General features: G+C 41.4%; 1 protein-coding gene across 3 annotated transcripts; it reads left to right on the forward strand.

Moving 5' to 3' along the window:
- The first annotated feature begins 21,750 nt into the window (after positions 1 to 21,750).
- On the forward strand, positions 21,751 to 57,225 carry LOC139378485 (sodium-coupled neutral amino acid transporter 4-like). 3 transcript variants are annotated; one of them, XM_071120688.1, is made up of 16 exons: positions 21,751 to 21,882; positions 37,029 to 37,253; positions 37,668 to 37,764; positions 38,052 to 38,167; positions 39,519 to 39,592; positions 39,725 to 39,817; positions 39,899 to 39,980; positions 40,156 to 40,238; positions 40,386 to 40,444; positions 42,702 to 42,950; positions 43,216 to 43,295; positions 43,406 to 43,506; positions 46,135 to 46,259; positions 52,881 to 53,025; positions 53,287 to 53,384; positions 53,747 to 57,225. In XM_071120688.1, the coding sequence occupies exons 2-16, from the start codon at positions 37,141 to 37,143 to the stop codon at positions 53,849 to 53,851; spliced, it is 1,620 nt and encodes a 539-aa protein (XP_070976789.1). In that variant the 5' UTR covers positions 21,751 to 21,882; positions 37,029 to 37,140; the 3' UTR covers positions 53,852 to 57,225. The 3 variants fall into 3 exon arrangements, with proteins under 3 accessions (XP_070976789.1, XP_070976790.1, XP_070976788.1); XM_071120689.1 differs by having other exon boundaries at positions 21,860 to 21,878; XM_071120687.1 differs by lacking the exon at positions 21,751 to 21,882 and adding an exon at positions 32,955 to 33,459.
- Positions 57,226 to 70,681: the final 13,456 nt, after the last annotated feature.

A 70,681-nucleotide genomic window follows, 5' to 3' on the forward strand; every position in this document is an offset into this window, starting at 1 on the left:
AGAATTACAAGTGATGTCATTTCCATTTGCAGAAACTGAAAATAACTTGAGTGCTGTTTCTGCATAAAGCTTAGGTGGATCTGGAGCCCAAACGCATCTGGAGCCCAAATGCATATAACAGAGAAGGTAGTTATTCCAGAATACCTACATTTCATTTCAAGGCATTTTAAAATGTTTTATCATTCAAAATATCCAGGGGTGCAACTTTCACTGGGGACGGGAGGGTTATGGGGTACATGTTTCCCCCACACTCTGAAATTGCATTTTTGTCCGTCCCCCCCGCCCCCCAGGTTTGTCATTGGAATGCGATACAAAACGAGGCAACGGTGTGCTTTAGGACCATGTGGACACCTGCGAGCGGTCGGTTAGGCTGTTTGGAGAGTGTGTCTGACTGGATAAAAAAATGTGTCCCCCCCACTTCTAAAACCAAAGTTGCGCCCATGAAAATAACCACCACTGAATTTCCATTCTATTAAAGCACTACAAAGAGTGAATTGACAACACTTCCGAATATCCAGTACATTCCATTTCATAGAACACTCCCTCTTTCTCTATTTTCAGCTAATGCATGTCTGTGGTGTGACCTACCTGAGCTCCTCTTAACAGAACTGGGTTTCTTGATGTCTACTACATGAAAGTTTGCCCTTTACAATGCCCACTGGGCACAGACATCAATTCATCGTCTATTCCACGTTGGTTCAACCTAATTTAATTTAAATTACGTGGAAACAACATTGATTCAACCAATGTATGCCCTGTGGGTGGTTTGCTCTCTCCCTCTGTTTTGTTCAATCTGGGAAGGTTTTACACTCCTGTGTAACTCTGTCATGTCACACTGTTTAGTGTCCTATTCAATCCCAATTTGAGATATGCAAATCTGAAATGACACATTTCCTGTTGATATCAATGAATTATTAGCACTTGAGTAATGAGTGCATCATATCTAAATTATTCTACCTTCTGTATGTGTACAGTAGGCATATTTTCTCTGTAGCACAAAAAATGAACAGTACTGTTTTGCAGTTGTGTAAAGTTCTACTTTAGTAGTTTTTGAGGGTATCTGTATTTTACTATTTATATTTTTGACTACTTCCCCTTTTACTCCATATATTTTCCCTGAAACCCAAAAGTACTTGTTACATTTTGAATGTTTAGCAGAACAGGAAAATGGTCAAATTCACTCACTTATCAAGAGAACATCCCTGGTTATCCTTCTGCCTCTGGCGGACTCACTAAACACACATGCTTTGTTTGTAAATTATGTCTGAGTGTTGGAGTGTGCCCCTGGCTCTCTGTAAGTACATTTAAAAAAACACAAGGTACAGTCTGGTTTGCATAATATAAGGAATGTTACATTATTTATACTTTTACTTTTGATACTTAAGTATATTTAAAACCAAATACTTTTACTCAAGTGACTTTCCCTTTTTCTTGAGTCATTTTCTGTTAAGCTATATCGAATCAAAGTTTATTTGTCACGTGCGCTGAATACAACCGGTGTAGACCTTACAGTGAAATGCTTACTTACAGGCTCTAGCCAATAGTGCAAAAAAGGTATTAGGTGAACAATAGGTAGGTAAAGAAATAAAACAACAGTAAAAAGACAGGCTATATACAGTAGCGAGGCTGTAAAAGTTGCAAGGCTACATACAGACACCGGTCATACAGACATCAGTCAGGCTGATTGAGGTAGTATGTACATGTAGATATGGTTAAAGTGACTATGTATATATGATGAACAGAGAGTAGCAGTAGCGTAAAAGAGTGGGTGGTGGGTGGGACACAATGCAGATAGCCCGGTTAGCCAATGTGCGGGAGCACTGGTTGGTTGGGCCAATTGAGGTAGTATGGACATGAATGTATAGTTATAGTGACTGTGCATATATGATAAACAGAGAGGAGCAGCAGTGTAAAAAGAGGGGTTGGGGGGGCCATTTGATTACCTGTTCAGGAGTCTTATGGCTTGGGGGTAGAAACTGTTGAGAAGCCTTTTTATCCTAGACTTGGCACTCCGGTACCGCTTGCCATGCAGTAGTAGAGAGAGCAGTCTATGACTGGGGTGGCTGGGGTCTTTTACAATTTTTACACCACCTGGTGTAGAGGTCCTGGATGGCAGGCGGCTTAGCTTGACATTTATTCAAGTATGACATTTGAGTACTTTATCCACCACTGCTGTTTTGACTGGTATTTACCTGGTATTTGATAGGAAATAATGTGGTAACATTGGGTATTTTCTGGTACTTTACACCTCTGGTGGCATGCGTTTTGTTCATAGCCTAGTACAGTAGAGAAATGGTGCCCTCGTGCTTTAACTGAGGGTGCCACACGTTCTGACTGAGAGATGTACTGTTAGGCTTATTCCTTACAACATATAAATGCAACAAGCACACTAAATAGTAGGCTACACACCACAACAACATTAGGGTTTGAGTTACAGCTATTATTGGGTAATAATGAATAGCAATTGGGTAATGGCAATACAATTCCATATGTACTGTAAATATATTTCGATTCAGTCCAGGCCAGAAGGTAACATCAAATACATTTCAATTCCTAACTTAAATGGATGTGATGGTAATGGTTTGTCATCCTACCACCTTTCTTCAGGACCAGGGTGAAAGCCCTGTTGGATCCCAATTGGTATTTTGAAGTTTACTGTGTGCACTTAAACCACATTCTGTGCAGAAAGATAATGTGTTTAATAAAACATCAGTTTTATTTCAACATCAAACAACATCAAACCACTGTTTTATTGATTTGATTCTAAATGACCATTATCATAACACAAGATAGGCAGCGCAGCAGCTTCATTGGAATAGGGCCCTCTGTGTAACGGTTGTGAGTAGCCACTGGATGGAGCTAGTAAACTTCATAGACCTACTATCACACTCTGCACATTGTAGAAATCAGGGATTTGCTACAGTAGATGTCAGTGTTTTTATGTGCAGTTCTCCCCTCTACCCTGGTAGTACATTAGAACACACTTGTAACAGTCACATGATTGTGTCAATAGCATTTCTGTGAGACACTCGCGTGCCAGTAAGTTGTGTGAAGCCAGTAGGCCTACACATTAATCTCATTTTGGGGATTGTCACCTTCACACTTGTTTTAGTAGTGGTTTGTCACATTTTGAATAGTGACAATTTGTTAGACCATCAATCAAACTCATGTCATGAAGTGCTTAACAACATGACGGTGACAATGAAAAATGAACACCAGAGGGGAAGTTCATCCTCTCCTGTCTGGCCAGATAGAAGTTTAAAGTATACAGTGTGGCAAAAAAGTATTTAGTCAGCCACCAATTGTGCAAGTTCTCCGACTTAAAAAGATGAGAGAGGCCTGTAATTATCATCATAGGTACACTTCAACTATGACAGACAAAATGAGAAAAAAACATTTTTAATTAATTTATTGGCAAATTATGGTGGAAAATAAGTATTTGGTCAATAACAAAAGTTAATCTCAATACTTTGTTATATACCCTTTGTTGGCAATGACAGAGGTCAAACGTTTTCTGTAAGTCTTCACAAGGTTTTCACATACTGTTGCTGTTTGCCCATTCACCCTTTTGAATGGCGGACACAATCCAGGTCTCAATTGCCACAAGGCTTAAAAATCCTTCTTTAACCTGTCTCCTCCCCTTCATCTACATTGCTTTGAAGTGGATTTAACAAGTGACATCAATAAGGGATCTTAGCCTGCACCTGGATTCACCTGGTCAGTCTATGTCATGGAAAGAGCAGGTGTTCTTAATGTTTTCTGTACTCGCTGTATGACCATGTGGGAAGGCCAATCGGTTGTCCTCAGATCCCAGCACGTGCTAATAGTTTTGTCCATCATGTTCTAGTCCATGAGGTGTGTATTGACTGTGATCCAGCGGTGTAGTGAACTTCACCTCTGAGTGGTGATAATGTAGCATTCATAAAGCCTTTATGAGCATGACATAGAGGATCATAATGCTCTACATAACATTACTCTTTATTATACATTTATAAAGCCTCAAAACAAATGTAGCCTTTTATGGTATGATGAGACACCTGTTATGTCCTTCATAACAACAAATAAATAGTAAGAAAGTGAGCCGGGTCTGGTTTCAGCAGACACATCTACAGTTTCATGCGTCGTTTGGTTGCACTGTGGATCGGCATGTTACTGGCGTTCATGATGTGGAAAGTGGACTGGCACGTGTTGCTGCATGTTGTGGACAGTTCTGTTGGGCACGTGTATTTTTGCAGTTCTCCTCCAATCTGACCTGACCATTCGTTTGGGTGCCTTGTGAGTGAAGCCCAACAGCAGGAGATTAGCTGGGCTCTTATCATGGCTATGTGAATGTCAACAGAGGGATGCGACCCCCTAACCCATTCCATATTAAAGAACAGGGACCGTCTGAAAAATAGATTACATCATGGGTTTTACATAACGACCTCAACAATTAAAGCGAGGGTAGAGGAGCGGAAGAATTTGGAAATGATGCAGTTAACCTTGGCATTGAGCGCACAGACGGGTCATTGAGGCACAGCAGAGGTCTCCGAAGGGTTAGTCTCTAATGAGGCTGGTACAGTGTGCCTACATGCAGTCATAACAACAGCTATATATGCCTTATCTAATTGGATAATAGGGATTATGATTTTCACTCTCAACATAACTCTGTATTGACAGTTAGGCCTATTCCACCTGAACTGCCATTTTGTACCTAAAGGTACAAAGTGTTGTGAATAGTGACATGGTGAAAAGTAGTCCAAGGGGCATTTGACAAACAACTATGTTTATACGTTTCTATGGTGCCCTTATGTTGTGACAAGATTTGCCACTTCTGCAAAACAGTAAACACAAACCTTTGGTATTTTCAGAGTACATGACCCCCAATTAGTCATGACCTTCAGAGTATTGACACTTACTGTTGCCCCTCCCCACATCATGGTCATGGTTAGACCGTAAACATAAAAAATATACAGTGGCTTGCGAAAGTATTCACCCCCTTTGGCATTTTTCCTATTTTGTTGCCTTTCAACCTGGAATTAAAATTGATTTTTTTGGGGGGGGGGTTGTATCATTTGATTTACACAACATGCCTACCACTTTGAAGATGCAAAATATTTTTTATTGTGAAAAAAACAAGAAATAAGACAAAAAAAAACTGAACTTGAGCGAGCGTAACTATTCCCCCCCTCCCCAAAGTAAATACTTTGTAGAGCCACCTTTTGCAGCAATTACAGCTGCAAGTCTCTTGGGGTATGTCTCTATAAGCTTGGCACATCTAGCCACAGGGATTTTTACCCATTCTTCAAGGCAAAACTGCTGCTCCAGCTCCTTCAAGTTGGATGGGTGTCCCACAATATTTAAGTCATACCACAGATTCTAAATTGGATTGATGTCTGCGCTTTGACTAGGACATTCCAAGACATTTAAAAGTTTAAACCACTCGAGTATTGCTTTAGCAGTATGCTTAGGGTCATTGTCCTGCTGGAAGGAGAACCGTCCCAGTCTCAAATCTCTGGAAGATGGTTTCTCTCATACGGTTTCCCTCGAATTTCCCTGTATTTAGTGCCATCCAGCATTCCTTCAATTCTGACCAGTTTCCCAGTCCCTGCTGATGGAAAAGCATCCCCACAGCATGATTCTGCCACCACCATGGGGTGGGGATGGTGTTCTCAGGGTGGTGAGAGGTGTTGGGTTTGCGCCAGACATGGTGTTTTCCTTGATGGCCAAAAAGCTCAATTTTAGTCTCATCTGACCAGGGTTCCTTCTTCCATATGTTTGGGGAGTCTCCCACATGCCTATTGGCAAACACCAAACATGTTTGCTTATTTTTTTCTGGCCACTCTTCTGTAAAGCCCAGCTCTGTGGAGTGTAAGTCTTAAAATGGTCCTATGGACAGATACTCTAATCTCCACTGTGGAGATTTGCAGCTCCTTTAGGGTTATCTTTGGTCTCTTGTTTGCCTCTCTGATTAATGCCCTCCTTGCCTGGTCTGTGAATTTTGGTGGGTGGCCCTCTCTTGGCAGGTTTGTTGTGGTGCCATATTTTTTTTTAATGGTGCTCCGTGGAATGTTCAAGGTGTCGGATAGTTCTTTATAACCAACCCTGATCTGCACTTCTCCACAACTTTGTCCCTGACCTGTTTGGAGAGCCCCTTGGTCTTCATAGTGCCGCTTGCTTAGTGGTGCCCCTTGCTTAGTGGTGTTGGGGCATTCCCGAACGTATATGTGTATGTATATATATATATATATATATATATATATATATATATATATATATATATATATATATAATATATATATATATATATATAACATATATATATAAGCGAGATGCTGAGATCATGTGACACTTAGATTGCACACAGGTGGACTTTATTTAACTAATTATGTAACTTCTGAAGGTAATTGGTTGTGCCAGATCTTATTTAGGGGCTTCATAGCAAAGGGGGTGAATACATATGCACGCACCACTTTTCCAATTTTTTTTTTTTGAAACAAGTAATTTTTTTTTCACTTCACCAATTTGGACTCTTTTGTGTATGTCCATTACATGTAATCAATTTAAATTACAGGTTGTAATGCAACAATATAGGAAAAACGCCATGGGGGTGAATACTTTTGCAAGGTGCTGTATCCTCAATGGACCTAGAAACAGCTAGAGGAGGACAGACGTATGTGACCTAATTCTGACCCAGAGCCCACTAGCTGTTGAATTTAATATTCTATATACCACAGTACAGACTTGTGATGTTTTAAAGTGTCATCATGGCTCAATGTACGTAGAACAGATAGCATTTTCCCTCCATGAAAGATAATTATTACCCAGAAATAGAGAAGAGGGAGGATATTGTTGGGGTTCCCTTCATCCGATCTCACGTTAGTGCAACATATTCTGCCGATTGTCTACCGTCCAAGATGAATTAGCTGAGGACGACTATTGGAGAAATATCCCACCCAGCACATACTCTTAGCCCATCGTTTTGATGAGAAAAGAAATGTACAAATACTGACCTGTAGCCTAACAGCTGAACTTATAGGGTTAGCTGAAGAGACTATTTGTTTTCTTTTGTCCAGATGCTGACCTAAACTACAACCTGCTCTAACCCTAGAGGGCATATCAACATACAACATGCATTTATTCAATCCCCTACCTCTGGTAGGTTTTGTTTTGCTTGATTTTAGAAATTAACAAGTTTCGGAACTTCCGGAACCATTAACATTTTAATGATTAGGGTTCAAAAACAATGGCTGTGATGCATACATACTTTTTATGACAACAACCAATCACATGAGGCAACCCAGTTCAAGATGTCAGAGGTCATTCTAGGGTCAGATGATGTACACAACAACAGCATGTACACCAGTATAAGCAAAAAGTAATCTGTTAGTCAGTCACAGCTGTGTTGATGACAGATGTGAGGCACACAACTTGGAAGGATAAAACACAAAACTTCAGACTGAGAGGACATGGCTAAATGGTAACCCTAATGGTGGCTAAATGGTAACCCTAATGGTGGCTAAATGGTAACCCTAATGGTGGCTAAATTGTAACCCAAATGCTGGTTAAATTGTAACCCAAATGCTGGCTAAATGGTAACCCAAATGGTGGCTAAGTGCCCTAATGGTGGCTAAATGGTAACTAAAATTTGGTGGCTAAATGGTAACTCAATTTTGGTGGCTAAATGATAACCCAATGGTGGCTAAATGGTAGCCCTAATGGTGGCTAAATGGTAACCCTAATGGTGGCTAAATGCCATAATGGTGGCTAAATGGTAACCATAAAATTGGAACTTCCAGAACCATTAATATTTTAATGACTAGGGTACAAAACCAATGGGCTGTGATGCATACTTTTTATGACAACAACCAATCACATGAGGCAACCCAGTTCAAGAAGTCAGAGGTCATTCTAGGGTCAGATGATGTACACCAGAATAAGCAGAAAGTCATCTGTTAGTCAGTCACCACTGTGTTGATGACAGATGTGACACATAAAACTTGGAAGGATAATACACAACACTTCAAAGACTGAGGACATGACTAAATGGTAACCCTAATGGTGGCTAAATGGTAACCCAAATGGGGCCTAAATGCTAACCCTAATGATGGCTAAATGCCCTAATGGTGTCAATTTCCTCCATGCTGGATACAATGCGGTATGAATCAAACACACTTCTGAACGAGTAATGCAGAAACCCATTAGGCAACTTTTGAATTCCAGTCAGAGCAACCAACTGTGCAATTAGAGATGGATTGAGTAGATGTCATAAGACTGACAGGAATCATAGTGCAGTGTGTTATTCTTTGTTTCTTTTACTTATTTGAACTAATTTGTCTTACCGTTAATCATTTTCTGATGGAAATTGACAGTTCTATAATTATTCAGATAAAATGTAGAAATAAATCCAACGTCCTATGGTTTATGGAGTAGCTCTTTTAGTAGTTTTTGTGGTTAACAATTAGTAAATTCATTCCCCTTTTTAACAGGAGACTGGAATTTGATAATTGGTCTGAAGTCAAGCCAGAGTCCGAAAAATAAAATTATGGCCATGAAGAGGGACAGAACTGAGGCACCTATTACTGTATAATTACATTTATGACCAAGACTGTGGAGCTATTACTATACCATTGATCAAAACCTGATGTGCATGAATGAGCTTGCATGCATGGATGAAGAATACAAATATTACCCAAGCGTAATGACAAGAAGTACACCCAAATCTGAGTTGATCAATGTTCTGATCAACAGTCTAATAATTTAGGCAAGTACTTTGCAAAAGACGTTTGCTGAAGTGCAACATGATGTAATGGAAATGATACCTCTCAGATGTGTCGATGTCTGTGTTATTTGAGATCTTCTAACCATTCATAACGATGGCTTGTTTGCCAGTGCCCCTGTTATGCATGTTTGGATCTAAAGTGGCAATGCCTGTGAACAAATTGCTCTGCTGAGCCCTGTCTTAAACACTGATCCCAGAGCTGCGACTGAGTGGCCCCTATCCACCTGAGTAAACAGCTAGGAACAGGGGGCCTTCTGTTTTTCAGTTGGTTGGGGAACTTCCTCTGTGTCTGTCTGTAAGATGAACTGAGTACACAGATGTTCTCTCATGCAAAAATAGACACCTTTTCACATTCACTCTTGTGTGCTGTTTGTCCCTCGAATAATTAAAGTCCAGGTCATGTTGAGAGCCAATAAAATACAGTTGTTTGTTATTCTACATGAACAGCTGGTGTCTGTTGTTTGACAAAAAGATGAAAACGCTTGGTCTTCCTATATTTGACTCAACACATCCGTCTGAAGCCTGACGTTACATAATGTATAATTTTTCATCCTGATTATTGACCATATTGAATAGAGCCCAATGTATTGTACACATCAGAGTTGTAGTCTTGACTCAAAGTTTTAAAAAATATGACATGACACTCCACCCAATTACAGCAAACCTTACACTAAGACCGAAAGGGTCTTGAGTAAGACTAAAACTGATGGCTGAACAGATGACAGCTATGCCATTTCAACACTTTTTTTACACAAATACCCCTCCCACTTTCACTATGTTCACAGGATGACTTCTTGAGACTTGACCCTCTTAACTTGGAACCTTCTTGAGACCTGACGGTCAAGACGAACTGCTCAACTACACCAGAGGTATTGGGTTAGCATGCAGTGAGTATTCTATAAAGTTTAGTTTTACACAAACTTCTACAACCTCAGGCAATCTCAGAGAGAGAACTTGTCTGAGCCTGAAGTGTAAGACACTGTGTATTTATGCTCCATAGAAAATAGACTTGATACGGAGGAATACAACAGGGATGCAAGTCTGCTTGCATGTGTTGCTGCTGCATCGTGTCTAAGAACAGCCCTTAGCCGTGGTATATTGGCCATATACCACACCCCCTCGTACCTTATTGCTTAATTTTATTCTACTGTATTTAGTCAATGCCACTCCGACATTGCTCGTCCTAATATTATTATATTTCTTAATTCAATTATTCCCGCTTTTAGATTTGTGTATTGTTGTGAATTGTTAGATACTAGTGCACTGTTGGAGCTAGGAACACAAGCATTTTGCTACACCTGCAATAACATCTGCTAAATATGTGTATGTGACCAATCAAATGTTATTTGATTTTTTTTAAAGACAGATGGGCACAGTCATGGCTAAAAAATAACATCAGAACTTGTATAAACATTTAACCTGTTTCAGTGGAGTGACTCCCATTTGGCTAACAGATCACAACATGCAGTATTTGTTGCAAAAAACTCTCTTGGTATTTATAGATCAATACCTCCAAGCTACAGACGCACCCATATCTGAACAATAATGCTATGTTGAAAACCATTCACCTTTCACAGAGAAAGATCAGGATAAGCTTTTATTTTATTTTACTATTAATTGGTTGCTTGATCCCCAAGAGCAAATTAGGGATTTGTGGGTATAAAAGGGTGATATAATCTTTCCATAATACAGATGATTTACTATTCTTTATCTGGCAAAATGTCTGGCTATAAGTAGATTAACCAATGTAGCAACTAAATGGCATTCTCCAAAAATGCTAGCCAGGAGATTTTGTACATTGCTAAATAACCAGCTAACAAATGTAAAAACGGGTTGGAGGAAATGATAACGTCCCAGGGAAGGCAAAAAGAAGCTAAAATGTAAAAAGAGAGAACTATTACTTTAAGACATTATTAGAACTCACTAAATCAGATATCTTCTAATGGTCCAAATTACGATTCTACTTTTACAGGTTGCACTAATTCTGGGCTGGGTGGTAGCCTAGCGGTTAAGAGGTTGGGCCAGTAGAACATCTGCTAAATGACTAAAATGTTTAAAAAATGGTCACATTTCACAGATCATTGTACCTTTTTTATAGACCACACCATTTTTTCCCCCCAAGTCTTTACTAAGTCCCCCTCCCCCTCTAAAGTTGTTTGAACATCTGCTAAAATAGTATTTAAATCCAATTCACCGATACATCATGAGAAACAATTATTGAGAGGTTTTTAGGGGGTGGCATAGGTAGTGGGGAGGGTCTCGTTTTGAGTAGGAGAATTGAGTTTGGGAAGGTGTCGTGAGCATTACCATACAATGCCATGTATGAGGTCACTCTGGAGACTGTGACCCCAGTCACGCCTGTCACTCCTGGCTGTACCTCCGCACCCACCGAAACCCCTATCTGTGCCCCCTCCCCAAAGCTGAAATAGACTGGCTTCAGATAACTGGGTCAGCCACCTCTGCAAGCCGAGTTTCCCACCTCTGTGAAATACCCAACGCCTCAGCCACTCTGACACAAGAACTTGAGAAGTGTGTGCACAATGATTTGCCCGTGATTTTACCATCAGGTATATCTACTCAATCTCACATAGAAGTCATCATTCTGCTATATCATCCTCCCCTTTTAAACTGGCTGCTTCTTCTTGTTATATCATAAGGGAGAATAAAGTAGACGGCACAGGTCAAAATTTTGATTTATGACCCTGTGTCCAGATGACGTGTACAAATATGGGCCTCCGGCCAGGACATCCTGTTCCTGTGGTCAGGTTTTAGAGGGTGTGTTATTTTATATCTATATTGCATCCTTTGAAGTTGTCATGCTGATTGATGTCTAGGGACCTGGTTGAACTGAGGGGTTCTATGTTTGAACTTTTGAAAGAGTATGGCCCCAAACTCCCAGTTTTATTGTCCTTATGGTTGCTATCTATGAAGCAGGTGTGTGTGTCTGTGTGTGTCTGTGTGTGTGTGTTAGAAACAGGGTCCCTTGGCAACAACAATTAAACAGCCATCTAAGTATTGTTTCTCAGCCTAACACACTGTTGAGTTCCCTATTTAGTTCTCTTTATATGTACATGCACAGAGCTTCCAGATGGCTCCAGCCTATGGATGTTCGGTGCATGTACACCGGGGAGATTAGAACCCCCAAAGAAAAGATCCTTAAGGTAATTTCAGATTCCGGTTTAGGGTGTAATAACTTTAGGGAAACCACATTTCACAATATGTACAGACATAGGAGAGCCTTAGGTAACAAGCAATATGTGTTAAATATGTGTCACAGTCAATCAAGACAGCCTCTTTATGAAAGGCCTTTACTTATGGCTAAACAGTTTCTACCAAGCTTATTAATTAATGCTGTGGGATAAATCAGGTGTTTCTAGGTGGGCTTAAATAAATCTACAGTGAAACAAACGTGCACACTTTACATACATGTTTATTGACTTTTAAAAAGACCACAGTAACATGACAGATTTTGTGCAAATGCGACGAAATCTGCTAGGGGATATTCAATGTATAGACATAGAGAGCCTTAGGTAACAAGCAATACGTGTTAAATATGTGTCACAGTCATTCACGACAGCCTCTTTATGAAAGGCCTTTACTTATGGCTAAACAGTTTCTACACATCTTATTAATTAATGCTGTGGGCATACCCAGGATTTACATGCCGGACGGATGATCTACACATGGAGGGAAAACTTACGGAGTTTTGATGGAGCGGGCATGCGTCTTTGCGATGGTGAATTGGAAACGGATAATGGCCAGGGCTAACCGGCCCCTTTATCTGTAAGAAATAGTTTTTTTTTAAATAATACAAAAAAAAAAAAATTGAATTATAACGGGTGTTAAAATGTATGTACTAAATATTTTGGAATTAAATCAATGGTTTTAAAAATGTATCTCACCCTTTAACGATAGGGGAAGCTGTCTTTTCTCTCACGCCATGGTATGTCGCAGAGAAATGTAATGTCTGAAAAAAACATGTATTATTTTATAGTCTTTCCTACAATGGTATGTTATAAACATTACGGGTTATTAAAGTTTGTAATAATGTACAACTGCAGGCCTCCAAGGTTTTTGCATAAAACATTCGTGATGGATGTTAAAATATTAGTACAATTTGGTAATTCATTCTAACATGTCTTTAAAAAGTTTGTACTAAATATTTTGGAATTAAATCAATGGTTTTAAAACAGTATCTCACCCTTTAACGATAGGAAAATGTCATTTACATCACCCCGGTGTGTCGCGAACAAAAAAAAAGACACGGAAAATCAGGGTGCGTGCGTGAGTGTGCGTTTCAAAAACAAAGGGTGTGTTCAACAGGGCCCAATCATGTAGCCCCATTCTATCTGGAGGGGGATCGTTTGAAACCAAGGTGTGCACTATCATGCATACGGCATGTCCAGATATCTGCTGATCCCCGGGGTTAAACATTGATATCTCTAATCAGCGCCCGGTGCCCCCCACCCCGGTTGTAGACAAAATGTCTCGACATCCCCTCCTGTTGTTTGAATTCACTGCCTTTGTTCTCTAAACCAAATATACAGGGTATTGCATACATGATATCTCCCGAAAAAGAAAAAAAAATGCCCCTGTAAACTCATTCCGTACTTTCGATAGTTAGGGACAAGAACGCGGAGCGAGTCTAGTGGAGCATATACTTTAACACCATGTTAGCACAGCTTTAGCGCAAACCCACGGGCCAACAGCCCCGAATATTTAGCTGCCAGGACAGATTAAAAAATATATATTCTGTGAATCCCTCCTAATGGATATTTCTGAAGGCTACTGGACATAAGTGATGTGGAAGCAACTGTTAGACGGGGATTCTCAGAAGCAAACTGCGCCCTGTCCTTTACGTAGCCCTTCACCATCACACAATTTTCGGCGTAAGTCCAAATAACCACATACCCAATAATATTTAGATATTAAAAAAGGAAAAGTGTGCACTCTGAACGACTTCGGAAGACCAGATGAAACAGATGCTATTCTACGTTTTGTACTAACGGCCTCAACCTAACTCCAAACACCAGGCAGCAGTCCCAGGACAGATAAAATTATAATCGGGGAATCCTTCCTGCCTCATGGAACTTTTTTTTGAAGGGGAGTTGAATATTCAAGGTGATGTTAAAAAATGAAGACTATTTATACAATGAAACAATGTTTTTTATTCACACTGTTTGTAAACAATAGCTTCTGCCCTCTTTGGGTCAACATGACCCGCTTATTGTTTAGAAAGTATGATTAGAAACCAAGGCTGTGGAATATATTCTCTCTCTCAGGCTATGAAAAAGACAAAAGCTAGGACATTGACTCCTGAGTGTTGAACCTATGCCCACTCTACAGCAACCCTGGTTGTTATATGCCCCTGAGGATCATCTACGAACGTTGGAACATCTACAACTATTGAAGATGCAAAAAAGGGGTTTTCAGAAATACATTTGGTTTGCAGATATGTATTATTATAAAAATAATATAACATTATCATAATCTTTAGTATTATTATGTTACATGTGAGACATAACCAGAAATGTCAACGTAGACAATTTACAAGAAGGTGTTTACCAGGATGTGATGAAAACACTTTAAAGGAGCTCTAATTCAAACATGCAAGGATATATATTTGATACAGTTACCCACTTTAAAACTGTTGCTGCAATATCACTTCTCAATGTGTGTACATTTCAAGCTTTCAACAACAATAAACCAACCATCTCAATAATGTTTCTCAGACTAACACACTGTTGAGTTTTCCTAGTTAGTAAAAAAACAACCACTAAGCCAAAACACAAAAAGTTGTAATATAATCTGTATACATGTCATTCTATACGGAAAACAGGTACATTTTGATTGAGCCACTGAGACTAACAATAGACAATAGTTATTGTGGGAGGTTTAGGGTTAAAATATATGGGAAGGATCAGGAATGTTAGAGATTTGGTCACTGTGGCGATTTTGAAAGAGGGAGATTACAACCACAAAGTAATAGGTTGGTAAGAGATCCTAAAGGTAATTTAATATTTCGGTTTAGGGGGTTATTAACTTTATGGAAAACAATATTCACACTATGTGGATTATAAACATGTACATACATAGAGAGCCAACACATCAATATCTAACAGGGATGAGTGGTGATTCATAGTACAACAGGAGTCTTCTGTAACCTGCAATACGTGTTAAATATGTAGTCTAGAGATGAACCTAGAGACATCAAAACATCAATGTTTAGAGCAGCTTGGAGATTATTACCCATGTAAGGGGGAGCAAAGAGCTGATTTACCCAACTCTGTACAAACCCCGACACGGGGTATGATAACTCTGACGCGTACGTCTAATTATTGTTGTAGATGTTTACAACTGAGGGAGTTTACAGTAGGTCAATGAGATGTATAAAGGCAAATTGACATAACAGACCTCAAAGACCAACAGCCTACTTTATAATATAGAATGCAGGGGTGTGTACTGAAATGTACCCATTATAAAACAAAATGGTCTACGGTCAAATGCATCTATAGTTTTTAATGAAGTGGTCGCTGCATTCATTTAGATTATTTCAACATAGTCTAGAACCAGTAAGAACATAGATTGAATGATCTGCGTTGTGCTATTGAGCAAGAGGCCTGACCCATTTCTATGTAAGAAGCCACACTTTTTATATTGAGCTTCTTAATTAACTAACTCATAAATATGTTTTTTAAGTCAGCTTAATATACTAGTAGAACATACTAGGTACATATACAGTGGGGCAAAAAAGTATTTAGTCAGCCACCAATTGTGCAAGTTCTCCCACTTAAAAAGATGAGAGAGGCCTGTAATTTTCATCATAGGTACACTTCAACTATAACAGACAAAATGAGAAAAAAAATCCAGAAAATCACATTGTAGGATTTTTAATGAATTTATTTGCAAATTATGGTGGAAAATAAGTATTTGCTCAATAACAAAAGTTTATCTCAATACTTTGTTATATACCCATGTTGGCAATGACAGAAGTCAAACGTTTTCTGTAAGTCTTCACAAGGTTTTCACACACTGTTGCTGGTATTTTGGCCCATTCCTCCATGCAGATCTCCTCTAGAGCAGTGATGTTTTGGGGCTGTTGCTGGGCAACATGGACATTCAACTCCCTCCAAAGATGTTCTATGGGGTTGAGATCTGGAGACTGGCTAGGCCACTCCAGGACCTTGAAATGCTTCTTACGAAGCCACTCCTTCGTTGCCCGGGTGGTGTGTTTGGGATCATTGTCATGCTGAAAGACCCAGCCACGTTTCATCTTCAATGCCCTTGCTTATGGAAGGAGGTTTTCACTCAAAATCTCACGATACATGGCCCCATTCATTCTTTCCTTTACACGGATCAGTTGTCCTGGTCCCTTTGCAGAAAAACAGCCCCAAAGCATAATATTTCCACCCCCATGCTTCACAGTAGGTATGGTGTTCTTTGGATGCAACTCAGCATTCTTTGTCCTCCAAACATGACGAGTTGAGTTTTTACCAAAAAGTTATATTTTGGTTTCATCTGACCATATGACATTCCCCCAATCTTCTTCTGGATCATCCAAATGCTCTCTAGAAAACTTCAGACGGGCCTGGACATGTACTGGCTTAAGCAGGGGGACACGTCTGGCACTGCAGGATTTGAGTCCCTGGCGGCGTAGTGTATTACTGATGGTAGGCTTTGTTACTTTGGTCCCAGCTCTCTGCAGGTCATTCACTAGGTCCCCCCGTGTGGTTCTGGGATTTTTGCTCACCGTTCTTGTGATCATTTTGACCCCACGGGGTGAGATCTTGCGTGGAGCCCCAGATCGAGGGAGATTATCAGTGGTCTTGTATGTCTTCCATTTCCTAATAATTGCTCCCACAGTTGATTTCTTCAAACCAAGCTGCTTACCTATTGCAGATTCAGTCTTCCCAGCCTGGTGCAGGTTTACAATTTTGTTTCTGGTGTCCTTTGACAGCTCTTTGGTCTTGGCCATAGTGGAGTTTGGAGTGTGACTGTTTGAGGTTGTGGACAGGTGTCTTTTATACTGATAACATGTTCAAACAGGTGCCATTAATACAGGTAACGAGTGGAGGACAGAGGAGCCTCTTAAAGAAGAAGTTACAGGTCTGTGAGAGCCAGAAATCTTGCTTGTTTGTAGGTGACCAAATACTTATTTTCCACCATAATTTGCAAATAAATTCATAAAAAATCCTACAATGTGATTTTCTGGATTTTTTTTCTCATTTTGTCTGTCATAGTTGAAGTGTACCTATGATGAAAATGACAGGTCTCTCTCATATCTTTTTAAGTGGGAGAACTTGCACAATTGGTGGCTGACTAAATACTTTTTTGCCCTACTGTACTTCAATTTGATTTAAGCCCACCTAGAAACACCTGATTTATCCCACAGCATTAATTAATAAGCTTGGTAGAAACTGTTTTAGCCATAAGTAAAGGCCTTTCATAAAGGCTCTCTATGTCTGTACATTGAATATCCCCTAGCAGATTTCGTCGCATTTGCACAAAATCTGTCATGTTACTGTGGTCTTTTTAAAAGTCAATAAACATGTATGTAACGTGTACACGTTTGTTTCACTGTAGATTTATTTAAGCCCACCTAGAAACACCTGATTTAGCCCACAGCATTAATTAATAAGCTTGGTAGAAACTGTTTTAGCCATAAGTAAAGGCCTTTTATAAAGAGGCTGTCTTGATTGACTGTGACACATATTTAGCACGTATTGCTTGTTACTTAAGGCTCTCTATGTCTGTACATATTGTGAAATGTGGTTTCCCTAAAGTTATTACACCCTAAACCTGAATCTGAAATTACCTTAGGCTGGAGCCATCTGGAAGCTCTGTGCATGTACACGTACAAGAGAACTATAGGGAACTCAACAGTGTGTTAGGCTGAGAAACATTATTTAGATGGCTGTTTAATTGTTGTTGAAAGCTTGAAATTGACACAATGCCAAGGGACCTTGTTTCATCAATCAGCATGACAACTTCAAAGGATGCAATATAGATATAAAATAACACACCCTCTAACACGTGACCACAGGAACAGGATGTCCTGGCCGGAGGCCCATATTTGGACATGTACACTTCATCTGGACACAGGGTCATAAATCAAAATTTTGACCCGTGCCGTCTACTTTATTCTCTCTATCATACCCACCCCAAATACTGTTAATACTTCCTTTATCATAAAGCAGAACTTGTAAAAACGTGGTGAATTATTGATGTAGCACACTGTTACTGGCAATACATATTTAACTAGTATGTTATCAGAAATGCTTGGTACCATAGATAAATATACAAAAGAGAAAATACTTATTTCAAAGGGAATAGTGGCACCCATGCCGTGTCTGCTCTGGTGTCACCTGACTCCTATCCACAAATGGTTCCCTAGATCAGACCTACATGTCTTCATTGCAAACTTCATTACAGTGTAGGAGTCTTTAATCACTGTCAGCTGGTAGGCACCGGTCCTCCTCCTGTGAGTGCTTTAGTAGGTATCACTCTCTAAACCAGAGCGTGACAGCTGATTTCAGATAATGCACGACAGAAGCCAGCCTCTCCATGGACTTCAGTGAAATTGTTTAGAAATAATTTAGCCATTATTCATAGCAGATCCAGAATCAGAGTCCTGATAGGGAAACATTAGCGTAACATACTCACCATCTACTGATGTACTGTAGGGTGGCAGGTAGCCTAGAGGTAGCCCAGTGGTTAGTGTTGGGCTAGTAACTGAAAGGTTGCTGGATCGAATCCCCGAGCGGACAAGGTTAAAATCTGTTGTTCTCACCCTGTACAAGGCAGTTAACCCACTGTTCCCTGGGCTCTGAAGACGTGGATGTCGATTAAGGCAGCCCCCCGCACCTCTCTGATTCAGAGGGGTTGGGTTAAATGCGGAAGACACATTTCAGTTGAATGCATTTAGTTATACAACTAACTAGGTATCCCCCAGTCCCTTCCCAGTAAGAGTTTGCAGGTTTTCAGAATGTTCAGCTGTACAGATGTAGGAATTTAACAGGAAATGTAAAATCTGTAGTGTATTTGAGGTTTAAAAAGGCTTCTGAAGTTCATAATTTCCACTTTGAAAGACTTGATTTTCCCTTACAAAAAAATATCAATCCCTACAAAAATGTCCATTAATTATAATCCACATAATAATCAACATTTGCTGTTGCTGCAGGATTATATTCCTGCTGTAGCACATGGCTTAAATTAAGATCCTACATCTGTACTGTATGTTGACATTTGATGTCTATGTGATATATCAACATGAAGTTTGGGACCAAAACGGCATACCGTACATATGGATTATGTAGTTGTCACTTAGATCAGGGGTTCCCAAACTTTTTCACTCGGGGGGGCCCCCCCTTCCAGCATTGGGGAACATTCCGCGCCCTCCTACATCTGTACTATATGTTGACAATTTATGTCTATGTGATATATCCCCCACGTCTATTTCTATGGGAACAAGCACTGTTCATGACACAAACTGTTGACACCCCTCTTATTGGTGTAGAGAATGTTGCAGGTTTAAAGCTTCTTTCCTGCAATTCTACACATTTTGTCATGGGGTAAAAATAAATGTTGCAGTTTTAAAGCTAGTTTTCTTGCAATTCTATACATTTTGCCATGTCTAATGTGTATTAATGTGATATTTTAGTGAGAAAAATTACAACTATATCTTTAGCTAAAATAAAGGTGAAATTAAATAAAATACTCAGTCATACAGACAGAATGGATAAAATATTAAATTAATATCATATAAAACAAGGTCTCTAGAAGCCATGCTTTTCAATCCAGAACACAAAGGATAATGCCAGAATAGCATCTCATCCTCACAAGTAGAAAGCAGAAACTGACTGTCTTCACTGACCTGACTAGTGACATTCAAGTATGTTCTTAATCTGAGCACATTTGTTGTTTTTAGAGAGACAGTAGGTTCAGGCAGAGTAATCATGAGACTTTGCTCCCAAATCATGGGGAATGTGTTTTTGCCAATAATCACATAAATGTGAGGACTTGTCAAAGTCCTGCCATTGATCAATATGGCATGAACCACTTTATAATGTATGGCTGTCACAGTAAACGCATAGTCAAAATAGTGCACATAGTGGACTCAAACTTGAACCCTGAACCTCAAGATAATGGTGTGCAAGGTAATAAGGTCATATTGACCATGTCAATAGCCAGGCCTTGTTTAATCAGTCCATTATTCAGGGCAAGTCCAGAAGAGGACTATTTTGCACTTGAAAACAAAATATATAGTGCAAATGAAAATAATTCTACATACTAATTTGTGATTAGTATGAGTGCCTTGTCGCAGAACAGGAAGTTGTTGTTTACTTATCAGGATACCAAGTATGGTTGAATATGTCCCTTTTGATTGGTTTGTGGAGTTATTGATGAAACCTTTTTGTTATGCCAAAGTTTTAAATCCGTTGTTAATTGCAGGAAATGAATTTGTGTCAATATCACCTTCAGTGCATGAATTGTGATTTTTCTCATTTTGGTACTGTATTATATCCTTTTTAGTATGCTTAGCAGGCTTGCTCTATCGGTTGGTTGCTGACTCATAGCTTTGAGAATGTGAAAGCTGATTTTCTGGGCTGCTGAGACAAGCAAGGTATAGCCAGTTGAGATGGTTATTTTATGTATCCGATTTATACAGCTCACTCAGTTATTTGATTACATTGGCTCCATTGACGTCCTTGCATCTGACTTGCTACTGTATAGAACATGTTCTATTCAACTCCCCACCTATGAGGTCACTCACTATATGGGTGTTATTACCTTGTAGCAATAATGTAAAAGTACAGACAATTGCATACAGATGTAGGATCTTAATTTGAGCCAGTTTGCTACAGCAAGATAATAATAATCCTGCGGCAACAGGAAATTTGAATTATGCGGATTATAATTCATATAAATATTTGTAGGGGTTGATACATTTTTCGTAAGGGAAAATCAAGTCTGTAATTTCCACCTTGAAATGTCAAACTTCAGAAGCGTTTTTAAACCTCAAATACAACCAGAAAAGTTATCCCGCAACAGGGTGATCAAATTACGATCCTACACCTGTAGTAGGTTGTTCGGCAATTTATGTAGCTAGAAAATATAAAAAGTTAGCAACATGCCTTTATGAGATCTTTGTGACTGTATATATTACACATATATTAAACCATTCATAAGCTGTTGTAAAGTGGAGCTAGCGTATTTATTTAATATTTTTTTGTATTTAACCTTTATTTTAACTAGGCAAGTCAGTTAAACACAAATTATTTTGCACAATTACGGCCTACCAAAATGCAAAAGGCCAACATAATTAAGCTACTTGTCCTATATCAACATTTTACCTGAAATGTTGGTGATTGGCTAGATTTTTATTTAATTAGTTTATTTTGGTGACTGGCTAGATGGCAATTGTTTTTAATGTATTATTACGATACCTGGGTTACGAAAATGTAATCTATTTTCAGGATAGCCTGCCCTACAGTGATAAACTGCAAAAAAACGTGTCATAATGAGTTCTAGGATTACGAAGACAAGACATCTTTAGAAAAACACTGTAGGTTGTTGCATATTCAATTATTTCATCTAAGTAATTACTTTTTTTAATCAGTTATCCAACTGAAATGAATTTGAAAGTGAACATGTTGAATGAAAATGCATCCACAATTGAAGGGTTTTGGAAACTTTATGAAGCGCGCGCAAACAATGGTAACGGTGCTCACTCCTTCTCCTTGAGTGCGTCTACTCTACAAACATAATGTGAAATGTCAACGAAGATAACACACCAACGTGAAGGCGCTCCAAAATCAATGTAGCTCTTCATATTGCCTACGTTTTACATATTTTAGTCGGCCACTGTCACTGTCCATCATACAACATACAACTTCCATGTTCTGCCATTGCCTATCGACGACTGCGAGATACAACAGCCAATTGGTTGCGTTCAGTCGGAGGGTGTCTTGGTAGTGAAACATGACGCTTGAAGAGTTGCCATCACATGGTGGAAATTTCCACTGTGTCCCTCGGTTGTTAAATGGGAAGGGTCTCCCTTACTGGTGTTCAATACGCTTACTTGTCCTCCACCTATGAAGTCCCGAACAATTAAAATTTAGGTAGGTAGGTCCCCATTTAAGCTTTTTTTCAAATGTTTAGCGTGTATATGTTCTCCCGTAGTTGTATAGGTATTGCATACTTGTTTGTCTACGTCGGTATTTTGAAACACTGTATCCCATTTGCAATTCGCACCGGAAAGCTAATGGTTAATGTTGGCATTATTGACAAAACATCAACAAGATAAATTAACCAAGGCTGAAAATTGCGGTTTAATCTTTCAGGTAATCTGTTTAGCCAATACATGTATCGTTTAAAGTAACTATGGGATACTTAAAACACGTTATGTATTATCCATGATATCTGATCAAATGTCATAGTCCCTGGAGTACATTTGCTGTGTTGGGTGTTGCCTGAACGTTAAAGAATAATGTTTTTCGCGCAAATAACATGTGTCGTGTAGCCTACATGAAGGGCAAATATTCTATGGTAGACCGTTAATTATTCTTAAAACGCCAGTAAGTGATATTACATGTGTAAGTCACTATTTTGATGTGTTTTGGAGAAGAAAGAATGCAGTTTCTTCCAATGTTTGGAACTGCCCCGCGTGTGTATTTCGCATACTACAAAGGAACGTGAAAATCACTATTTTTAACCATTCAATAACCTTCACAACGACACTGTCAGAGTTATAACGTTTACAAAGGTTTAATAGTTATTTTGAATAATAATTTCTGTAAGTGTGTTTTAATAGTTGTACAATTATAAATATAGTGGAAATATCTGAACATGTAGAAATAAATTAGAAATCGAGGTATGTTGGAGTGTGTGGTTTAGCCTACAGACTGATTCCGCCTTCTTTCGTTGATTTGGGAGGTGCGTATTTCAAAAAGATTCCTCAAGGGTTAAGTCATTTTAACCCTTAAGCTTTTTCTTTATCTTTGTCGTTGATGGGGATATGCTTTGAGAATATTCATATTTAATTTCACCTCTCTATTTGCTAGATATATTATAAAAGTACAAAGGGTTCTCAAATCCATGTAGTTTAAAAACACTCCTCTCTGTACCAGCATTGACGGAAGGTTGTACATTATCAGCCCAGTGAGCCTACCTTAACAGAGGCTCAGGCATGCCATATCTTAAATAGAAATAAAGTAAGTGATTCAGGGAAAGAGTTATATATATTGTCTGGTGAACTCCCACTGACACTGCATGCATTATTAGGAAACCTTTGCCACCAGTAACATATTTTTATAGTAGCCATGCAGACTACTGTGAGATGGGATTATTTTAAGTAATATTGGTTTTGAGTTGGGCAACCAAATTCAGGTGGCCTGACCTCAAGTTTGTCCCTAACTGGTAATGTTTCACACATATGTAGACAAATTCTGATGTTAACAAGTGCAGCACACGTATAGGCTAGCATTGGAGCATAGTTTCCCAGTTTGGTTAAATGTTTTTATGGCGTGAAGGTTCAGGAAGTGAGACGTGAAGTTAAAACAAAATGTCCAGCTTCCGAATGTATCACAGTGATAATACAGGTCTGTTATCTAGATCATGCCAAAAGGGTTCATAACAGTTCCTGTTGTTTTGAACTTTACAATGCAATTTTAGGTAGGTAATGCAGTTACTAAATTGTTGCTTGGTAAAATCCAACCCACATCTTGGGTTGCTGACTGTGTCCATAGACTATTTTCTAGGTATCCATTAAATAAGGTCCATTTGTAATATGGGTAAACTATCTCTATCTCTCTGAAGTCTCTCTTGACTCCTGTCAAAAGGACTATTAATAAAGTGTAAAAGTTTGTTGTGTTTTTTATTTATTTTCACAAATGGTAACAAATTATAGAGACAAAGGTTGGAAATTACTTGCAAAAGTGAGAAATGCTTTTCACATTTGATAAAGTCTTGATTTCACAGCTAATCTACTGATGTAGCCATTTGGTGACAGACAGAAGCCTAGGCTATTACAGAGAACCCTGTATAACTTTCATTGTTTACGGTCTAATAGAAAATGGGTCAATTCTATGTCAAAGACTTTCATGTCAGCAGTGTGCAGGTGTGTTCAAATGCAGGCCCTGGCACTTTTTCTCAGCACACACCTGTCAGTGGGGATATAGAAATGGGCATGCTCTTTTCATTGGTCAGTGTGAGGTGTGTGATGCAGTGGCTTGAGTGACAGAACAGATGTAGGTTAAAAGCCCAGAGCTGTTCATGTTCGAGCAATGACAGCTGATGCAATTGGGACTGTGTGGAACAGAGCAAATTTACCCTTAAGCCGGTCACAAAGTCGGGTTTGAGGTGTGTGGTGCATGGCAGCTACTATTAACACTAATCCACTATTATTCCGCAAAGGAATCAAAGGATTTCAGGGTGATTTTCTAAAACACTGTCACTATGTCCTATTGAAATCTGAGAAGGGAATACAATGTGAGGGCTGGCTATTTTTACCACTACTGTTGCATAATGCAACTAAATAGTTTGAACAATAAGAGTATGGAACTTAAATACGCCCTGCACTAGCTATGGTAAGAAATATTTCCTAGGCTAGCTTTATTTTTGTGAAATGGCTTTGAACCAGGTCTCTTAATAATTGATCTTATCTCTGAGACTAACCTGCATCGATAAATCACATTATGTAATACCACATCCTATTGCATAACCAGTTTGCTCATGGCCCCCTCAGGCAGGCTGACAGTCAAATCTCTATACCATCTATACATTTTATATGCAGTACATTAAGAGCAGGTAAGGTACATAATTAATGCAGACATAAAGCTGGCTCATATCTCACAGTTCTTACATGACGCAACTGTGTGGCTGATTTAGTAATGCAACCCAAGTCCTGTCATGTGCATTTAGCCAACCTTTTGCAAATCATTCCACAGAACTCAATTGGGAATGTGTTACCTTTTGGTAGCATCAAAATCATCAGTGATGTAGTGGAGGGTAAACACAATTTATCCACCTTTTTTTGCCCAGCAGTTTATCCACCTTTTTTGGAAAAATGCATTGAAAGAATAGGAAGCTTCACTTTTTCACCACGACTGGCAATCAACGTTTACCCACCTTTTTTCTTACCACTACATTATTGTATACAATATAGGCTAGCATTAGGGATGAATCACATCAAAGGCGAAAGGGTTAGGTGATAGTCAACAGAGGATCGTATGAGATCACATCATCTTATGTAAGACTTTGGTTTACTCGGGTAGAACAGCGATAAGACCACTAAATGAAAATTACGTAGCATCAAAACAGACATTTCCAATGTTACAAAATGTAAGTCACTCTGGACAATTACATAAATGTCTCTCCCAGCGTTATTCCACCACCTCTGTTTAGTTTGGCAAGTTCTCAAAATGGCATAAAGCAGTGAAAGGCAAACAGGTTTGCTGATAGTGCACCCCTTCCCTGGAGGAACCTGGCATATCTCTAAATGACCATACTGTCCCAGACTAGAGCTGGGCGCTGCCAACCACATGAGTCCGCTCAGGGTTTTAAGAGTTTGCCTGGTAGCCGGTCACACACAAACTCGCCAATGGGTTTGAAACAGAGAGACTCTACAAGTGATTACTTCCTGTAAATAACTAGCATGGAAGAATTTGCCACTCCAATTTATGCTGGATTGTGAGTTTGCCTTGCAGGTTTTACAGGAAGCAATCGCTCGATGAGTCTCGGTTTCAAATGTCTCAGTTGCCAGCACGTACCGGCTCGAAAATTGCGCAATTATCAGCAAGTGTCTAATGACATGCAGGGCCTCACCTGGCCCCGGGAGCACCCTCCCCTAGCAAATTCAAGGCCACTCAGATGTGGTTCTACGTCAAGCAGTGTAACTTCGTCATCAGCCAACAAACGCCATGGGCAGATCAATATGGACTGATAAGACAAGGGGGACCTGGGGAGCGTGTTCACAAACAAAGTTAGGACGGACCCTGTACAGTACCAGGAAGCAACAACGACTACAGCCTGAACCCCATCAAGGCCAACAAAATAGATCTTACTGCAGAGGTCCAGCTCAAACACGCAGGGACTATGCTTCGGTGATCCTCTTCACCACAAACCTGGTCACACATTGTTGTATTTGATTATACCTTATATGAGGCCCTGCTATTACTATTAGGCTCTTGTGCTGACCTGACCAATACATACAGTGCCTTGCGAAAGTATTCGGCCGCCTTGAACTTTGCAACCTTTTGCCACATTTCAGGCTTCAAACATAAAGATATAAAACTGTATTTTTTTGTGAAGAATCAACAACAAATGGGACACAATCATGAAGTGGAACGACATTTATTGGATATTTCAAACTTTTTTAACAAATCAAAAACTGAAAAATTGGGCGTGCAAAATTATTCAGCCCCTTTACTTTCAGTGCAGCAAACTCTCTCCAGAAGTTCAGTGAGGATCTCTGAATGATCCAATGTTGACCTAAATGACTAATGATGATAAATACAATCCACCTGTGTGTAATCAAGTGTCCGTATAAATGCACCTGCACTATGATAGTCTCAGAGGTCCGTTAAAAGCGCAGAGAGCATCATGAAGAACAAGGAACACACCAGGCAGGTCCGAGATACTGTTGTGAAGAAGTTTAAAGCCGGATTTGGATACAAAAAGATTTCCCAAGCTTTAAACATCCCAAGGAGCACTGTGCAAGCGATAATATTGAAATGGAAGGAGTATCAGACCACTGCAAATCTACCAAGACCTGGCCGTCCCTCTAAACTTTCAGCTCATACAAGGAGAAGACTGATCAGAGATGCAGCCAAGAGGCCCATGATCACTCTGGATGAACTGCAGAGATCTACAGCTGAGGTGGGAGACTCTGTCCATAGGACAACAATCAGTCGTATATTGCACAAATCTGGCCTTTATGGAAGAGTGGCAAGAAGAAAGCCATTTCTTAAAGATATCCATAAAAAGTGTTTAAAGTTTGCCACAAGCCACCTGGGAGACACACCAAACATGTGGAAGAAGGTGCTCTGGTCAGATGAAACCAAAATTGAACTTTTTGGCAACAATGCAAAACGTTATGTTTGGCGTAAAAGCAACACAGCTCATCACCCTGAACACACCATACCCACTGTCAAACATGGTGGTGGCAGCATCATGGTTTGGGCCTGCTTTTCTTCAGCAGGGACAGGGAAGATGGTTAAAATTGATGGGAAGATGGATGGAGCCAAATACAGGACCATTCTGGAAGAAAACCTGATGGAGTCTGCAAAAGACCTGAGACTGGGACGGAGATTTGTCTTCCAACAAGACAATGATCCAAAACATAAAGCAAAATCTACAATGGAATGGTTCAAAAATAAACATATCCAGGTGTTAGAATGGCCAAGTCAAAGTCCAGACCTGAATCCAATCGAGAATCTGTGGAAAGAACTGAAAACTGCTGTTCACAAATGCTCTCCATCCAACCTCACTGAGCTCGAGCTGTTTTGCAAGGAGGAATGGGAAAACAATTCAGTCTCTCGATGTGCAAAACTGATAGAGACATACCCCAAGCAACTTACAGCTGTAATCGCAGCAAAAGGTGGCGCTACAAAGTATTAACTTAAGGGGGCTGAATAATTTTGCACGGCAAATTTTTCAGTTTTTGATTTGTTAAAAAAGTTTGAAATATCCAATAAATGTCGTTCCACTTCATGATTGTGTCCCACTTGTTGTTGATTCTTCACAAAAAAATACAGTTTTATATCTTTATGTTTGAAGCCTGAAATGTGGCAAAAGGTCGCAAAGTTCAAGGGGGCCGAATACTTTCGCAAGGCACTGTATCACCATACCCTTCACAAGATCGTTATGAGTATGTACATTCGTTATTTTTTGACAAAAATATGTACAGCATGATAAATGCCAGTATTGATGCTAAGGCTTGAGCAAAGAAATATGTACAACAAGGTCACTGAGTCGTACGTTTGTACATAGTCACATGGTGACCATGTGTTTGATGTATTTGATACCATTCCACCTATTCCTTTCTGGCCATTACCATAAGCCCGTCCTCCCCATTTAAGGTGCCACCATCCTCATATGCTTAGTACAGTACATGCTTGTGACTGTAACTCATACAGTACCTTTGTTACATTGATGGCTAATATTTTCTTTGATGAATCCCAACTCCAATTCTGAAATACCTAATGGCTCAGATACACCGGTAGGATTGTCAAACATTTGCCTGCTGACAGTACTTAGCGCCTCTGAACAGAGTGTTGGCAGTCAATCTCTTCTGTGTTCAGACAGCAAAGACCTTGAAGTCATCAGCCACTCAGCCTTATTAAAATACACCCTACCAAAAGGTGGCAGTAGCGTTTTTTGCCAATACATGTCTGTGTGTTGCTTTGTCTCGTCAATGTTAGCTAGCTAGATGTGCTAATGTTGCTATTGTTGTAAAAAGCCCTTGTTGATACTAGCCAGATGGCCACAGCTAGATAACTAGCTAGCAAGATGACAAAACATTGTTTTATTTACTCTCCATAATCGCATACCGCCCATATACAGTTTTAGCTAGCTGGCTAATGTTAGCATGATTTGCTAGCTAGGGTTCTGATGTGCTAGCTAGGTAAGTAAAGATACTGCATTGACTCTCAACAGCTATCCCTTGTGATTTAATCATAATGTTTCTAGCTACAGTGGCTAGGTAGCATGCTTGGATAATGTTGTGTGTATTGTGCTGCACTTACCACCCTATTTGTTTTGTATGAAGTGTATGTGACTGCCTTGCTCACTTAGCAAGCCAACGTTAGCCAGCTAGCTAGCTAACTAATAAGCTAGTGCACATTTATCAAACCTACCAAAAAATCACAAAACTCCTTAGATAGACATAAAATATGTAAATACTTACTCTAGATTTTCTATTTTTTTTATGCCGCTTTATTGTATTAGGTAGAACAGTTCTGATTAAAAGGATGGATTAGCTCTCTTTTTTTCCTTCTTATTGTCACTCCTGTCGGCTCCACCACGAGGTTTGTGCTCTTTGATTGGCTCAAAGTCAAGTTGTTGGCCACCGCCGGCCATTGTGATTCTACAAGTACACAGAAAGTACGTCTTTTGTTCTAGCAAGAGAAGGATCGGCCTCCTACTGTGATAAGTACCCAATCGGCAGTCAGATTCTCGTGTGTTTCATACTTAGCAGTTTTCACTGAGAGATTGAATTTGAACAATATTAATACTTTCACATGGGATGCCAAGATCTTTTAGACTAAACCAGATGTTCTCTTGAACAGTTCTCTTGAACACTTCAACTGTAATGGTTTGATGGATTCAGGTGTAAGTGTTGCATGAAGTGGTAAAAGCATGGCAGTCATGTCACAGCTAGTGTAGAGATGTGAGGTTCTGAGGAATGGCTTATATTTAGCTCTGTTGCTATGTGGACTTTGGCCTGATGGGAGTCTCTCAGGCTCTATCAGATCATTTCTCCCTTACTCCAGTCTAGCTATGCTCTCAGTCAAATCCCACAGATGAATCCAACCCTGTGTTCTCAAGGTGAACCTGTGTTCTTGAGGCCATCTTGCTCTCTCAATGCTAACTTGTGTTCTTTTGGCTAACTTGTGCTCTCAATGCTAATTTGGTTCTTAAAGATACCTTTTGTGCTCAAGAGTCACCTGTGTCGTCCAGGCTAACTTGCATGGCTATTTTTATGCTCAGGTTCAACTTGCATAATGCTTGCGTTGTAGGTTAGCTACTACTCTACACCCTTAGAAAAAAATCGTTATTCGGCTGTCTCCATAGGATAACCCTTTTTGGTTCCATGTAGAACCCTCTGTGGAAAGGGTTCTACCTGGAACCAAAAATTGTTTTCCAAAGGGTTCTCCTATGTGGACAGCCGAAAAAACAGTTTTAGCTTCTAGTGTAGAAGCAAAACCTCAGCACTGTTGGCTAACGTGGAAATCAAGGCTAACAAATGCACTATTTGGCTGTATTCAATCTGTATGGAGATCCTCATGGAAATATTTGCATGTTTTGGCGCTTACCCTCAACCCACATGCTCAGTTCCATAGACGCCAGCTCACATGCTCTGACCTGTGGGAATGCTAGCGAACACACCTACTTGTTAGATGATATTGGCAAAGGCCTAACCAAACACCTTGCAAGTTTTTGGATGGAGAGAGAGCTGAGAATATAGAATATTACCACTTGGTATTTACTGATACCGGACAGGTGAATAGCAGAAGTGTTATGAAGCAACCTTTCCTATGTCAATAGCTAAATGCTGCATTTGCAAATTTGAGTTCCTGGCATTCAGAAACCATTCTCGCGAGTTGAATGGGGAGAAGCGACACCTAATTTCAACATTGAGTTTAAAACTGATCAGTGGCCGACATTCAAAGCTTTACTAGTTGTACAGATGGATACAAGGACTCACACAGCCAATAATAGTAACTAGCTAGTGTAGATAAGCAGTGGATCGAGCGCATCTCAAAGTAGGATACACGAGTCGACCCCATCTTGAACTGGGCTCCCATAACACCCAGGCATTTATGGTGGAGCTGAAATTGTGGCAGGGAGCCTCGGAGAGTGGACATGTGGAATGTGTCACGTCTCTGAGAGAGAAAGAGATGTACATGCCACTCATAATTAACTTGCATGTGCAGACAACATCTAAATAGTGGATTTGTGGGTATCAACTTGACTGACAGGGTGGTTAGGACACTTTTATTAGGTAATGATAATAGTAATTACTAAACATTGTATGGATATCAATGTAATCCCTGGCCGAGTCATACAGTAAAAATGGGAACCGATGTGTCTCTGCTTGGCGCTGCTTCATAGATAGGATACTCTTGACTTTCTCCTAAACTACCTGACGTGGTCATGTTGTACCCAGACTGTTTGTATTGACCCCTCCTTTTTTTTTACGCTACTCGCTGCTTATTTTCAATGCATAGTCACTTTACCCCTACCTACATGTGCATATTACCTTAATTACCTTGACTAACCTCTTGCCCCCCACATTGACTTGGTACCAGTACCCCCTGTATGTAGCCTTGTTATTGTTTTTGTTTTTATTGTTTAAAAAAAAAAGTTTGTTTATTTAGTAAATCTTTTCTTAACTCCTATTTTTCTTAAAACTGCATTGTTGGTTAAGGGCTTGTAAGTAAGCATTTCACAGTAAGGTCTACACCTGTTGTATTCGTAGCTAGGGTGTGGAAGGGCTGGTGTATCTCTTGCACTGTATTCATTCATTCCTTATTGACCTTTCAGCATTTGAGGGATTACCAGAAGGAGTGTTATATCCTCTTTGCTTTTGAATGCCAGTGTTACGCACCTGATAGTGCACAGGCTAATGGCTTCTAATGGTTCACCAGACGTAAGCATAGAGTTACATAGCTAAGCTCAAAATGTGTTGAGAAACACATTCTAAACTGTTATGATGTTAGGGCCCAGACATTCTTCCAGCAATGTTGATGTTGGACAGAAAGAGATGTTGGTTTATTTGACGCAACAAAAGCGTGACTTTCCATTACCGTCCTGGTGATATGTCATCTGGCCAATCATTCACCGCCTACCGGAGATATTTGCAGCAAGTCACATGGCGTCTGAGGTACCAACTTATTTTGGTTGCTTTAAAATTCCTGCTTTTTATAATTGGCTAGAGAGCTGTGGAGGCTGCTGGAATGAGGCTAGCTGGACGACTGCGCTGGTAAGAGTCTGGTGACTGGTGTGCTGTGCACAGTTTGTGGGTGTGCATGCGTCTTTCTTGGGACAAGACCCTGTATTCACCCTATTAGAAATGCCTGTATTATTGTGGTGACATGGTGTTTCAGCTGTTCCAGTTACCTGCTGGTGCCAGTGGACTGGTTTGGTGTTTTTGTTTTGGAAGATAAGAGAGGTCAGGGGGCCCCTTGACCTGTAATTGACATCTCCTGTTTACCAGCTGCTGTTGACCCAACCTGTGGGTCTCCTGCTGCAGAAATAACCCCACTATAGGGCATCTACTGGTCAGATCCTACTCTGCCCACGTCTCTAATCTTGTAACTAATTACAAATATTACATGTGAATATACGACATGCTATTTAGGTTATTCTGGGGAGATTTTAGATCTGTATGTGTGAGTGATGTTATGTGACTGTACTGCTCTGTTTCTGCAGATGTCTTGTGTGAACCAGACAATACTCTCTGCTGTAACAGGTGTGGACCAGACAATACTCTCTGCTGTAACAGGTGTAGACCAGACAATACTCTCTGCTGTAACGGGCGTAGACCAGACAATACTCTCTGCTGTAACAGGTGTAGACCAGACAATACTCTCTCCTGTAACAGGTGCAGACCAGACAATACTCTCTGCTGTAACAGGTGTGGACCAGACAATACTCTCTGCTGTAACGGGTGTGGATCAGACAATAATCTCTGCTGTAACGGGTGTGGACCAGACAATACTCTCTGCTGTAACAGGCGTGGACCAGACAGTACTCTCTGCTGTAACAGGCGTGGACCAGACAGTACTCTCTGCTGTAACAGGTGTGGACCAGACAATACTCTCTGCTGTAACAGGTGTGGATCAGACAATAATCTCTGCTGTAACGGGTGTGGACCAGACAATACTCTCTGCTGTAACGGGTGCAGACCAGACAATACTCTCTGCTGTAACGGGCGTAGACCAGACAATACTCTCTGCTGTAACAGGTGTGGATCAGACAATAATCTCTGCTGTAACGGGTGTGGACCAGACAATACTCTCTGCTGTAACAGGTGTGGACCAGACAATACTCTGCTATATCAGGGGTGGACCAGACAATACTCTCTGCTGTAACAGGTGTGGACCAGACAATACTCTCTGCTGTAACAGGTGTGGACCAGACAATACTCTCTGCTGTAACGGGTGTGGACCAGACAATACTTTCAGTAATATTTATTTTATTTCAGAAAATGTGGAGGTTGGTTGTGGACTCAAAAGAAGCATTTCATGTGTCTGATTTGAAGTTTCTCTGTGTATAATGTGTGTGTGTGAGAGGGGGTTACAAAGTTGGACTGTTAAGACCCTATCCTTCAGCGGAGTGAGACCTTACACTCAGCGGCACACTCAGCTGCGGTCCCTGATTGGCGGGCAGTGTCACAGCCTCCCCGGTGGATTCCAGTTGTCACTGGCAGGCTCTGAACGCTTAACGGTACGCTGAGTCAACCCATGGTAGTAGGGGTAGTGGGAAGGGAGGGGTGTGTGGTTGAGGGCAGGACAGGGTAGGACAGTGACCGCAGCATGAGGATGGTACCGTTTGCACCCAGGGATGACCACCTGGGGGTGTGTGCTCGGCGGGCCAACACAGAACAAACAGCAGTTGCTGCAACAACGCTCACTGTGCAATCTTGGCTGAGCTTTCAGGATGTCTGTGTACTGTCCCCCTCTCTCTAACCCCTCCCTTTCTTCTTCTTCTCCTGATTCAGTCTCTCTCTCTGCCTTTCTCTCTCTTGCCCTTTTTCATTGACGTGGGGGGGGGGGGCGTGGTTGGCTTCAGGCTCCTGATGTGATTGGCCAGGGTGGGTCCTTCCCCTGCTCTTTAAAAGCCTTCCTCTCACCTGGGTTACAAAAAAGCAGCAGCTCTTGCCTCTCCTGGCTGCTCACTAGCACTGTCCTCATTCTCCCCACAAACAAAAACAAAACAACACTTTGGAACCTGTCTCTGTCATCTCTGAATGAGTGAGTATGTCTCCTTTTCCACATGATTTATCTGCTTCTCATGTCAGGGAACTTTAGTTACCTTGCTCTAAGTTTGTGATTCAAATAGCCACTAAATTGAAACTGCTGAGAAAATAAAATCTTGTATTGAAAAGTGGAGAATTTTCCACTGTTTTCTTGAGAAACTGTAGATGCACCTAGCTGAATTAGTTTGTTTTGTGCTTTTGAGATTGTGGGAGGTATTTCATTGGTTGAAGTATTCAGTTGGTTTCCTTTGAGCATTTGTTTGTGGGTTTATTAGATGTTTTGTTGCGTTATTGAGAAAACCAAGCCACTGCTGATGTGGGTCTTGCATAACTTGAGTGGTAGTTTGAGTTAGACAGAGCTAATCTTTGAGCTAATGATGTGTTGTGTACCTCCAGTAAGAATGGGATCCTCTGGTACTGTACTTTTATTGTGTCCTTAAACTTGGAGTTGAGTGTCATGTAAGTTGCACAGACTCCTTTTCTGCTACTTCTGGATATATAAAACTAATGAAGTTCATGTTTTTCCCATTCAGTTGATTGATGTCACGCTGTTGGCAAATTGGATTAGAAGAATCTCAAGTTTTGATCAGTGTTTGTTGTGTCACAGAGCTGACTTTTCTATTAAAAGTGTTGTAGCCTTGTAGTGTGCTTGCATACAACATTAGATTTAGGCGTTAGTCATTTTCAAGAAGGTTCTTTATTTGCACAATGTACAAGGCTTGGTATCAAATATTGTGTTTGATAATGCAATAAACGATTTGGCATACAGATGCCGTATCTTAATTTGATCATCCTGTTGTTGCAGGAATCTTCCTTAACAGCAGGACATGCAATCTTGTAGTGTATGTGAGGTTTTGAAAAGGCTTCTAAAGTTTGTGATTTTCACTTTAAAATGTCCGACTTAACTTGCCCTAACGAAAAATGTATCAACTCTTACACAAAATGTCCATTAATTATAATCCACGTAATAATTCACATTCCCTGTTGCTGCAGGATTATTTTCCTGCTGTAACAAAAACTAGGCTCAAATTAAAATCCTACATCTCTACTTGCATGCATTTATCACATTGGTTTATCAAACAGCAAATGCACACACATACACATTGACAAACACACTGTGACAACTTTAAATCACATTCACTCAGTTGTTGTTATTCAATATAAAACGCGTTTCAAACAATCATATGCAAAAGTAGTAGTGGTTTTAACTACAGTGGGTAAAGCAAACATTTCAGATGTGCATGAAAGGCAAAGGTTCAAGGATTTTGCTGGGGCTGGGTCTGTGGCTATAGGTAGCTTAGTCATAGCATAACACAAGGTATATGCACGGGGAACAGTGGAGTGCTTAGTTGCATGGATGGAGGGGTGAAGTCTGGTTGTGCAGGTTTCTTCTTATTTGCTCGAGGGTAGCACACTGGGGAGGTGTACAGTTGGGACAATGATTGATTGATTGTATTTTTATGCAATGCACACTTTTGATCAAAGATACAAATATCTACCAATACGAAGATATAGGCCTACCAGTCAATCTGTCTATCTAGAAGAGACAGGAAATGTACTAGGACACACAGCAGTTCCAGGGACGCAGCTGGTCCAGGCACAGCAGGAACTAGAATGCGATCAAACCAGAACTGTGTAGAGTAGACAAGCCAGGCAAAACTAAGTATGTAGAAAAATGCTTCGCAAACAGCTAATGATTTGCTTGGCTATGCGTTTCCATACAGGGTAGGTGACAGCAGTCACAACAAAAGAGGTGTGTGTGGTAAGATACAGGTTCAATCTGTTTATGACTTCTCCACAGCATGTAGTTAAAGGGAAACATGGAACTCCTTACAGGACCTGTTTCAGTCCTGAAGGCCATGGATCTCTGTCCTGACTGGGTACAACATGGAGGACCTACTGTGCCCAGGCTCACTTACGTAATGGCTTATTGACTGTAAACGTGGCGCGCTTTGACGATCATGTGAGGATGATGGATTTTATACTTGGCCCAGTTTCATCAACGCCTTTCAATGGCTGGGACAAGAGTTGAAATAGCCAGAGTTGAAATAGCATGTGACTGAAATGTATTTTCTAGCACTAAAACTTCCTTTCGAAGAGTTTTTACAATGCTTGTAAAAAACAAGGATGGGCAGCACTGAAATGTTAATTCATGGACTTGGATTGGTGGATGAGGTTATGTTCCAGAGCTGTTTGTTTATGGCTTTGTCACAGCGTTGGACATCCATGTGTGTTACTAAGGTTTAGATGTGTTTCACCGTTGTGTTTTTCCTGGGGTGTTGGTCGGTAGGACAGGGGAGGGAGCAGGGTGCCACTTTTGGGAACCTGGCTGCTCGTCTGTTTTTACCCATTCCTATCAAAGAAGCCTTTGTATGGGAAGAACAGCACTGTGGGTAATTGGCTGTTAAAATCATTTAGCAGAACTCTGTGTGCGCTGCCCAGTGCCTCATCTTGTTGTTACGTAATAGCAGCAATCAAATGTTCAATAGAATGGAAATATGAACACATGCCTCCTGCTGGCCCACTACTTCAGTGCACTCGGTGCGTTCAATTGAATTGGGTTTACCGTGGACAGCAATACAGACAGGCCTTTGTAGCTTGCTCTCCCATAGGTTAGGAACATTTGGTCGGAAACTTGCCTGCCTCATTAGCCGACCTCTTTGACCTGAATTTAGGGTTCAGGCGTGTTTTTGACATAATGTTGAGACTTGCTTTAAGGTTATAGTATCATAAAGGAAACTGCACAGCAGCAATAGAACATGGACTTGTGTCTGAAAGGGTTACTTAAAGGTTCTTTTAGGGAAAATAATGTGTGCTAATCTCTAAAAATAGATATGTAAAATTGAGGTCACAATTGATATGGGATTTTACAGTCTGTCAAGCAAAAAATACTACAATTACTTATCTACGTCGACTACAAAATCCGTTTGAACTTAATACAGTTAGAGGCCATTTTGTTAACTCTCAGTGTATAGCAGAGTACAAAAGGTATCCAAAACCAGTCAGCACGGAACGTCAAGATTCCAATGCGTGACAGGAACAGTGATATTGAAAGACGCCATAGTTAAAGCACACTGAAGTGCGTGAGCTACCAACATGTATCGAATGGGGAGATCAAATGCTGCTGCGGGTTCAGGGGAATGCGACACAGAAGGGTGTGTGTAGAATGACACCTTTTCTTCCCCTTGAATTGTTTTGTCAAGGCCCTAGAGTTCTGGCCAGTCAGATAAGACTCATTGAATGTATCGTCATAACATTAACAGTAACTAGCTCATTGTTGACAGATTACACAGTCAAATCAGATAACTTGTGGCCATGACCTACTTGACTGGACATGTACATCTTTGTATCTTATTAGGGATATTGTCACTTTATAGAGGGCTAGTTCAATGTGTAATTACAAAGAAATGATGGCTAGTTGAGGCCCAGAACGTTTAGTCAACGTTTAGACAACATTGAATGATTGGTTGTATGTTTGCTGGTTATAAGGGCTTCCCGCCACATCAGCAGCTCTCTGAATAATCTTAGAACTTCTACTATTTGTCTCTTTGCCGTTTTCTACAGGTATTTGCCCTATAGTGTAAGGCTGAGCTAAAGCACGCCAACCTACCGAGTACAACTGCTCTGCTTTGGACCGTGACCCCTTCCCCAGCCCCGCACCACTATAGCCGTAACCATGGACCGCATGGAGCTGAAGAAAGTCTGCACGGAGGCAGACGATGACAGCACAGACAGTTTGGACGACCGCTTCACAGAGCCCATCGACTCAGAGAAGGCCACTATCAACAGGTGTGGTTCAATACTGTATCAATTATTTTATCTGAGACTTTCTACAGAAAGAAACTGGAAATTATGTGCATTGCCTTAGTTGTGGCAACAAGAATGTGTTCTTTGCCAAACTGTACAGAAATTGTTCTTTACCATACATTTCTTGTCTCCTACCTATCATTGTCTAATGTACACAATGCTATTCAATACACTGGTTAGGAGAATCTCTCGGCTCATAGCTTCACTGTTAACCGCCAACAGATTAGCTACACTGTAATCTCATTTCATCCATCAACCAAAAAAAATAAAAGAAATAGAAGCTGGAACTAGCCTAACTGACCCTGTGACCTCTCATAGTCCTAACACGGCTGTCATAAACTAGTCATAAAGAAGTATTTTAAACTAGAGATTGATTCAATGATTGTACATCTGCAGTCACTTCCTGGATGAGGATGGAGATGCAGAGAGCCACAAGTTTCTCACTAATGGGATTATGAAGAAGAAGAAGTACGAGGAGTATCAAGAAGAATACGTAAGAAGACTGATGATGAACTATCGATGACAACACATGCATGTTTGCTCTTGCTCATGGACACTATCTCTTAACAACAACCTTGACCATTTCCTCAAAAGCTGTCTGCTTTTATTCAAACCTTCATTCCGAGGAACCCTTTCGTAGGAACTGGTAGTTACGTGTCTGTGACGGGTGGTGCATGCACGTGTGTGTGTGTGTGCGCGTGAGAAATGTTCTTGTTTACGATCAGTTGAAGTCATGGTAATCTCTCTCTTACCCTCTCTCTCTACCTTTCTCTCTCTCAGCACCCAGGACATACCTCCTTTGGTATGTCGGTCTTCAACCTGAGTAATGCGATCATGGGCAGCGGCATCCTGGGTCTCTCCTACGCAATGGCCAACACTGGCATTGTGCTTTTTGTGTAAGTGTGTGTTAACTTCTGCCATAGAGACAATGTGGAACGGGGTCAATGTTTGGTTTCTGCAACAGTCAAGTGATTAAAGCACCAGCTAATAAAGTAAACAAATCTGTCTGCATCGTATAGTGTTACTGATAGGACTGAAATAACTTCAGAGTCCTTGGTATAGCAAGTGGGGTTTGACAACAGGGTGAGTGGTGGGGTATGTATTTGGGAATAGACAGACACTGACTTTGGCTCGAAGTCGGGACCTTCTTGTGACATGCCATCCCCAGCATGCATGCAAAGGTGGCGTGAACAACAATGTTACAATCCCGCCTCTGAACTCCATCCCCCCATCCATTCCCAGCTTCCCCGAAATGTGTTGACGGTCCATAACAGCCTGTTCAATCAAACCCTTTAACCAGGTTTCTCAAATGTCCAAAACAGGATAATGATGCTTTATTTCAGTTCTGTTTCCACTGTGTATGGCTGGGCTTTACCAATAAATGATTTTGTGACTGAGTACTTTCACTAAGCAAAACATTGTCATTTGCGGCATATCCCTGAAAGTGATTGAAGGACAGGAGACAAGAAAATAGATTAGGAACCCACTTGATTATTATAGTGGCGCAGCCGGTTTGTTTCCGGTCCTAAGGAGTTTACAGGGAGTCCCCAAACGTCAGTCCTCCATGTCAGTTGCGACATCTTACTTCCTCACCATCTATTCTGGGCTTCCCTGACATTCTGGAAGGTGGTATCACATAACACCCATTTGATACAGTCATTCAATATTTATTTAATACATTGGAGCCCATTGGAGGCTGGGTGATTGGGTTAAAGGCCCCTTGTGAACTCTTTAAGTGTAAGAATTTAAGGCTGATCATGTTCAGCCGATGCAGGAAACCCATACATCCCCTCCCGGAATAACTCTAAAGTTACTTTATTGACTTATATAATAGCTCAGAGTTTAGTCTGGTCTCTAAGCACTGACACACATTAATCTACCACTATTTTGTCTGAGCTGGCACACATATTGACATGGCATGATGGTGTCTTTGACATGTGCTTTAGGCATTGGAACATGGTCTTCTCAAATAGGCGGTAGATGAATGCCCGAGAAAGCATCCGGACCCCCCCCCCCCCCCCCCAAGTGAAATATGACTGCAGTTCTAACGATAAGTTTACCTCCCTAAATAGATAATGGGGAAAACAGAGTGAGAGTGACTAGGGGGGGAAACTGGTGAAAGTTATTATGTAGGGTGTTTTGTAACCCAGTTGATTCCCCTCCAAGTGTTGTTCATTGTGATTTGCGTAACATTTCCGTATGGTATAGCCCAATGCTAATGTCTGACTGGTTTCTATCCCAACGTAGAGTCCTTCTCTTGGGTGTGGCCATCTTGTCGTTGTACTCCGTTCACTTGCTGCTAATGACTGCAAAAGAAGGAGGTAGGTGTCATTTTTTTATTAATGGAAATGTCTGTCTTTCATCAGCATCTATCTGTCTGTCCTCGCCTTTCTGCTTTTTTCCCTCTGTATCTTTGAATATCACTCATCAGCACATTGTCGTTGTTCTAACAGGCTCTCTCATCTATGAAAAGTTGGGAGAGCGAGCTTTTGGCTGGCCGGGGAAAATGGCTGCGTTTGGATCGATAACCCTTCAAAATATTGGTGGTAAGTGAACAGCTAATGTTGCATTCATTGTAGTGTTATGATTCTATATTGAAATGTACATTTGTGTTTGTTTGCACACAGCCATGTCCAGCTACCTCTTCATTGTAAAGTATGAGCTGCCAGAAGTGATCCGTGCCTTCATGGGACTGGAGCAGAGCTCTGGGTAGGTGTCTGTCTGTCTGTCTGTCATTGGTTAACTATTTCAAAAAAGCAGTTTATTTGTAGTTAATTTGACACAGGTGGCTCAACACACTACACAGTTTGGTTGGTGTATTGATAGATAGATGGATGGATTGATGCTCTGTGTGTGAGACCTGTTCTCTCTGCGTTGTTTACAGTGAATGGTACATGAACGGAAACTACCTGGTTGTGTTTGTGTCCATCGGTATCATCTTGCCTCTCTGCATACTCAAAAACCTGGGTAAGTGGTGTGGGTGTGTGTGCGTGTGGGTATGTGTGTGTTGCGGTTGTTTCAGATTTAGTCTTTGTATACTTTGTTTACATAATGTGTGTGAGTGTTTGTGTGATAGTATATGAGTTTCTCTCTAATTCTCTCTCTTGTCTCTAGGCTACCTTGGCTACACCAGTGGATTCTCCCTATCCTGCATGGTGTTTTTCCTGGGAGTGGTAAGTTTAACCTGTCTAGGACTGGCAGAACTCCCCCCAGCCAGTTAAAGTGCAGGGCGCCAAATTCAAAACAACAAAAATCTCATAATTAAAATTCCTCAAGCATACAAGTATTTTACATAATTTTAAAGATCAAATTCTCGTTAATCCAGCCACAGTGTCTGATTTCAAAAAGGATTTACAGCGAAAGCACCACGAACGATTATGTTAGGTCACCACCAAGCCACAGAAAAACACAGCCATTTTTTCCAGCCAAAGAGAAGAGTCACAAAAATCAGAAATAGAGATAAAATGAATCACTAACCTTTGATGATCTTCATCAGATGACACTCATAGGACTTCATGTTACACAATACATGTATGTTTTGTTTGATAAAGTTCATATTTATATAAAAAAATCTGAGTTTACATTGGCGCGTTACGTTCAGTAGTTCTAAAACATGCGGTGATTGTGCAGAGAGCCACATCAATTTACAGAAATACTCATAATAAACATTGATAATGGAACTTTAGATAAACTTCTCCTTAATGCAACCGCTGTGTCAGATGTTTTTTTAAACTTTACGGAGAAAGCAAACCATGCAATAATCTGAGTACAGCCTTTAGACAACAAAGCAGCCAAAAAGATACCCGCCATATTGGGTAATCAACATTACTCAGAAATTGCATTTAAAATATTCACTTACCTTTGATCTTCATCAGAATGCACTCCCATGAATCCCAGTTCCACCATAAATGTTTGATTTGTTCGATAATATCCATCCGTATGTCCAAATATCGTCTTTTGTTAGGGCGTTTGGTAAACAAATCCAAAAGCGCGTTCAGGTCGCGTCGGACGAAAAGTTCAAAAAGTTCCGTTACAGCCCATAGAAACATGCCAACCTAAGTATTGAATCAATCTTTAGGATCTTTGTCTGTACAAATGAAGTGGAACCTTTCACATGAGCGTGCCAGACCGAGGCTGTGGCACTCTGCCAGACCACTCACTCAAAGAGCTCTTATGAGCCCCTCCTTTAGAGTAGAATCCTCAAAACAGGTTCTAAATACTGTTGACATCTAGTGGAAGCCTTGGGAAGTGAAACATAACTAATATCACCCTGTATCTTCAATGGGAGCTGAGTTGAAAAACTACAAACCTCAGATTTCCCACTTCCTGGTTGGAGTTTTTCTCATGTTTTTGCTGGCCATATGAGTTCTGGTATTCTCACAGACATCATTCAAACAGTTTTAGAAACTTCAGAGTGTTTTCCATTGAAAGGTACTAATTATATTCATATTCTAGCTTTTACGGCTGAGTAGCAGGCAGCTTAATTTGGGCATGTTTTTCATCCAAGCTACCCAATACTGCCCCCTACCCCAAAGAAGTTAACCTGCCTCCGCTTGCTCCGGTAGTTTAGCATTTTTGGCCCCCTTAATGACTGAACAATGATGGATGATGGTGTTGATATTATATAAAGTACCATCAGATGTGATTTAAGACGGCTACATTTCACCTTCTGTCAATATGGCAACAACTCCTGCTTTTTATAAACTCTGACATTCTTTTTCTGTCCAGTCATGTTTCAATGCAGACAAAACATACTTGTTGCCAAAATAGTACATTTCGTCCTACATTGCTTTTGTATTCTTGCCACACGGCGTCTTGATCATGCCTACTTTCTCCTCCTTAAATGTCATCCTGACCTTTTGTAGGGTATTATGCAGTGCTGGCTTTGCTCTCACAGGCAATGTGGGCGAATTGCATGCCATGGTAGTTCCTAGTAACATTTAGAATATGCCTGGTGTGGTGTTCAGCTGGTTAGTTACCGTACATGAGATTAGAGATTAGTTTATCAATAGCCTTCTTTTGATATCTTAAACTCCACTTTGGCCCACTTGTTCTCTAGTGGTGTATCATATTAAACACTGATACAGTCTGTATCATCATTAATGAAATAGAACTGTGCTTGCGACCACACTCCGCTTTACACAGGGTTTATACCATAGTAGCTATCAGAGAGACATCCTGTGTAGTTAGTAACCCTGAAAGTACATAGTTTAGCGTTCAGCGTCTGTTTCTTTGAAGACAGAATGAAAAATTACAGGATGGAAGGAACTCATTGCTCTGCAATATAATGGATTACTGCCTATGTAATATAATGCATTTCTATTTTTGCTAATCATCCCCATCTCACTCCTCTGTCCCCATCTGACTCCTCTTCCCCCTATTTTCCCATCTGTCCCCATCTCACCCCTCTGTCCCCTCTATACCTCTCAGCTGATCTATAAGAAGTACAACCTCCCCTGCCCGATGCCCTTCATGTACCATACCAACCACAGTATGAATGGAACAGCCCTGGGGCCCCACGCCCTGCACAACGGCACCGTCCTCATGGACTTCTCCAGAGCTGACATGTCCCCCGCCTCCTACCTGGACGGCCACCACACCTCAGGGGTCCGCTTCGAACCACACCCCGACGACGTGGAGGAGATGTGCACGCCCAAGTATTTTGTGTTCAACTCTCAGGTGAGGTGTGGAGCTACTGTATGTGGGTGGGGGGGTGGAGGTATGTGGGTGGGGTGTGAGTGCGTACGTGTGTGTGTGTATATGTGATGAGTCGGAATGCTTCATGTCATAATTCTGTGTTTTGGAAACAATATCCTCTGATAAACAGTCCCAGAAATGGGATTAATCAAGGTTTAGAGGAACCCAATTCTTAACGTACATAGCTGCTGTGAGTGTGTATCTGGGCCTGTGTTTCATTCCACGATCTCTTCTCCTGTCATTGCAGACTGCTTACACTGTTCCCATCCTAGCCTTCTCCTTTGTGTGCCACCCTGAAATTCTACCCATCTACAGTGAACTCAAAGAGTAAGTGCATCCAAGTGAATTACAAAAGACACGTTTGCATAGATGCTCATAGAAATTGCTGCGGTACATTTTCTCCATACAACTCACATCTCAACTTGCGTCTTCCCCAGTCGCTCCCGGAGAAAGATGCAGAACGTGTCCAACCTGTCCATCCTGGCCATGCTGGTCATGTACATGTTCTCAGCGCTGTTCGGCTACCTCACTTTCTACGGTAAGATATACACACACGCACAATAAGATACATTTGCAGCAATTGAATTACTTTGTTTCTGCTTTTATTGCCGTTATATGTTCATTTTATGAGTGAAATGTTTGAAAAAGAGCCAGTAGTATGTATTTAAACACTAGAGCCAGTAGTATGTATTTAAACACTAGAGCCAGTAGTATGTATTTAAACACTAGAGCCAGTAGTATGTATTTAAACACTAGAGCCAGTAGTATGTATTTAAACACTAGAGCCAGTAGTATGTATTTAAACACTAGAGCCAGTAGTATGTATTTAAACACTAGAGCCAGTAGTATGTATTTAAACACTAGAGCCAGTAGTATGTATTTAAACACTAGAGCCAGTAGTATGTATTTAAACACTAGAGCCAGTAGTATGTATTTAAACACTAGAGCCAGTAGTATGTATTTAAACACTAGAGCCAGTAGTATGTATTTAAACACTAGAGCCAGTAGTATGTATTTAAACACTAGAGCCAGTAGTATGTATTTAAACACTAGAGCCAGTAGTATGTATTTAAACACTAGAGCCAGTAGTATGTATTTAAACACTAGAGCCAGTAGTATGTATTTAAACACTAGAGCCAGTAGTATGTATTTAAACACTAGAGCCAGTAGTATGTATTTAAACACTAGAGCCAGTAGTATGCATTTAAACACTAGAGCCAGTAGTATGTATTTAAACACTAGAGCCAGTAGTATGTATTTAAACACTAGAGCCAGTAGTATGTATTTAAACACTAGAGCCAGTAGTATGTATTTAAACACTAGAGCCAGTAGTATGTATTTAAACACTATAGCCAGTAGTATGTATTTAAACACTAGAGCCAGTAGTATGTATTTAAACACTAGAGCCAGTAGTATGTATTTAAACACTAGAGCCAGTAGTATGTATTTAAACACTAGAGCCAGTAGTATGTATTTAAACACTAGAGCCAGTAGTATGTATTTAAACACTAGAGCCAGTAGTATGTATTTAAACACTAGAGCCAGTAGTATGTATTTAAACACTAGAGCCAGTAGTATGTATTTAAACACTAGAGCCAGTAGTATGTATTTAAACACTAGAGCCAGTAGTATGTATTTAAACACTAGAGCCAGTAGTATGTATTTAAACACTAGAGCCAGTAGTATGTATTTAAACACTAGAGCCAGTAGTATGTATTTAAACACTAGAGCCAGTAGTATGTATTTAAACACTAGAGCCAGTAGTATGTATTTAAACACTAGAGCCAGTAGTATGTATTTAAACACTAGAGCCAGTAGTATGTATTTAAACACTAGAGCCAGTAGTATGTATTTAAACACTAGAGCCAGTAGTATGTATTTAAACACTAGAGCCAGTAGTATGTATTTAAACACTAGAGCCAGTAGTATGTATTTAAACACTAGAGCCAGTAGTATGTATTTAAACACTAGAGCCAGTAGTATGTATTTAAACACTAGAGCCAGTAGTATGTATTTAAACACTAGAGCCAGTAGTATGTATTTAAACACTAGAGCCAGTAGTATGTATTTAAACACTAGAGCCAGTAGTATGTATTTAAACACTAGAGCCAGTAGTATGTATTTAAACACTAGAGCCAGTAGTATGTATTTAAACACTAGTAAGCTACCATAACCATTGCATGTTTGTTTTTTATTTTTATTTCACCTTTATTTAACCAGGTAAGCTAGTTGAGAACAAGTTCTCATTTGCAACTGCGACCTGGCCAAGATAAAGCAAAGCAATGCGACACAAACATCAACACAGAGTTACACATGGAATAAACAAAACAGTCAATAATACAGTAGAACAAAATAAAACAAAAAGTCTATATACAGTGAGTGCAAATGAGGTAAGATAAGGGAGTTAAGGCAATACATGGGCCATGGTGGCGAAGTAATTACAATATAGCAATTAAACACTGGAATGGTAGATGTGCAGAAGATGAATGTGCAAGTAGAGATACTGGGGTGCAAAGGATCAAGATAAATAAATAAATACTGTATGGGGATGAGGTAGGTAGATAGATGGGCTGTTTACAGATGGGCTATGTACAGGTGCAGTGATCTGTGAGCTGCTCTGACAGCTGGTGCTTAAAGCTAGTGAGGGAGATATGAGTCTCCAGCTTCAGAGATTTTTGCAGTTCGTTCCAATCATTGGCAGCAGAGAACTGGAAGGAAAGACGACCAAAGGAGGAATTGGTTTTGGGGGTGACCAGTGAGATATACCTGCTGGAGGGCGTGCTACGAGTGGGTGCTGCTATGGTGACCAGTGAGCTGAGATGAGGCGGGGCTTTACCTAGCAGAGACTTGTAGATAACCTGTAGCCAGTGGGTTTGACGACGAGTATGAAGCGAGGGCCAACCAACGAGAGCGTACAGGTCGCAATGGTGGGTAGTGTATGGGGCTTTGGTGACAAAACGGATGGCACTGTGATAGACTGCGTCCAGTTTGTTGAGTAGAGGGTTGGAGGCTATTTTATAGATGACATCACCGAAGTCGAGGATCGGTAGGATGGTCAGTTTTACGAGGGTATGTTTACCATATCTCTCTCTCACACCCAGTTCCGGCCTTTTGTATTGGTATGTCTCTTAATAAAGCTCGTATTCCTTCTTTCTCCCAAACACAGGAAACGTGGAGGCGGAGTTGCTCCACACCTTCACCAAGGTGTATAAGTTTGACACCATGCTCCTGCTGGTCCGTCTGGCTGTCCTGACCGCTGTCACCCTGACTGTCCCCATTGTCCTGTTCCCTGTAAGTACAACGAGGCATCTGCTCAAACGCACGCAGACACACACACACACACACACAAACAGAGACTCGCACACGCATGCATGCACACAGACACACATACACAAAACATATGCACACATTCTCACGCATACAATCTATGCAGACACATTCACACGCCGCTCAACACCTAGGTCATTTTATCCAAATGAGATAAAAATCCATTAATTATTTTAATACCAACAAGGGGGTCTCTTTCTGTATTGGCTGAGTGAGTGGGTGTGTTGACACGGCTGGTTTTCTTGCTGAACTTGGTGAAGCACAAACTGTTCTGCTGTGACGTTAGCAGACTCATTATTGGACTTTCAGCAATCCCGTCAATCCAACTCCCCAGGTCCCAAATGAGAACCAGCCCAGGTTTTCAAAGCTCTGTTTGTCTGTCGTAAGCTTCCTTACAAGAGCACTCTGTCCCTCCTCCAATCATACTCTCGATCATACTTTAGACGTACAAGCATAAACACAACTTAACACGCACACGCATATACAGCTTTGAAACAATTACACCCCTACACTGCTCCCCACATGATGCCAGACATATTCAGTCCCTTCCTTCTGGGAGACACATAGATGGACACACATCAATAGGCTCAGCATGTGAAAGCACGGAAATGTATTCACTCACTACTGTAAGTCTCTCTGGATAACAGCGTCTGATAAATGACTAAAATGTCAATGTGAAAAAGCAGTGGTACAATAGACGTCTTGTTCGTCACAAGCTCTTTAGCCTTGCTGCCAAGGAATACAGTGTAATGTTCACAACTCCCCTGTCTCTCATTTCCCCCTCTCCTCTCAGCAGCACATTGTCACCAGATGCTGTCCTTGCAAATAAATACTGTAAAGTCACTTGCTACCATCCTTATTTTGTTCATGTGTAAGCTGCAGTTTAGCCTTGGTTTGTACAGTTTAGCCTTGGGTTGTACAGTTTAGCCTCGGGTTTGTAGCGTCAGTTCAGGTCTGATACTGTGTTTCTGATCCACTGGTTATTATGTAATCTCCTGTTCATGCTGCCTGCCTGTCTGCCTGTGTGGTGTGTGAGTCACTGAATGAGTGTTGGCCTTGCATGACGTACCTGACCCCCCAATATGGTCGTGGGCTATATTTGTCTTGGCCCTAGCCTGGCACAGGAGCCCATAAAGGGCTGAGGGTCTCAGAGGTGTCAAGGACCTACCTCCGTTGTAGCCTACAATGAACCATGCATTAGCACTTAGCAGTGCCCATTAGAATTGATCCTCTCAAAGGACTTAGTTGACCCAAGGAACATTAATGAAGATGGTAATATTAGATTTATGGAATGTTTTTTTCTCAAGTGATCAAAGTGCCATACAGGGCAACTGCAGCACATTTCCACTGTTTACCTACAGTCACTGTAGCTTGCAGGAGTTGGGAGATGGGTTCTTGTGATGGGAGAGACAGTTTTAGGCTGGAAGGGTTAATAGACTATGTGGTGGTGTTACACTGAGCCACCAGCAGAGGGCAGGGGAGAACTGTCAGCCCCATGGCTCTAGTCAGCCCTGCTTGGAAAGAGAGGTGGGGGGAGTATCCGTTTTGTCTGTGGGCTATACTGATACTCCCACATTCTTACACGCCCACAGAAACACTATCTCTCACACACACACACACACACACACACACTCACCAGCTCTCTCGCTGTGGGAGTGAACGCTTCTTTGGTCATGGGAATGTGCGAGTGAATCTCACAGTCCCAGTGGAAGTTTACAGGAGATAAGCCCTGAGCAGACAGTGGAAAAACCCTCACTGTGACCTCCACCTTAGAGGGAGGGAAAGATAAAGATAGAGGGAGGGAGAGACAATGCACTCACTGACTACTGCAGCTGACACCAAAATGCAGTGTCAGAAAGGAGGCTATAGGAACACGCCTAGTGCCCAAATTAATTATGTTTCTTGCACTGAGAGTCGAGTAGTGACTAACGGATTGGGTTCAGTCAGTCCCGATGAGCCCTTCCCAGCTACCTAGTTTATGCTTATGGCTAGAAACTTCAGCGAGAATTTGAAACTTGCCTGCCGAAGTTGAAATCATTTTGTTTTTATCTGAGTGTATATCTTTTTTTATGTAACGTTAGACGTTAATGCCGGAGTTGTACATTTTTGGTGAAATCTACAATAAATGTGCTTCAGCTGTCACCATGGTCTGTTATTGGCTACACTATCTAGCTACCCTTTCAAGTGCAGCGCAAACTCTCCCCATTGAGCAGTAGATTGTATCCAGGTGGTTACTACAAACATTACAAGTTATTTCTTGTCTAGGCTTCTATCCTACTCGGAATAAAATCAATTTGGATGGAACAATTTGGAGATGGTGACCAATAAGACAAGTTATTTCTCCCATCGACATAATCATCACGTTCTTTAACAGGTTTTAACTAGCGCCATGCTGTTGCCAGGTAGCCAGCATTACCTATCTGTGAGGGGCTTATCGGGACGACTGACTGAACCAAACCCCTTCCTCTCGACATGACTCTCAGCTGCGTCACATACACTTCATGACCAAAAGTCACCGAACATCTCATTCCAAAATCATGGGCATTAATAATATGTTGGTCCCCCCTTCGCTGCTCTAACAGCCTCCACTCTTCTCCACTAGATGTTGGAACATTGCTGCGAGGACTTGCTTCTATTCAGCCACGAGAGCATTCGTGATGTTGGGTGATTAGGCCTGGCTCGCGGTCGGCGTTACAATTCATCCCAAAGGTGTTTGATGGGGTTGAGGTCGGGGCTGTGTGCAGGCCAGTCAAGTTCTTCCACACCGATCTCAACAAACCATTTCTGTATGAACTTCGCTTTGTGCACGGGGGTATTGTCATGCTGAAACAGGAAAGGGCCTACCCCAAACTGCTAACACAAAGTTGGAAGCACAGAATCGTCTAGAATGTCATTGTATGCTGCAGCGTTAAGATTTCCCAGATTCGTCCGTTGGATTGACAGATGATGAAGCCTGGTTCATCACTATAGAGAACGCTTTCCACTGCTCCAAAGTCCAATGGCAGTGAGCTTTACACCACTCCAGCCGACGCTTGACATTGCGCATGGTGATCTTAGGCTTGTCATGGCTGCTCAGCCATGGAAACCAATTTCATGAAGCTCCCAACAAACAGTTATTGTGCTGAAGTTGCTTCCTGAGGCAGTTTGGAACTTGGTAGTGAGTGTTGCAACCGAGGACAGATGTTTTTTATGCGCTACATGCTTCAGCACTCTGTGGTCCCATTTTGTGAGCTTGTGTGGCCTACCACTTCTCGACTGAGCTGTTGTTGCTCCTAGACGTTTCCACTTCACAATAACAGCACTTACAATTGACTGGGGCAGCTCTAGCAGGGCAGAAATTTGATGAACTGACTTGTTGGAAAGGTGGCATCCTTCGGTGCCATGTTGAAAGTCACTGAGCTCTTCAGTACGGGCCATTCTACTGCCAATGTTTGTCCATGGAGATTGCATAGCAGTGTGCTCAATTTTATATACCTATCAGCAACAGATGTGGCTGAATTAGTTGAATCCACTCATTTGAAGGGGTGTCCACATACTTTTGGTCATGTAGTGTACATCATCCATTAGGGAAAGGGGGATACCTAGTCCGTTGTACAACTGAATGCATTCAACTAAAATGTGTCTAACACATTTAACCCAACTCCTCTGAATCAGAGGGCACCAGGCGTGTCTGTGCAGCCTCTCCCATAGCCGAAAGGCTCCTTGAGCAGGCCGTGGTCAAGCACAGGAACTAAGGGAGGAGATGTGAACATAAAGCAAGTACGGCATGTGGAATACATGTTTGGACACAATCATGTCGATGTGTATACTGCCGTGTGCTCTGTAGCCATTGGCTACTGGTCTGTTACACCTGAAAAACTGTGGGGCATATGCATGGCATCTTTTCCAAACACATTAGTCCAGGCCTAGATAACCCATCATCAAACCATTGATTTCCCCCCCTTGACTGCTGCTCAGGCTTCAACAAAGCATCACGTGCACCTCAGCATTTTCTGCGCAGTGAGTTCAGTTCACCGCACAAGCTTGAGGATATAGTTGTGGAGACATAGGAGAGGTGAGATGAAAGTAACCAGTCATGCTGGCATCACGTTGCCAGGTGTCCAGCCCTCTGAATCACGAGACGTGACATGTGAGATCTTCCCTTGGGAGTCCTTTGCCCTTCATTTGGCAGAGAAGCCTTCAGCACCCAGATTAACGTTTGCTTTGTCTCTGAAGCACTATGTCCTTTATTACAAGCAGGAGGGCTGGGCTTGTGTAGGAGGGGAGTGGAGGTGAAAGGGTGGGCTCAAACAGTAAAGAACCTAAAGGCAACAGTCAAGATACTTGGTCACGAACCAGCAGGTTTTAATGAAACAGTGTTTAGATGTGGTAGGCAGACTTGTCCAGTTCCCATGCTCTCTTTGTTTCAGGGCTCCTCAATAACAGGAACACAAATATTTAAATTACCTCAAGTCAACTGTTCATTTTGATGTTTAAGAAGTCACTTAAAGTGTTCTTAAGTATAACGATTCCTGTTTTCATGAGTCATTTTAATTGACCTACAACATTGTTTTTGAATGTTGGTGTGTGATATGATCTGTTATGTTGTGATATTCTATGGCCTCATCTCAAGGTGGTTGACCTTTTCTTGATCGTATCTCTAAATAAAGCAGTGGGACCACTTGTCTGAGAAATATAAACGCAGGAAATAGGTCCTTCTATCTATTAACCTTGGTATTTTCTGCTGCTTATGGCTCTGTAATAAGATGGGATTCTGTTTGTGTTGCAGTCACATGTTGATGGTTACATTGGCCTTGTAGTGATGTTATTCTTGTGATGGGGTTGTTAGGTTGCTGCTGAGTTTTCCCCTAGAGGGCAGGTCAGAGAAGGCAAATCCTGTGGTGCACAAGCACAGTGCCCAGTTGGCTGTGACCAAAAGTAGCCTGCCATGCATGCTGTCTTTTCACAGTGACTTCATGGAAAATAAGCTTATAGTTAGTGAGTTAATTATATATCTGCCCTTGTTATTGCTGTAATACACTATTTTCAGGATCATTTGGCTGGCTTTACAAAGTGAACCCTGTCACCTGTCTTTGACAGTGGTTGAATAGGCTTGTTAAATGTGGTGGGAAAGGGTTTAACATGGGTTTTATTTCTGATGGTCAGCCAATTGAGGATTTCAAACATCTCAAGTTAAAACCTGTCTATCTTATTCCTGACTTTATGGTGTGATTGTTCCTCTTAATCTTGGATTTACCTTTTTGCTCTTCCCTTTTTAATGTCTTCCTCCCCTATGAAAAAAGCAGGGGCAAACCAAGGCGTAGTAATACTATGCCATATATCTAGCTGTAGCTGAAAAGGTTGCAGAATCTTTCTTGGTTTGAGCCCAGGAGGCTCGCTGGTTTTGGGCCATGTTGCTAGCTTTTGGCTGGCCTGGTAGACCCGGGTACCTTAGCAGCGGTGGCGCTTTGCCACATATCTCACCCCAGTGGGAGCTGTCATAGCAGGTGGGGGGAGGGAGATGCAGGCAAATATTGCATGGTGCACTCCAAAGGCCCTGCGCAGGATCGTTGTTGGGCGCTGAATAGTTCAGAGGCTTGGCGGCCAGTGGGTAGAAATGTCACGCCCAGGCGCCAGGTTTTCACCGGCCCAATTATGCCATGACTGCTGGGAGAGGGGATTGTTTATTGTCAATGGGGGAGGAGGTCATTTTACCTTGCAGAGTTACTGCCACGCCTTAAAATAATTTTGGTGTAAATCTCTGCCACTCCTTCATACATTCTTTCAGCAAGGCGTCAGTGTTGGCCATTTTGGTTCTTGATCCACAACTCAAGAGAGCAGCGCGCCATCAACCCTCCCCAAACAAGTATTTAGACTGAAACATGAACCAGCCGAGTGTCTCGTCTTTCTGCTGTCTAAATGTCTATGTAGGAAAGGTATCATTAGTGAAAAAAGCAAATGAGAGGATTTCAATAAAGAGAAAAAAGGGAAACTGTTAATTGACAAGCGTTGCCTTGGGGCAGAACACGCCTATCCTGCTGCCTTCAGTCCCTCCTTCTCTGGCCCTCGGCTGATGCAATCCCAGGGTGCTGTTGCAGGAGGCTCTCCCAGAGTTAATCCTCTGCCTTTTGAATGGTGCTTTAAGCCCTGCCTCCTCAACCTCAACCGGCTGGCCCATAGCAGTTGCTTTTCACCTGATACCCGTGACCTCTCACCCAGTGAAGTCTTTAACTCAATGCCTTGAGCTGTGCAGCTCTCAGCCTCTTAGCTGGTGGCCTCCTTCCCTGCCTCTCTGCCTGGCTGCCTACTTAGACTCTCACATGCTGCAGTTGACACACTTCAGTCAGCAGCCAACTGTGGGAATTGGCCTGTGGGCTTAGACTAGTTTGCAGAAATGACTGATGATATAGTTACCTACTCGCCCTTGAATTTGTGTGTGTGTGTGTGTGTGTGTGTGTGTGTGTGTGTGTGTGTGTAAGAGGAATAAAGACAAAGTGCTGTATTAATCAATACATAAAAAAACACTTTACAAGTGGAATCCTAAGGGTCAACTGATCGTCAGTATGTCGCGGTTGATCAGATATTATAAAGAGGTTTGTGTTGCAGATCCGTTCCTCCATCAATACGATGCTGTTCAGCCAACGGGAGTTCAGCTGGGTGCGTCACATGCTCATCGCCGCCTTCATCCTCCTGTTCAACAACCTGCTGGTTATCTTCGTCCCCACCATCAGAGACATTTTCGGCTTCATCGGTGAGTCCTCCTCAACCACAGCAGTGGTCCCCAAACCCATTCATGGAGAGCTACGGGGTGTGCAGGCTTTTGTTCCCACCAAGCACTAACACTGATTGATGTCTTGATGTGGAGGTATTTCATTGAGTGAGGTGTGTTAGTGCTGGGCTGGCTCAAATGCCTGCACACCCTGAGGCTAGTGCTGTCTAAGTGAGGACATTTGTTTAGACAGAAAATACTAAATGACTGATGGTGGTCTTCTTCCTGTTTCCCCTCTGACAGGCTCTTCTGCAGCCACCATGCTCATCTTCATCCTCCCTGCTGCCTTCTATCTACGCCTGGTCAAGTCCGTGCCGATGCACTCCGTGCAGAAGATATCGGTATGTGTGCAGGAAACGATGGTGCACGGACACACACACACAAACACTCGACTCAAAATCACATACGGTGACTCAGACACAGAACAGCCACTCTGACGCACGCAACATATGACACACACGAAATGAGCACCCATCAACATGCCCATACAGACACACCATAGCTGTTATTAGAACAGACCGCCCACCCCACAGCACGTAGACAACACCCTGATTTACAGAGTTATAGCGGTCCCCCAAAACAAGGTTTCCCAGAGGCCCACTGAGATTCTTGGCAAAAAAGTATTGCACTGAATGTACAGATATGAACACTTCACACAACCTCCTCTCACAGTGTCGTTATTTTTTTTCCTGATGTCTTTTAGGCGGCCATTTTCCTGGTGGTGGGCATCATCTTCATGTTCAGCAGCCTGTCGCTCATCGTGATGGACTGGATCCACAACCCTCCCGGCTCCGGCGGTGGTCACTAAGAGGACCCCCCCTTACCTCCACCCCCTCTCACCTCAAACCCCCTCCCCTGACTGTGCCTTGGGGTTAAGGTCACCGGGCCCGGGGGGTGCCCGGTGACCCACACACATGCCCCACACATCACCTACAGACTGAGTACGTCAGCGTACTGTAAAGGGGCGGTTCGCTTTTCTCAACCCCCACCCCTTTCCACAAAGTATTACTGGAGGGGACTACGTTCTACGACTGAGTTCGTTATTCTTTTTCTTTCTTGTTGTTGTTGGATGGTTTAGCTCTGTAGAATCCTCCACAACAGGGGCTCGCCGAAAGGACACAAAGTAATCAAGGAGGACGGTCAGAAACGGGAGAAAAGACGTCAGACGCTGCGCCTGTTGTTGCGCGCCCTGCCGTAGTTGTCTAGATAGCCCATCATCTCTACTCTGTGATATTCCCTGAGAAGAGGAAAAAATACGACCAGGGACCTCAACCATTAAACGGTCTAGAGAACCCAAAGAGAACGAGAACTGATCTGAGAGCTGCCACTACTGGAGCTGGTTGTTATTGCAGGTGTGGCTTCAGGGCAATGGGCTCTGCACACTTGAAGATTAGAGAGAGATGTGGGACAAGGGTTCAAAAACAAAGAGCACTTTTAGCATATGTTTCAAGTTTTAATGTATTTTTTAACACATCCAGACACACACAAGAAACACACACACATACAGCACGCCATCTACACTAATTGGAGCTATTTTGCTTACTGTCAAAATGTATTTTTGTACACCTAGGGAAAAGAAAAGTCGATATAACCGTACATAGGACAGCTGTAGTATCTTTTTCCGAGCTAGAGCCTGGAAAAAGTTGTTCTGAGGGATATTTGTAAACTAGGTTTTGTAAAGTAGTTTCTATTTTATTTTATACTCTCACAATCAATCTCTTTGCCTTCTTGTTCACTCTTGTCCAATGTGTCACACTACAGAGCCCTTGGGTCAATTGCAGCGAACAATACCAGGAGATGAGCTCATGTTGATGGCTTGAGATCATTTTCAACTTGTAACTCCATCTCTTCCTAAACTTCATGTGAAGTAACTGTGCTATGAAATACAACTAGTGAACGCTAGTTTCAGTGAAGAGGAACAACAGCAGAACTCTATGAGAGTTAAAGAAGGTCTACTGGCAGTATACCATATAGGTTATTTAGCTATTTGTGTTGGCTCAGCGATCCTATAACCCATGAGAATGTTTTTCTTCTATCCCAGTGTGTAAAACGATATCTTGTAACAAAATTCAATTGTGGGAAATAATATTGTGGGTAAAATAAGCAATGGATTGAACCTCCAGACTGTGCTGTTTCTGAGATACAAGATAAGTTATTTTATCTGTGTTTGCAGTTCACACCTTAAAGGGGAAATCTGCAGTTGCTACATTTTTGGACTTATAAATTAATGATTTGTACCCATTGATTCTTGAAAAATATCAATTGTGAATGCCCCAAGAGCTTAGTTTAACCGTCGCACCCCATCAGAACCCAAAATATATGATTGGTTTACTCCAATGTTTGTAAACAACATAAATGTAAACAATATATAGCCTCAAAACATGGTTAAAGCCATCATTTTGATATCATGGAAGGTCAGTCCTTGCATCCGTATACCTCAACCTTCAGCTTTTTCCGGAACAGACGGGGACAACACTTTGTTATTGCTTCAATTGCTGATTGCCCCTTTAAGTTCAATATGGGCCATAATGTCAAATTTGGAAAAGATTAGAGAAATTAAATGCATCCACTGTTACTTAGCAGGCTTGTCATTTGGTGATTTGTTTATGCCAGATTGCTGTTGATAGTAGAGTTAACATAAACGGTATGTGTTTATTACTGTAATTGTGACTCGTGTTACTGTAATTTACATAATTTCCACGGACCATCATTTCTTAAAATGCCCTAGTTAATGAATTAACACCACGATAAATGAATTTCTAAATATTGTGCCGTGCTGAAAAAACATTTGTCAGTAGGTGGCTACATTAGCAGTTTGCATTCGAAGCATAAGAGTACCTGTTTTCTTAGGTGTTAAAGCAGATACGTGTTCTGAATGGATCCAGCCAGAATGGACAACATTTACAGATCCTTTGTGGATCTACATATGCATGAAACAAATTGATATTTCAAATGAAATGGTATAGTGTGTGCATGTTTTGGATTACAAACATGGTATTTTCTGACAACTTGTATATGCTTTGTAAATAATCTTATTATATGGTACTCACTGAATTATATGTGTGGGGGGTTGTAAGGGATTTTTACCAGAAGTCTTCTACAATGTTATTTTAGTATTCAATGTTTTCGATTTTGCTCTATGATGATATTTCTTTTTTTTTTATGGAAGCTTGTACATTTGTAGAAAATCTCTATCCCTTTTCATTTCTTTATAGTTACATATCTGGAGGACCTAGACCTTGAATTAATGAATGGTTTTGTCGGTAATGTTGTCTGATTCCTCAGTCCTACAGGTGCTGCAGGGTCCAAGTAGAATGTCAGTGTTGATGTCTTGCGAGACTTGGGTAGATATTGCCTATGTTGAGCTGAAGTATTTGATTCATGCCATGCGGGTGGGTGTGCTGTCAAAAGATCAATGACGTTCAGATCACTTGCTTTTAGTAAGAACCACCCTACAGCCACATTTGAGATGCGGTCCGCATCGATAGGGGCTGCTGGGTCTTTGCTGAAATTCCTCCTCAGCCTCAGTTACTGTATGTGAAGATACACTTCATGAAGTGTATTGACAAAAACCTTACTATTGTGTGAGAATCCAGAAACCAACCTTTGCCTTAATAATTGCAAACTTCAGTTCATCTAGGGAGCAAACCTTAGGGTCAGGTACGGCACCAGATGTAAGACCTTGGTCAAAGTGATTTTGTCATTCGTTTTTTAACATTCAAAAGGGGCATGTTTTTTTCCCCCAATGAAGAACTAGAGCGGAGAGCACAAATGTTGTTCTCAGACACTCAAGAAGGGGATCGGGGAGGGGCTCTTTCAGTGCTATGCCCTCAATATCACTCAGGTACAACTTTAGACTGCCGTTGCATGACATGCTGTAGTCACGACAGTTGACTTTAATATACGTTAAATGACCAAACACTCTGGCATGCAAACTACATGTCATGCGTTTGACAACATAAAGTAGGCTTCATGCCGGAGAGTTTACCCCAAAAGCATCTGCCTTATCGGTAACCTGGCCCGAAAGAAGCACTGGGTCAGCATCAGTGTCCTGCCGTTCAGTGTCTGCTTCCTGTGGATCAACTAACATTCAATTGTATATTTGACTGAACAAAGGGGATTTTTGTATCAGTGAAGCTGTTTCAATATCATGTAACATGAACAATAAAAATGTGAAATAAATCTGGCTGGATCTCTCTGCTGTTGAAATGAGGGAAGAACAAGGACTTGTGCCTAGAGTCCACCAGATCAGAGGCAGTAGGGATGACCAGGGATGTTCTCTTGATACGTGTGCGTGCGTATAGGACCATTTTCTGTCCTGCTAAGCATTCAAAATATAATGAGTTCTTTTGGATTTCAGGGAAAATGTATGGAGTAAAAAGTACATCATTTTCTTTAGGAATGTATAAATAGTAAAGCACAGATACCCCAAAAAACGACTTGAGTAGTGCTTCAAAAGTATTTTTTTTAACCTGAAGTACTTTACACCACTGAATAAGGGACCTCAGGTGTTTGTGGTATATTGCCAATATCCCACAGCTAAGGGCTGTATCCAGGCACTCCGTGTTGCGTCGTGCTTAAGAACAGCCCTTAGCCGTGGTATATTGGCCATATACCACATCCCCTTGGGCCTTATTGCTTAAGTAGTACCCGGAATAAACTAACAGTTCAAAATTCTCTTTTGCACTGATAATTATAGCTACTGAAAACACAACTTGATTTTTTAGTAATGTGTCTTATAAATGCCTTGACCAGTTTTAGTATAATCATTTGAGTACCAAAACTCTTTGTAAGTATGTGAAATATTGTTCTTTTTTCAACATTGACAACAAGGTCTAATTAATTTACATTTTATTAAACCTCAACTTATAACATTTTCATTTCATTCCTTCTCTTCTACAGCTGTAGTGTTGATGCTATTTCATCATTATCTCTCAAGCTCCGTGACAAATATGCAATATGTCTAATGGACGTGCGCACTTGTTTGGGGTTATATCTACTCACCAAATCCCCTCTCTCCCTGCCCACGGCTGGTGTTACGTAAGGTGGCGACGACGCCTGTGACCGACTTGATTTGGGAGCAATTTTGCTGGCATAATGACATAGTGCAGACTGGCCTGTCCAGAAATATACCTCTATCCTGTCTATTTAACATCTAGTCCTGACATCTAGCACCCACTTGTCATGTTCCAGGACTGGTCACAGGCTGGTGAGAGCTAGGAGGTGTTGTCCTGTACCCTCCACCTTACCAAAAACATCTAAGATCATGAATCAGCCTTCAAATGATGAAGAGCAGGTTGTGAGTTTCATTTGAATTAAGACACTATTCTGTATGTACAGTAGCTCAAGTGCATTCAGTTCATGGTTAATTATGAATGCTATAAATGTTATTTTATTTACGCTATGAAATTTGGGGAAATACCATAAGTAAATTCCAAGAAATTGGGCTATGAAGCAATACCACTAAATATTGTAGTAAAATATAACAGTAAAAAATAGAATACTACTTTCTTGTATTATTACATTTGTTGGGTGTGTGTGTCTGTGTCTGAGTGTGAGCACCAGCTCATAGCCTCACTCAGGATGCAGGTCACACTCCTCTGCATGGTTCCCTGTGGATCTGGTTACATAACGCCTCTGGATCATCCCCTGCCTCTACCACCCCCCTCTCTCTTTCTCCCTCTATCTCTTTATCCTCACCCTGTCCCACCAAGGACACATACTCACCTCATTTCCAGTGATGCACTGACCCTCCTTCTGTGTCCTTCTATGACACTGTGATACAGTAATTCATCCAATGAGACATCTCAGAGATTCCATTTCAAAACAGAAAGGTCTAGGCCAATGCCATTTCTGTTGATATACGGCTCTGGTCTAGAGAATTCCATATACAGTAAATATGCTGAAGAGGTGAGTACAGAATCCTCTGTAGTAAGGCTTGTGTAGCACTGTCATAGCAGTGACATAATATGCATTACATGCAGTCATTAACTCTTATGACAGATGACTTAAAGTGATTCTCCAGAACTTTTGTGTAATTTCAGCCAGTAGTTTTTAAAGGGGTGCTCACGAGCCAAAACGGGTCTCCGTTTTTTGTGTACTACGTCATCCAGTTATGTATGATATGTTACGTCCTGCAAATTCACATGATATGTTACATTCGTACAAAATGTTGTGAAATTGTTGTGCTTAAAATGCCTGACTGCATCTTTAACACTATGGCAGATGTCAGCTAATTGACCATCTGTAAGTTTAGCCAACTAGCTTAGCAAAATAACGGTTTGTGTCACAACTGAGTCAAGTTAGTTGCCATGAGCTGACATCAGCTGTCATGACTTCTTAGGGCATCTTATGTCATTTTTATTTATTGTATTTTTTTATTTAACTAGGCAAGTCAGTTAAGAACAAATTCTTATTTACAATGACGGCCTTCCAAAGGCAGGCATTACAAAGAGGTGATGAGGTGAAGTGTTACCGTTGAGGATAAATGCCTCTATGCCTGCTGATTCCATTTCCCATTAACCAACCGCACCTACATCAATATCTCCTGGCAAAGAATCGATAGGAATTGATTGTAGCCGGCAAACTGACATATTCCCCGGAAACGGAGCCATGGTGTGTTGGAATTCAAATGCTGTATACATCTAAGACACATGCTAATGCAGATGCTATTTGAGGTTGTGTACATGTGAGTTGCATACATTGAGCTCCAAAAGTATTGGGACAGTGACACATTTTTTTGTGGTTTTGGCTCTGTACTCCAGCACTTTGGATTTGAAATGATACAATGATGATTGTGGACTACAGGAAAAGGAGGACTGAGCACGCCGCCATTCTCATCAATGGGGCTGTAGTGGAGCAGGTTGAGAGCTTCAAGTTCCTTGGTGTCCACATCACCAACAAACTAACATGGTCCAAACACACCAAGACAGTCATGAAGAGGGCACAACAAAAACCTATTCCCCCTCAGGAGACTGAAAAGATTTGGCATGGGTCCTCAGATCCTCAAAAGGTTTACAGCAGCACCATCGAGAGCATCCTGACTGTTTGCATCACTGCCTGGTATGGCAACTGCCTGGCCTCCGACCGCAAGGCACTACAGAGGGTAGTGCGGACAACCCAGTACATAACTGGGGCCAAGGTTCCTGCCATCCAAGACCTCTATACCAGGTGGTGTCAGAGGAAGGCCATAAAAATGGTCAAAGACTCCAGCCACCCTAGTCATAGATGTTCTCTCTGCTACAGCACTGCAAGCTGTACCGGAGTGCCAAGTCTAGGTCCAAGAGGCTTCTAAACAGCTTCTACCACCTAGCCATAAGACTCCTGAACATCTAATCAAACGGCTACCCAGACTATTTTCATTGCAAATTACCTCTATTTGCATTTACATATTACCCCAATTACCTTGACTAACCTCGACTCTGCACCGGTTCCCCCTGTATTTTACTGCTGCTCTTTATTTATTTATTTAATGTATTTTTTTCTTAAAACTGCATTGTTGGTTAAGGACTTGTAAGTAAGCATTTCACTGTAAGGTCTACTACACCTGTTGTATTCAGCGCATGTGACATAACATTTGATTTGATTTGAACTACAGTGCTGACTGTCAGCTTTAATTTGAGGGTATTTTCATCCATATCGGCTGAACCCGTTTAGAAACTACAGCACTTTTTGTACCATAGTCCCCCCATTTTAGGGGAACAAAAGTATTGGGATAAATGCAGTTATATGTATATTAAAGTAGTCAAAAGTTTCGTATTTGGTCCCATAGTCCTAGCACTCAATTATTACGTCATGCTTTTGACTTTACCAACTTGTTGGATATCATACCCTCAAGACATGCTAACCTCTCCTCATTACAATAACAGGGAAGATTGGCATTTGGGGGGGTATGATATTTGTAACATTCTCATTCATCAATATTCACAATGAATTCAATACCTTTGGAGCTCAGTGTAGCTGCGTTGCCTTTTCACCATAGACAACATGACATTAAAACTCGTCTTCTCAAACAGTACAGTGCCCATTACAGGACTGGCCTTTCACTTCATGTACCAGCCAATTTAGACAGTCTCCCCTGTAGTTATATTGCATGGCTTTTATGGTCTCATACAATCCATGTAACCACAAGGTTCCATAATTACTTAGTGTGTGTGTATGTAGACTTAATTGGGCCACGCCCGGCCACTGACCACACCCATATTCACTTAAATAGTTTATTGTTCATCAAAGTTCTTGTGAACTAATTATTTGGATTACTTCATACACTCTCCAGTAACTTGGTTGGGTAAAACATTTTAACATTCAACGCTGCTGGATTAAATTGTGCCTATTTTGGGGGATTTCTTCTTTCTAGACATTGGATTTTGGGTGTCATCATTATCCCTGCAACGTTGAAGATCTTTGGCTGTTACCAAGGCTGTGTTTATTTAATAGCTACTGCGTTTACAGGCAACTCTATACCTTGTGCGAACTCTTAATAACTTAACCTGGATCAGTTTGTTATGTTACACAGACTGCCATGACTAGGTAAATAAAGGCTTGGCTACCCTGTACTTTTGTCTTCACATCCTCCACATCTTCCACCTCTCTTTAACCCCTCCCCTTCTCTATTTAACCTCTCCCTTCCTCACTGTAACCCCTCCCTTTCTCGATTTAACCTCTCCCCTACTCTATTTAACCCCTCCCTCTCTTTAACCCTTCCCTTTGTCTTTTTAACCCCTCTCTTTAACTCCTCCTCTCTCTCTTTCTTCCACGCCCACTTTCACCCACTGTTCTCCACTATTCTCTCACGCCCTTCATTATGTGTTACAGTTGCGGTCAAATATATTGGCACCCTTGCACTTTACAATGATGTGCAATGGAGAGGAATGTTACGTTTTGTCCTTTAGAAAGTGGTTGAATGGCTATTTTTACCCTGTAGGCATCTGAAATGTACCACTGGTGAGATAAGTTACACATAGATGAGAATCACTTATATCCAACCAAATTCATTATAATTTTTAATAGTTTAGTCCAGGCCAATTTATGACTCCTTTTTTTTTTCTTGGCCCTGTGCAGTTGCATATCAAACAAATACATACAGTATGTGAAATAAATAAAAATCAACTTGTTTTAAAAGAAATAGTGAATTGTGCAAGGGTGCCCATATATTTAACCACAGCTATTTTTCTTATACCTCATCCCTCCATATCCCTCTCATCCAATTTGTCTATCCTCTTTTCCAATGTCCCTCTCCCTTCCTCCCTTCCTCTCTTCCACTTTAACTTTAGACATTCTTACCCTATGTGCCTATTTATTTTCTTTACCCCTAAAGTTTCTCTCCCTCTCTCTACCTTCATTTCTTCTCACTCCTTCCCCTCCCTCCCTCAGATCATTATTTTATGAGGATTAACAGTCCTGCACGGTGGGGAGAATTCCAGGAAAACTGTCACCTTTAATAATCCAGTGTCCATGTTGGAGATGTCCTCGGTCAGATCGCTTAGTCCTGCCACTCTCGTGTGGCCTGCATTAGGAACATACCGTATGTATTGGAAACGTCTGGGTCGTCGTATTCACTAGGCACCAAGTGGAAGAAAACGGACTGAAACAGGGAGGCACTAACCTAAACTTGTCCAATAAAAAACTTTAGTTTTCATTGCAAAATGTGTTCCGTTGCGGTGCGTTTTGCTACGGTTTGCACTAATGACCCTGATGTACACAATCACAGACTAACTGGAGCAGTTCAGTTTCTCCCACTTCTGTTAACGTTTACACAAAGGTTGAACGTCGGATGTAGGGTTGTGTGGCAGCGATTATTTGTTTGAGTTTGGACAACTGTTGTGATGCCGGCCTGTCTCTCTAGTTCTGTTAGCGACAACTGCTGAAACGTTTTCATCAGCTATTTTGGAGATATCAGTGATGATCAGTTATTTTAGATATAACAGTTGAAATGTTATCATTAGCTTTTAGAGATATCAGTTATTATGATCAGCTATTTTAGTTACTTATAGCCTATACTGTACATGATAAACTATTTCAGTATACCCCGTTTTATCTGTTTTGGTGGAGTTCAATGGTTTACTACTCCTACGTCCTTTACTGGAAGCTGTTGTGTCACACACAAGTGGTGGTCAAGACCCTGTAAATGGCGATACGGTGAGAGAAGCGGCCGCTTGGTGTGAGAGAGCAACCTTTGACCACCACCTCCACTCAGAATGACCATGATTCTGACCTCTCAGGAACCCTTCTTACCTGGTCAAGATGTGATTGACAAATGGTCCAATCACAGAGACACAGGCTAAGGTGTAATGAGAGCCCATAGGCATTTTCCCGTCCCTGGGCTAAACAACTCTAAGAGCACTTCCATGACTATAGGCTACAGATATGTAGGAATAAAGTATTATTTGTGTATGAAAATGCAATGCGATGACATTGCCTCCAATGTTTACTGTTGACTGTTGCTAAACGAGTCTCACATGCATCAGACTCTGGAGGTCAAGGCAAACAAACCGGCTTGCTTTCCGTGTTTCTAAATTTAAGTACAACTCAAATGGAACCGTGAATGAAGCAGGTTTGGGCAATGGCCTTGGAAACTAGGCTAGTTGGCCAATTCAATGCCACAGTCTTGACACATACAGTATTGTACGTAGGCAGCGTCTGTCTGAAATGTTAGTATACCAGTTGATGGTCACAGTATGATCCTAATGTACCAGGACAGAATGTACAGCACCAGGACAGAAAGTCTTCATGTGCAGATGATGGCCTTAATATATATGCTGATGGACTGGATGTCCTAAGTATTAAAAGGACCTCGAATCCTGAAGTTGATCCCCACTAAGGTCCATCACAGGAGCATTCTTCAAATGGTGCCTGTATGTGCCCCTTTTTGTCACAAACAGGAAATAGATTCATCATGGCATGTTCAGGCTTTGAAAGTCACTGAAAATGATACAACATGGGTTTTATTGGGTTTTTATTGTGGAATCCCGTTTATTGCTTCCTGTTGATTAGATACACAGCTTTGATCATTTCTGAGTCGCTGGTGTTATAGCCCTGAAAGAAAGTGAGCATTTCCCAACGACATTCCTAACACAGTGATGAGCCATCCCGTGCAGCAGATTGCTCCCACCTAAATCAATGGTTCGGTCCAAAGGTAAGATTGAAAGAGACCCTTGGCCACAGAATGGTCTTCGAGACACTTTTCAGACCACTATGTACAGTACACTTTGTTGTTAGAACGTGACAGGACTCTGACAGTGTATCCTGTGACCAACTCATACCATGGAAATGGATTGTATTTGTTTGATCCTGCCAGCTCTTAGGAGAGAAAGAGCACTGTCCCAAAAGGAAGTATCTATTTAGGTAATTCCCATTGTCTGACAGACTAGCGCTGGATAGGAGTGACGCCACCTACCGGAAGACAGTTTATTTATTTTTTACAGTGCATACATTTTTGTACTGGTCCCCCATAAGAATCAAACCCACAGTCCTGGCATTGAATGTGCCATGCTCTACCAACTGAGCCACACGGAACCTTAATGTGTCATTCCTAACGAAACCAAGCAAGTAGCTTTTCATGCCAATCGCTCTACATTTTAGACTTACTTTAACAATAGCTACATTATCTGAGGTAAAAATCAATGATTGGATTGGTATCAGGATGCCGGACATGAGTTGACAAACTTTATCTGAAAAGTGCTCGTTAGCTAACCGTATCTTTCAGGTGTGAACTTCAAAAGCTGTTCACTTGTTATTTGGTGGCACTGTTTGTTTTTTGGGAGGTATGCAACAGCAAATGTTTTCAAAAAAGTAAACGCAGAGTCATCCGGAGTTGCGATAGTGGCCATTGAGTGGCCATTGATGTTCTCTCCAGGTGTAAACCTGAGAGCACCAGAGGGAAATGACTGTGCAGGAAATAAATTAGACTAGAGACATACAATGAGAGGCTTCTACACAGCACACATTCTCTCCTTCTTTATAGCCATAATGTGTCGATCATAGGTGATCCTAGACCAGTAATTAGGTTATTGCATGTTTTTCCTTGATATAATGCTGATAGCTAGTGTGTTTAGACTGATATGTTCATTATGGTTATGTAGGCTGAAGGGGAATGTTAATGCCAATAGGGAGGCTTGATAGCATTGTGCTCTGTCACAGGATATGCAATGCTTGGTGCTGCCACATGGATCTTCCAGGAAAGTAGCAGTAAAGCAACTAGATGACTGTGTAACCAGGCCTATCTCTATATAATGCTGTGGATGGAACCATGATGTTATAACATGAGGGTAACCTGTTTGTTGTGTTCCCAGACGCTACCGATTGCTGTCCACTGTGCCAACCTCTAAGGAATGGCACTGTCGCGTCTTTGGCTATGCCGGAGTAAGTGATATGACATGCTATTCTATAAAATAATTTATCTGTAATTAATATTGCCTGATCAAGCTAATCATATAAATGTAATTAACTAGAAAGTCGGGGCACCATTAAATAATGTTTATAGAGCTGTTATCTTCTGAATAAACTCTTAAAGACCTGGTAATCTTTTACCTCAACAGCAGTCAATATTTCATCATCACCTTATTCAGTCTCATCTGAAAGTTGTAAATTCTTAGTTATCTTCACGAACCCTGGCTAACAAGTTGAAAACATTTTGGTTTAATTATTTATTGACTAAATACCTAAATAACCACACAGAATTACATCGACACAGAATGGATCATGCATTGATTACAAATTATGTCATAAAGGAAAACATCCCTTGCGGACGGAACAGATATGATGGCTGGTTACACAAAGAAAGGGGGTTGGGTTCTGAATGAAAGAGCGGGAAGACCAAGGAACAAAAAGGTTTTGTGTTTCTATCGGGCCGTAGGCAGCTATGCTATCGTAAATACAGTATCTTATGCATTCTAAATAACCGCCCAATTGGAAAAGGAAAATGCAATAAATATTTACTCTGAGCTGCGCTTCGTTAGATTGGTCGTAGATAGAAGGCCTGGTTGCCCAGCAGGGATCTCTTGTCCTCTGAAGAATTTCTCTGGTGGTAACCTGGATACGTTGTAGTATCGTTATGTGTGTTAGACTGGGTACTTCGTCCGTCCTTTCCTAGCCCACGTTTACAGTGGCTGCTGCTAACTCAACGGCTAGGAGGTATCACTTCGGGAGTACATAAGAGTTCAAAGTTCATACCAAGTTGCCATACCTTTAAGCTCGTGCTATATTCTGGCTGGTATAGTCGAAATTCATCCTTTCGGCGTGTCGATCGTCACCTTTACATTGAACACGATGCTACTTTTGTTAGGTTATTATCTGAGCCCTTTAAACATAGGTCCGTCGTCCTCGGAACAGAACGTTTTCGTCAACGGGCTTATATCGGGGTGAAGAGAATGGCGTTTCATAGTTTACAACCAATGACTGTTCACTTGGGCGGTGCCTCTGAGTGAGCAGAGTTTCTCTATGACAAATCGTTTTCTCATTTAAGAAGCTAAAATTACATTTAATCTTTTCACAAATAGTTTTATATTTAAACATTTAAATTGCACAACAATTCCATGTGAATCTGGTAACTAGTGTCGACTTTCCAAGATACAGTTTGTGTCATCTTGTCATTAGTAGTAATGTCTATGACAACAACTGATCTGAGATCATATTCATTAAGTACCAACGCATATTTTCAACTGGTTGGATTACCGAAATATGGTTCCGTTTCCCACCTTTTGATGTTACCAGTGTCACGTTCTGACCTCTATTTCCGTTGTTTTGTATTTATTTAGTATGGTCAGGGCGTGAGTTGGGTGGGCAGTCTATGTTTGTTTTTCTATGTTTTGGGGCATTTCTATGTTTTCGGCCTAGTATGGTTCTCAATCAGAGGCAGGTGTCATTAGTTGTCTCTGATTGAGAATCATACTTAGGTAGCCTGGGTTGCACTGTTTGTTTGTGGGTGATTGTCTATGTTAGTGGCTTGTGTCAGCACAGGTCTCATTTTGTAGCTTCACGGTCGAATTTGGTTTATTGTTTTTGTTACTCTTTTGTATAGTGTTCAGTCTTTCTTTATTAAAGATTTTACCATGGACACTTACCACGCCGCATATTGGTCCTCTGATCCTTCTCGCCTCTCCTCTTCAGACGAAGAGGAGGACGACCGTGACAACCAGACTCTCTATGTTACAAAGGCTGAAAGGGGAAAGGTATTTATGGGGGTCATAAACCTCCCCAACAGGCCAACGTCATGACAGCACCAAAAGGGAAACATTTTAAGATATACTTGACTTTTCATCTTTACCCTCTACTATCATTTAAGTAACTGAATTCATCTTTGAAAGTAGCTAAAGTTTTTGCTTTTTGGGGAGGGAAAACTGCAGGTAGGGTCCCTATACTTGCTAGGTCATGCCTGAACACATTTTTGGAGACAACATTCTGACAATCAATATGTTGTTGTGAGAAAAACGATCCAAAGACTTATGATGACAGCTAAGTTTGTGTGTGAACAAGTTCCTATTTTCCTACAGCACATACCAAGAACTTGAGTGAATGTGAGTGCCTATGTAATAATGAGACTGCACAAATAAACTGTTTCTACCCCCTGCACAGCGGTAGAGATCACTGGCAGTGTGTATCAGTATCTCATATGCTCTATCTCAGTGGGTGGGTGAACAGACACCGTAGACTTATATAATCAACGTTGGACACAGAAACAGACAGTCAGAGAGCCAGTGGGGTCTGTGGGGTCTGAGGAAGAAGCGACTGAGTGGAGAGAAAGCTCCAGGTTTTCATGGCTCCCTGACCCCTATCAGATTCCACAGCCTCTCCTGACCCTTCCCTAACTGTGCCGACGGGCCCCTTGCCACCTGGTAACCCACCTCTACTTTCTCACCCCTCCAGAGGTTCACGCAACTCAAGTCAACCCAGTTCTCTTGGCTCATCTTGGTTTTAGAAGCACTTGATGGTCGTTGCAATCCGTACTTTTTGGTTCTTCCAGACTATGTTCTGATTTTCATAGTCTTCCTCAAGGCAGGACATGAATAGTCACATATGGTATCCTCCATTTTGAACTAATAGCTACAGTCTCACTACCAAGTCTGCAAATGCTGCTGGAATCGATAGGACTCAACAATAATTTATGACTGAACAGCATTAGAAGTGCAGTTTTAGAATGAACCCCCAAGTAAAGAAACAATCATGAAATTCCAAACAAAACTCTTATCAAAGTGTGGTCCACTGTAGAAGGTCAAAGATGCTAGCTATGGTAAGCCATGAAAGTGCACAGTCACAATCCTCTTTTTTTTTTTTTTTACTTTTTTTTTTACTCCTGAGCCCTCTCGTCAATTACATTTCTGCATAGAATTTTACTGTATCGTGCTTATCAGTCTTTCTACAATAAAATGGAAAAAAGAAGTGGATAACGTAGCTTATATTAGAGTTTACTAGAGTTTAAATATGGCTGAAAGTGGGTTTAGGTCCCACCTGGCATGTGGAAAGGAGGCCGGGTGGAGTGTCTGTGTGTGTCAGGAGCTCCTAGTGTGATGGCCTTGTGAGTAAAGTCCACAGAATCTCCTTTTGAAAACCATGAAGGTCAGAAACCAAGGAGAAGAAGAAACAACAAAGATTGGAACATGTCTTATATGGGTCAACCTGAAGACACTAGGAGGTTGAAACAGTCTACACTGGGAGGTTGAAACAGTCTACACTGGGAGGTTTAAACAGTCTACACTGGGAGGTTTAAACAGTCTACACTGGGAGGTTCAAACAGTCTACACTGGGAGGTTTAAACAGTCTACACTGGGAGGTTCAAACAGTCTACACTGGGAGGTTCAAACAGTCTACACTGGGAGATTCAAACAGTCTACACTGGGATGTTTAAACAGTCTACACTGGGAGGTTCAAACAGTCTACACTGGGAGATTCAAACAGTCTCCACTGGGAGGTTGAAACAGTCTACACTGGGAGCTTGAAACAGTCTACACTGGGAGGTTCAAACAGTCTACACTGTGAGATTCAAACAGTCTCCACTGGGAGGTTCAAACAGTCTACACTGGGAGGTTCAAACAGTCTCCACTGAGAGGTTCAAACAGTCTCCACTGGGAGGTTCAAACAGTCTCCACTGAGAGGTCCAAACAGTCTACACTGGGAGATTCAAACAGTCTCCACTGGGAGGTTCAAACAGTCTACACTGGGAGGTTCAAAAAGTCTCCACTGAGAGGTTCAAACAGTCTCCACTGGGAGGTTCAAACAGTCTCCACTGAGAGGTTCAAACAGTCTACACTGGGAGGTTCAAACAGTCTACACTGGGAGGTTGAAACAGTCTACACTGAGAGGTTCAAACAGTCTCCACTGAGAGGTTGAAACAGCCTACACTAGGAGGTTGAAACAGTCTACACTAGGAGGTTGAAACAGTCTACACTGGGAAATTCAATCAGTTTACACTGGGAGGTTCAATCAGTCTACACTGGGAAGTTCAAACAGTCTACACTGGGAGGTTCAAGCAGTCTACATTGGGGGGTTCAAACAGTCTACACAGAGGTTCAAGCAGTCTACGCTGGGAGGTTTAAACAGTTTACACTGGGAAATTCAATCAGTGTACACTGGGAGGTTCAAGCAGTTTACACTGGGAGGTTCAATCAGTCTACACTGGGAAGTTCAAACAGTCTACACTGGGAGGTTCAAACAGTCTACACAGAGGTTCAAACAGTCTACGCTGGGAGGTTCAAACAGTCTACACTGGGAGATCTACACTGGGAAACAGTCTCCACTGGGAGGTTCAAACAGTCTCCACTGAGAGGTCCAAACAGTCTACACTGGGAGATTCAAACAGTCTCCACTGGGAGGTTCAAACAGTCTACACTGGGAGGTTCAAAAAGTCTCCACTGAGAGGTTCAAACAGTCTTCATTGGGAGGTTCAAACAGTGTCCACTGAGAGGTTCAAACAGTCTACACTGGGAGGTTCAAACAGTCTACACTGGGAGGTTGAAACAGTCTACACTGAGAGGTTCAAAGAGTCTCCACTGAGAGGTTGAAACAGCCTACACTAGGAGGTTGAAACAGTCTACACTAGGAGGTTGAAACAGTCTACACTGGGAAATTCAATCAGTTTACACTGGGAGGTTCAATCAGTCTACACTGGGAAGTTCAAACAGTCTACACTGGGAGGTTCAAGCAGTCTACACTGGGAGGTTCAAGCAGTCTACACAGAGGTTCAAACAGTCTACACTGGGAGGTTTAAACATTCTACACTGGGAGATTCAAACAGTCTCCACTGGGAGGTTGAAACAGTCTACACTGGGAGCTTGAAACTGTCTACACTGGGAGGTTCAAACAGTCTACACTGGGAGGTTCAAACAGTCTCCACTGAGAGGTTCAAACAGTCTCTACTGGGAGGTTCAAACAGTCTCCACTGAGAGGTTCAAACAGTCTCCACTGAGAGATTCAAACAGTCTCCACTGGGAGGTTCAAACAGTCTACACTGGGAGGTTCAAACAGTCTCCACTGAGAGGTTCAAACAATCTCCACTGGGAGGTTCAAACAGTCTCCACTGAGAGGTTCAAACAGTCTACACTGGGAGGTTCAAACAGTCTACACTGGGAGGTTGAAACAGTCTACACTGAGAGGTTCAAAGAGTCTCCACTGAGAGGTTGAAACAGCCTACACTAGGAGGTTGAAA

The sequence above is a fragment of the Oncorhynchus clarkii genome, chromosome 21 (genome assembly GCF_045791955.1).
Source record: "Oncorhynchus clarkii lewisi isolate Uvic-CL-2024 chromosome 21, UVic_Ocla_1.0, whole genome shotgun sequence".
Classification (NCBI taxonomy): domain Eukaryota; kingdom Metazoa; phylum Chordata; class Actinopteri; order Salmoniformes; family Salmonidae; genus Oncorhynchus; species Oncorhynchus clarkii.

Coding starts and splice junctions, on each gene's coding strand:
- LOC139378485 (XM_071120688.1), top strand. CDS start 37,141: ATGGACCGCATGGAGCTGAAGAAAGTCTGCACGGAGGCAGACGATGAC. Junction 37,765..38,051: donor AGGAGTATCAAGAAGAATAC/GTAAGAAGACTG, acceptor TCTCTCTCTCAG/CACCCAGGACATACCTCCTT. Junction 39,818..39,898: donor AACCCTTCAAAATATTGGTG/GTAAGTGAACAG, acceptor GTTTGCACACAG/CCATGTCCAGCTACCTCTTC.